This window comes from Nothobranchius furzeri, chromosome 4, assembly GCF_043380555.1.
Source record: "Nothobranchius furzeri strain GRZ-AD chromosome 4, NfurGRZ-RIMD1, whole genome shotgun sequence".
Classification (NCBI taxonomy): domain Eukaryota; kingdom Metazoa; phylum Chordata; class Actinopteri; order Cyprinodontiformes; family Nothobranchiidae; genus Nothobranchius; species Nothobranchius furzeri.
The window spans coordinates 8205289-8275433 of NC_091744.1; the positions used below are offsets into that span (position 1 = coordinate 8205289).

At 42.3% G+C, this 70145-nt stretch overlaps 5 protein-coding genes across 6 annotated transcripts in view; 2 read left to right on the forward strand and 3 right to left on the reverse strand.

Moving 5' to 3' along the window:
* Positions 1-407, forward strand: part of LOC107390058 (multidrug and toxin extrusion protein 1) — a 19228-nt gene extending 18821 nt beyond the window's left edge. Inside the window, exon 16 of the mRNA XM_015966553.3 lies at positions 16-407. Within this exon, the coding sequence (XP_015822039.1) occupies positions 16-239 (224 nt within the window). The 3' untranslated portion in view covers positions 240-407. The remainder of the gene's footprint in view (positions 1-15) is intronic.
* A 4069-nt stretch (positions 408-4476) lies between these two features.
* On the reverse strand, positions 4477-18422 carry thumpd1 (THUMP domain containing 1). The gene is made up of 5 exons (XM_015966540.3): positions 17974-18422; positions 7587-7761; positions 7425-7510; positions 5296-5458; positions 4477-5212 (listed from the first exon to the last, which is right to left on the reverse strand). Exons 1-5 carry the CDS (start codon positions 18175-18177, stop codon positions 4851-4853), a joined length of 990 nt encoding a protein of 329 aa, XP_015822026.1. The 5' UTR covers positions 18178-18422; the 3' UTR covers positions 4477-4850.
* A 108-nt stretch (positions 18423-18530) lies between these two features.
* eri2 (ERI1 exoribonuclease family member 2) lies at positions 18531-26477 on the reverse strand. The gene is made up of 9 exons (XM_015966527.3): positions 26284-26477; positions 26094-26155; positions 25947-26027; positions 25730-25857; positions 25491-25653; positions 24161-24261; positions 23811-23892; positions 23641-23729; positions 18531-20652 (listed from the first exon to the last, which is right to left on the reverse strand). The coding sequence occupies exons 1-9, from the start codon at positions 26319-26321 to the stop codon at positions 19333-19335; spliced, it is 2064 nt and encodes a 687-aa protein (XP_015822013.1). The 5' UTR covers positions 26322-26477; the 3' UTR covers positions 18531-19332.
* A 220-nt stretch (positions 26478-26697) lies between these two features.
* rexo5 (RNA exonuclease 5) lies at positions 26698-37214 on the forward strand. Its single transcript, XM_015966494.2, has 19 exons — positions 26698-26791; positions 27278-27552; positions 27646-27772; positions 27855-27966; positions 28155-28262; positions 33235-33323; positions 33546-33661; positions 34173-34311; positions 34418-34512; positions 34588-34690; positions 34901-34983; positions 35236-35344; positions 35580-35696; positions 35773-35910; positions 36040-36132; positions 36218-36566; positions 36634-36827; positions 36944-37053; positions 37133-37214. The coding sequence occupies exons 2-19, from the start codon at positions 27299-27301 to the stop codon at positions 37197-37199; spliced, it is 2403 nt and encodes an 800-aa protein (XP_015821980.1). The 5' UTR covers positions 26698-26791; positions 27278-27298; the 3' UTR covers positions 37200-37214.
* A 191-nt stretch (positions 37215-37405) lies between these two features.
* parn (poly(A)-specific ribonuclease (deadenylation nuclease)) lies at positions 37406-45740 on the reverse strand. 2 transcript variants are annotated; one of them, XM_015966515.3, is made up of 26 exons: positions 45636-45740; positions 45354-45431; positions 45186-45265; positions 44991-45058; positions 44746-44827; positions 44587-44647; positions 44069-44234; positions 43793-43855; positions 43678-43716; positions 43568-43610; positions 43413-43493; positions 43222-43278; positions 42986-43063; positions 42862-42905; positions 42706-42748; positions 41647-41722; positions 41032-41142; positions 40668-40737; positions 40536-40591; positions 39970-40056; positions 39820-39894; positions 39566-39740; positions 39356-39477; positions 38717-38783; positions 38486-38643; positions 37406-38303 (listed from the first exon to the last, which is right to left on the reverse strand). In XM_015966515.3, the coding sequence occupies exons 1-26, from the start codon at positions 45652-45654 to the stop codon at positions 38263-38265; spliced, it is 2040 nt and encodes a 679-aa protein (XP_015822001.1). In that variant the 5' UTR covers positions 45655-45740; the 3' UTR covers positions 37406-38262. The 2 variants fall into 2 exon arrangements, with proteins under 2 accessions (XP_015822001.1, XP_015821992.1); XM_015966506.3 differs by having other exon boundaries at positions 37406-38309.
* Positions 45741-70145: the final 24405 nt, after the last annotated feature.

The following is a 70145-nucleotide window of genomic DNA, read 5'->3' on the forward strand; positions in this document are numbered from 1 at the left end:
CTTTCTGGATCCCAGACTGCAATCAGCTCAGCGCTGCAGAATCAAGTCCTGACCCAGAGGACCACACAAACGAGGAAGTGCAGACTCCAGACCAGCATAAATCCACCTCCATCACCGTGGGAGATGTTCTGTCCAAGTCTCAGCTGGTCGTGCGGCGAGGCCTGACAGTGCTGCTGATGCTCACAATCCTCGCTGCTGGACTCGTCATCTCATTCATCCTGACTAAGCTGCTGAAGTGACTTGCCTTCATGATGTAAAGCAGTCAGATGCACACATAGGGGACCGTTTCCTCCTCTCTCAGAAGCAGCAGATGGCATCTTTATGTGGGATTTAGGCAGAAAGTGTCTGAGTTTTTATTAACCCTCCCACTGTCCGAATGGGTGTGACCCAGTGAGGAAAGTTGACCGTTGAGCAGGGATGATGGTTTATCCCTTGAGGTCCATGTGGCAGGGGTGAGGCGTGGGCACCACCTCACCCCTGCCACATGGACCTCAAGGGATAAACCATCATCCCTGCTCAATGGTCAACTTTCCTCACTGGGTCACACCCATTCGGACAGTGGGAGGGTTAAAGGAGATTAGCCATATTTTTACAAAAACAACAACAAAAAAAGTTAGTGAAAGCTGGTCTTTGTTGTGGCTGCGCAGTGGTGCAGTGGATAGAGCTGTTGCCTTGCAGCAAGAAGGTCCTGGGTTCGCTTCTTTCTGCATGGAGTTTGCATGTTCTCCCTGTGCAAGCGTGGGTTCTCTCCAGGTACTCCGGCTTCCTCCCACAGTCCAAAAACATGATTGTTAGGTTGATTGGTCTGTCTAAATTGTCCTTAGGTGTGTGTGTGTGTGTGTCTCTGTGTTGCCCTGCGGTGGACTGGCACCCCCCCCCCCCCCCCCCCATGGATGGATGGTCTTTGTTGTAGTTTGCTGGTTAGAGGCTGTCAACTGTTAAAAATGAGCTTTACGCAGAAGTTTTCTCTTTGATTATTTAGATATATTTAATGCTCTGGATAGAATCCAGGGAAAACTCCTATGGATGCTGCTTCATGTGACCCGGATGGTGGCTTTGAACCAGGAACCTCAGGGGTTCTCTGCAACTGGAATTGCATGTTTGTGTTTAATGTGTCATTAGATTGGTGTGAAGCTTCTAAAAGACGAACTATAACAGAAAATGTTCCAATGTTTAACCTGGCATATGTCACTTTCATGACCTTTAAACTAAAACAAAAGCTTTTTGAACTCCAGTAAAAATTCCCTTAAAGGAAATGAAAAAGTAAAGTGCACTTGTTTGTTTATTCAGTGTTTTTTGTTTTATTTGGAAAGAAAATAAACTTGAATCATTTGAAAAAGGTTGTAGTACTGTTTTGTATTTTATGATCATAATAAGCCTAAAATGAAATATAAATTGGAGAATGTCTTAAGTATAATGTGTTTAAGAAGTAAAGTTCTGACGAAGCTTTTTCTTCAAAAACACAGAAAAGACTGAAATGTTTATCAGATGTGGAGCTGACAAGGGGCAGCTCTTCCTGTTATTATTTAAATAGAGAGCACAATACCGCGCTGTCTCAGCAAATGTGAAAGGATCACGGCTTGAGGGCCGGAAAGTAGAGGTTCGCAGGCGGGGCCAGACTGCAGGCCGCCCATTGAGGGACACTGAGCTACCTGCACTACAGACTGTTGCTGCCCTCTAGTGGCCAAAGGTGAAAAATCATTATTTCACAGTGGAGGAATTAATTTTGGACGGTGTTTAAGAGCTGTAATCATGGGATGAGAACGCTGATATAAAAACCTTTCTATCCTAACTCATGTTTTATCATCTTCCTCTGACCGGCTTATCGTGGAAATTAAAGCTTCAGGTCAGTTTCCTTCATTACATTTCATTTAGTGAATCTTGTGGCAAAAAACCTAACTGTAAATTCCTTTATGGCTTTGTGGAACCAGACAGCCTCCATTTGTCTCCAGATTTCAGTGACCCAGTCTCAATACTCGCAGTGCACCCTGCTCTCTTCAGCAAAGCACACAAGGCTTCGACTGCGTAGTACACAAGTGTACAAATAATAGCCAACTTGGGATAGGGAGCTGCATTGTGTTATCAATGGCAATGCATGCCAGAATGCTGGTCTCCGTGATACTTAAAAAAAACTTTATTTATACTTTCAACCAACCAAACTATTTGAAATAAATTTACATTCATTGCTTTGTCTAAAACATTCAGAGCACCAATTAATCGTCTAGCAGTAGCTCAGGAGGTAGAGCGGGTTGTCCAGTAACTGGAAGGTTGCAGATTCAATCCTGGCTCCGACCAGAACAAAGGCACATGGCATTCCAGTATATTTTGCACACGTTGTCCATCCATCCATTCACTTTCAGCCGCTTACCAGGGTCGGGTCACGGGACAGTAGTCCCTCCAGCGCATCCTGGGTCTGCCTTTGGTCACAATTATTTACGTTAAAGTGGAAGTCAAAGAAACACTGCTAAACGTGTCTTTCCAGTTTTTAATCAAAGACAATTTATGCAAAAAATACAACTGTGCCTCCGGTAAAGGAGCACATATCCATGTGCTCTTCATCAAAGCAGCACCTTAAAGTATGAAAATGAGAGATAAGAGATACCAGGACAGGCAGTCAGAAAAGAAAGAGCAGAGATCAGTCAGTGCAGTTTAACATGTACAGGTGCTGGCCAGTAAATTAGAATATCATCAAAAGGTTGAAAATATTTCAGTAATTCCATTCAAAACGTGAAACTTGTACATTATATTCATGCAATGCACACAGACCAATGTATTTCCGATGTTTATTACATTTAATTTTGATATTTATAGGTGACAACCAATGAAAACATCAAATCTGGTATCTCAGAAAATTAGAATATTCTAAAGGCCAATGAAAAAATGTTTGTTTCTCTAATGTTGGCCAACTGAAAAGAATGAACATGAAAAGAATGTGCATGTATAGCACTCAATACTTAGTCGGGGCTCCTTTTGCCTCAATAACTGCAGTAATGCGGCGTGGCATGGACTCGATCAGTCTGTGGCACTGCTCAGGTGTTATGAGAGCCCAGGTTGCTCTGATAGTCGTCTTCAGCTCCTCTGCATTGTTGGGTCTAGCGTATTGCATCCTCCGCTTCACAATACCCCATAGATTTTCTATGGGGTTAAGGTCAGGCGAGTTTGCTGGCCAATCAAGGACAGGGATACCATGGTCCTTGAACCAGGTGCTGGTGGTTTTGGCACTGTGTGCAGGTGCCAAGTCCTGTTGAAAGGTGAAGTCTGCATCCCCATAAAGTTGGTCAGCAGCAGGAAGCATGAAGTGCTCTAAAACTTCCTGGTAGACGGCTGCATTGACCCTGGACCTCAGGAAACAGAGTGGGCCAACACCGGCAGATGACATGGCACCCCACACCATCACTGACGGTGGAAACTTTACACTGGACCTCATGCAACGTGGATTCTGTGCTTCTCCGCTCTTCCTCCAGACTCTGGGTCCTTGATTTCCAAAGGAAATGCAGAACTTGCTTTCATCAGAAAACATAACTTTGGACCACTCAGCATCAGTCCAGTCCTTTTTGTCCTTGGCCCAGGCGAGACGCTTCTTGCGCTGTTTCATGTTCAAGAGTGGCTTGACACACGGAATGCGACACCTGAATCCCATGTCTTTCATGAGTCTCCTCGTGGTGGTTCTTGAAGCGCTGACTCCAGCTGCAGTCCACTCTTTGTGGATCTCCCCCACATTTTTGAATGGGTTTGTCGTCACAATTCTCTGCAGGGTGCGGTTATCCCTAGAGCTTGTACACTTTTTTCTACCACATTTTTTCCGTCCCTTCGCCTGTCTGTTAATGTGCTTGGACACAGAGCTCTGCGAACAGCCAGCTTCTTTAGCAATCACCTTTTGTGTCTTGCCCTCCTTGTGCAAGGTGTCAATGATTGTCTTTTGGACAGCTGTTAAGTCAGAAGTCTTCCCCATGATTGTGGTGCCTTCAAAACAAGACTGAGGGACCTTTTAAAGGCCTTTGCAGGTGTTTTGAGTAAATCAGCTGATTAGAGTGGCAGCAGGTGTCTTCTATATTCAGCCTTTTCAGAATATTCTAATTTTTTGAGATACCAAATTTGGAGTTTTCATTAGTTGTCACTTATGAATATCAAATTTAAATGTAATGAACATTGGAAATACATTGGTCTGTGTGCATTGCATGAATATAATGTACAAGTTTCACGTTTTGAATGGAATTACTGAAATATTTTCAACCTTTTGATGATATTCTAATTTACTGGCCAGCACCTGTATTTCATGGATGAGGTGCTCATGTTCAGAGCTGGTGACCAGAACGATTCAGGATGAGCAGATTTCTTTTTAATATCCGATTCCCTTTCCTTCTTAAAATGTAAACATCAATTAGAAAAAGTACAGAACAGAGATTGCTTTGAATAATCAAAGAAAATAATGGCTTTAAATCTGCAGAGTTCAGGAAAAAACAAAAAACAGACAGGTCAGGTACCACATAGTTTTTATGGTGGATTCATGCTAGGTTCTTATGGGTTCCTGCCTATAAATAGTCAGATCTCATCTTTAGAATATCCATCATGTTGTCCTCATGTCAACTTTGTGTAAAATAAAAAAAGTAAAACTAGACTATTGAAATCAGAATTCACATTTAAAACCTAGCCAGAACTAAATTGTGTTTTAAGATGCAGATTTAATAAAATAACTCTAAACTAATGAACGCTCAGATGTATCAAGTAATAAAACATTAGATCTTTCTGACTTTTGTAAAAAAAAAAAAAAAATCTGTTTTGTTTAGCAAAGGTTTTGAGACCATAACGTTGAGATGAAGCCTCAACAGCAGACTGATTTCTGTCAACTTTTAATCCCCGCCATCTTCTCCCTTTTTAACCTCATTGTCCTCACAGCCATCTGCCCTCTTCTCCACCTGCACACCTTCAGCACCCTTATTCATCTTCTCCTTTTGGGATTCCTTTTCACCCGTCTTCTCTTCCACTTTCTCGGACTCTCCTTTACCGAGTTCTTCTGCGTCAGTGTTTGTGGCGACCACAGCAGGTTTGGGAACGTCTTCTTTTACTATTTCATAAACATTAAACTTTCTGTACAGCTGATAATCTTTGACCACGCAGACGCAGCAAACGGCCTTGATGACCTCCACGATGACCGTAAGCTCAGGGTTTGTCAGGTCCACTTTGTTTTCCTGGTTCAGGCTTCCCAAAACACCTGAACTGGTGAAAAGTTGACTGGTCAGTTTTCGACGTCAAAAAACATAAAAATTTAAAAAATAAACATGAACCTGAGTTAACCTGCAACATGTTTGATGATTTCCTCTCGCTTGTTCTGGTTGTTGTTGCGAGCTTTGTAGGCGATCTTGTAGGTTGTGCTGTTGGGAGCTTTAAACCAAGGCACCAGGAACGTGGTCAGATATTTTACTATATCTTCCTGGTAAGCCCTGCATGTTCCAATGACCTGAAGGAGAAGAAAACATCAGCGACTGCAGGTGTTGAAGGGAAAACTGCAGACTCATCAAAAAAAAAAAAAAAAAAAAAAAGACAATGGCATGTAAAACCGTGATAAAAAACACAACCACGTTATCTCATTACTGTTTAGTGCATCGACAGGTGGGTGTCTTCCAATTTTTATAAGATGTAGAGGTAGTGTGAAGTAGCATGGTCCTTCAAGAGTGAGGTGTTTGTTAGGAACAAAATAAACTGACTGCTTTTTATGTGTTTTCTCCCTTAACCTTTTAGTTGGTAAACAACCCAATCTAGTTTTACTACATTCTACTGTGTTATGCTGGTATTTTCATTCTGGACAAACAAGCATAAGAATTTTGCAAGCTTGTCTATCATATAAGGGCATGATTGAGGTTGCATCCGTTTCGTTAAATGAGAGAAACACTAAAGCCGGGCGTACACTGTGCAACTTTTTCACTCGCAGCGTTCAGCTTCAGCTCAAACTGTACGACTTCCTCGCAGGGCAGATCTCACGAGCCAGGCGCTCACACTGTACGACCCAGTTCTCGGATGCGACCTGACTGCTCACACTGTACGTCTGGTAGCAACACGTCGGACCTAAAAATATGCTAAAAATAGCAGTTTTTACTCAACACGTCAGACTTTTTTGTCTTGTCTTGCCTGTTGTCCTTCGGGAGAGCTGCAGGAGGACACACAGGGATTTATGGGGGTTGGATGAGGAAACGAAATAAAGAAAGTAAATCTGTGTTTTGTGATCAGTTTAATATGACATGAACACGACAAACACGCTTTCTTGACAATCTTTGTGAGTAAAAAAACGTGTAGAAATAAAAACAAACAGCGTGTGTTATTAGGGAAATAGCGGGGAGCAGTGTTGATAAAGGATTGCGCATGCGCCGTGAGCGGTTCTGATACTTTTTGGGCCGCAGCTGCTCGCAGCGCCGCTTCAACAGTGCGATACCCTCACGAGGGACGAGCAAAATATTAAACACGCCAGAAGTCCGTGCGACCTCATGACTGCTGATCGGTAGCTGGTCACGTGGTGTTAATCGCCTCTCTTAACCACCTGTACACTACACGACGCTCAGCACAAAACTCGCCCCGATTTTGTGGATTCTCACACGAGTGGAAAATCGTCTCAAAAAAGTGAAAAAGTCGCACAGTGTACGCCGGGCTTAATACATTTGCAGTGGTCTCTAGTAGAAATTAACGTCTTTTAAGTCGTATTCAGTGGGAGGAAAAATATACCAGTGTCCCATTTCCAGGAACTAGCGGTGACACACATCACAGCTGAGCTTCAGATGGCAGGTTTTAGAGTCTTATTTCCGAATATTTGGACGTCTCACCCTGAATTGGATAACAGCAACGCAATGCTATACCACTGACTTACAACGTTGATGTTTTTATCTCCAAAAACAAAAACAAACCTGGAGGAGCTCCTGCTGTGTGGTGAAGTATCCAATGCTAATGGTTAGCTTATACTAGTCAAGATGCTGTCTGTTGATTCCTGGACGTTAAACCAGCAGCCTTCCCCATTGTGAGTCAAGACAGGTGAGCTCATGAATGTTAAGAGACAGTGTGACGTAGATCTGAGAGGATTTTCAAATTCTAGAGTTTCACCGTCTATTTTCTATCAGAAGCTAAAGCAGGAGATAGGTGTAGGAGACCATTTTCATGTTCAGCCTGCAGGAAAAACTCAGAGCGATGGATTATAATCAGAAATAATCATTAAAAAAATTGGTTTCAGAGTCCCACATGTTTAAAATGAAATGGCGATGGGTAAATGCATACAGACATCTTGTTGCTTTTCTATTTTCCAAATAATTTCTGACAATAAAATCTCTCAGTTCTACACATGTAATCTCTGATTGTACAAATGTCAATCTGAAAATTGTAAAAAACTGAAGTTGTTAAGTAATATCATGCGAGTTTGATTCTATTAAATATGATCATCTCACAGGCAGCATTCGAAGAATTAAACGCGACTTTTTCTTCTTGGTGGTGTACAGATCCGTCAGAATGTAATGAACCAGTTTGTTGGGATCTAGAAGAGAAAAATAAAACATTTTTTCAACAAAGCCAGAAAAACATCGTACCTACAACCTTAACACAAGACTCACCTATATTTCGAGTTCTGATGAAGATGACGTTGAACGCTCCACTGTCGAGGACCTGGAAGCGTCTCTCCTCGTTTGTTCTTTGTGCTTTCAGCTGTGCCACTTCCTTCTTCAGAGCATCATCAACATCCTCTTCTTCATCCTCCTTTTCCTCAGTGGGTTCAGAGTTGTCTTGAAGCTAGGGTCAAGAGTGATTTATAGTCAATACCAGGGTAAAATGGCAGATCAAAACTTGTGTATGTTTTTCCATCAGGATGGTTTCATTGATCAGGGTTATGACCAACTAGTGTATGAAAAGATCTTGTGTGCACTGCGGTGGGAGGAGGAACATCCGCCGTCACATTCTGGCATTTGCTCTGACTGCGGCTATGCTGGTGGGGAGAAGTTGCGGGTGTAACGTCCAGCAATGGTCAGTTTAGGTACAGTCTGGCCTTTCAACATCTATTCAACATCTGGTCAGAAAGGAGACAACACTGCAAGTGTTCCCTTTAAATGAGCCTGCCTTCATACCAGCTGGGGCTCACAGACTCTGCAAGTCTAAAAGATAAACAATAGCTTTCTTTCCCAAGGTCCCATCTGTCTGCCTCCACAGAAGGAACAACTCCAGCTCGAATCAGTTGCTAAAATCAAGAAAGATTTCCTAAATCAATATGAACTTCTTCCATGACTCATAATCTATATAATCATTAAATAAACATTTGTTTATTACTACTTATAATAATTATAGTATAATGAAATGCCTCATTAATCTGTGCTCACTGAATGGATGTTATGTTATGTTTGTCTACTAGAACCTGCCATGTGTTCAACATGTTTTGACGACGAGGTCCTCACACCTGCACTCACACAATGACAAGTATGGTTAAGTTAAACTCCAACACATTACTTGCCCTTTTAACCAGTCAGAACATCCGGTATCAAAGAAGGTGTGTTTCTGAGTTGTCTTGGTAACATCTCCCAAGCTGTCAGCCTCTGATAACATCAAAACCTTAAAACTGGATCATCCTGAGTGATTCGACAGTTCTAGAGAATCGCTCAGACCGGCCACCTGTAGCAAAACCTCTTTAACCATCAAAGATTTTGACAAGTTGTCAATAGGGCTGTCGCGGTAACCGCAAAAATGAAATATCGCAATATGAAGAAGCCCACCGCGCTGCATCATGGGCCACCGCGATTACTGAACTTGGTTCAACTCAATGATGCATGTTGAGAAGGATGGCTGCACTGGTATCAAAACGAAACGTTACTTCGCTCCTTTGGGAGCACTTTGGTTTTCAGTACGTCAGCTGCTGCGCAGCCAGAGTCCTTGGCCGAGACGGAGCTGCCACCAGCGGCAAAAAAAAAAAACATAAATAAATAAACGCTCGGAGACCTGCTGAAGTCCCGGACAAGCACTGCTTCTGCAACCGTCCCGAAGAGAGTTTGAGCCGAGCTGGAGCTCACTCGCTACCTGCAGGAGGAATGCATCCACCCTAAAGAAACCCCCCTGACATGGTGGAGCAACAACCGGGAGAGATTCCCTTTGCTCGCCAGAGTCGCACGCAAGTACGTGTGCGTTAGTGCAACGAGCGCACCATCCGAGAGGGTTTTCAGTGTTGCTGGAAATGTTGCCACCCCTCTCAGATCCTCTCTCAAACCGTATATGGTTAACATGCTGGTTTTCCTTGTAGGTAACAAGGACGTGACCGAGCTATAAAGCACCGTCATTCGTGTGTGTGAAAGTGAAATGATAGTGCGCCCGCCCCCCCCCGGCGCGCGCGCGCCCGGTACATGTAATTTTTTATGCTTGATTTTAAACAACTAAACAAAATGGGGACTTGTTTCTTATTTGATAGATGCTGCAGCCAAATTTGCATTTATAAGTTTAACCTCCTCCTGAATTTTGTTGTTTTTAAGTTCAGTCGGACTCCGACTGTCGGAGAAATAAACGTTACTGCGATCTGTGTTGTTACTGCCCTTTGATCTGCATTCAGTAAAGTGTTATAAAAGAAGGCACGGCAATTTTTAACCTTTTTTAAATGTGTAAGCATTATGTTTAGATAGTACTGCAATAAAAAAAGGGCTGCAATAATATCGCACACCGCAATATTAAGCCACCCTGAATCACCGCAGGAGGAATTCCTCAACCGCGACAGCCCTAGTTGTCAAAACCTTTTTGCACCTGCAAAGCTGATGAGCAAACAGTTCCTGCAGAAACAAAGCTGATGTTGTTAGACTCCTTAAGAGTCTGCCAGACGCACGGTTCCATCCAGCTGTTGTGACCCGAGACATCTCTGGACTGAAGAGTCGGTACCACGGTATTCTACAGCCCTCTGGTGCCAGAGATCAGCCGACCCCTGCGACTTTCAGATCTACCAAGAGGGTCTCTCCAAAACGGGTGAAGTAGACATGTCAGATTGCGTCTGATGTTCTTCTGATGATAACAACTTTATAGCTTAGAGCAAACCAAATTATTTTCACCAGAAGTCAGCTTACTTTGATAAGGAAGCTCTGACTGACATCGCATTCACACATAGGTTCCTTCATCACGTTTTGTTACATCCACTCACAGTAAATGCTTTGTTAATTAGTCATGTTTTAATTGTTTGTAAAATTAAATTCTTACTTTTATAAACCTGACTCTTTCTTGAAGTAACACAAAGTGTGGTTGATCACTGAAAAAGCAAAGAACCTAGATCTTCTGAATTAAATCCTAGAATCTTCTGATAATTACAATGAAGACCTAGCAGGGTAATATTTTATATTTATATAGAATATTACATCCTCCTGGTCATAACAAATAATAATCATCGATTTGCTTATGCTACACGGGTCTCAGCTGACCTGCTGGCTTCTGTCAGGTAACTCAGGTTGTTGCTCAATAGAGCTCCGGACCCCACGTGACTCTCAGTTAGTAGACGCCATATTGGCAGGAAAAAAAGGTAAACAAATACGGATTGTAAACATGAACGGGATCGGCTTGGATTTTACTTCGGAGTTTACTTCACACTTTAAAACCAACGAAATTGTTTTATATAGTCAGACATTAAATAGACTAAACATCTCCGACCCTTACCGTGCCCCTGGGATACTTTTTAAAAATGCCAGAAGCTGTCATAGTGGACTTCTTACTGGACCTGGCCGGGGAACCCCTTGGGATTTCCCCGGAGGAGCTGGCCCAAGTTGTTGGGTAGAGGGAAGTCTGGGCCTCTCGACGCTACTGCCCACGTAACCCGACTCCGGATTAGCGGATGAAAATGGATGGACAAATAACAGATTTAGATGTAAGTAGTTTAAATAGAGTGCTGTGCTGTTTGAATGTATAAACTGAACGCCAAGAGAAATCACTAGTCTGATTTTTTTTCTGTGAGTAAAATAAATATGTCAGGCAGGAGCGTCTCAGGATCTGTCTGAGATCGGTCTCGGTGAGACAGAAAATAGCAATACAAAGTGCTTTTATGTGTGATCTGACAACAGCACAGCTTAGCCGGTTAATTGCTGTGATCATAAAACACGTAAACGGCAGCACGCAGAACTCACGAGGCAACGTTTTACGTGATGTTTACTTGTTACTATGAGTAATAAGACAGAAAAAGCCACGCCAAAATAAGTTTAGGAAGCCCACTAAGAATCGTAATAAAAGCATTTAAAATAAATACCATACACAGTTGAGGAAACGTTGGTTTAAGTACCTGATATGAAGTGGTCGCTGCATAAGCGAAAACCTTTACTCTCGGGATCCCACAGTTTCATTTTAGCCCAGTCACTAGCGCGTTTTATTACAACGATCCAACGCTTGCGGCGCTCCAGATCTTGGGGAATCCTGTAGATGGCTCATTCCTTATGTCGTCCACGTCTGTTCTGCATCCTGGGGCACAACAGGAATCTACCATACTTGTTTGATTGAGTTTTCTGACAATAACAAATAGTCCAGCTGCAGGCTTCTGCATGCCAATATGGCGCCGTTTAGATTTGAACTGTTGCATATAGGGTTGTCGCGATACTAAAATTTCAAACTCGATTCGATACTTGAAAAAACTCGATACACGATTTCGATACTATTCAAAAACACCAATCTATTGAACAAGTTTATTCAAAAAATAACATTCCTCGATTTATATTGCAAAAATTAAATGTTAAGAATTAAGTGTGTAAAGTGCTTAAACCTTTCAAGTATCAGCATTTTTTAAAACGTGCATACAAAAACCGGCGAAAGTTAACACTTTAAATCATGAATGGTCTCACTATATATACACTATTTGCAGAGTGATGTTTTGCTGCTTAAACTCTGTTTAAGTTGCATTTTTGTCATAAGATGTAATGCCATATGTTTTGTTCTGTACTTTTGAACAACTCTGTTGGTCAATAAAGGGAGAAAACGAATTTCTCCACAGTAGGACAAAGGTACATCTACCGGTAATCTAAATAAACACAGACTGGCGCACGGCAGTGACGTCATTAAAAGCGCCGGTTAATTAGCCGCAGCTAGTCTGTTTACGCCTAGAAATCCCAGACCCGCTCCAAACGAACAGGGGAATCACGTTAATGATTCCTAACAAAACCTTTCGACATGAAGATGTTTTGGTGCAGATAATGTCTTATTTCGAGGCTGCACCATGGGTGCCCGTCCACACCCGTTATATGGATATACACTGACGGCGATTCGCCGATGGATCTAAATACCCCGGGTAGGGCTGTAGCGAAGCCTCGACGAAGTCGACGGCTCGATTCTAAAAATTTGTCGACGTCAGATCCGGAAGTCGACGCACCGCGCCCACTTGTTGCATCCCCAGGAGTTTGTAAATAGAGGAGGAATCTGCTAGTTTTTCCTCTAGTTCGCCCTCTTCTCCGCCTTCACTAACATCTCCGCCAAATACCGAAGACCCGGAACAACGTCCGTCCACTACTAGATTATTTTCCTGTTTTGCCCCTTCGTCTCCCGGCAACGGACAACAACTTCCGGGGTCAGATGCGCTGCTTCGTGTCTATCGCAGATGTAGAAAATCACCGGGAGCGCTTCTCCCTTCATTAAGGAGCTTCTTTCAGACACGAGGAGAGCTGTTTTGGTGGTAGCAGTCTCTCCTCCGTGCTGGTCTGTTTGCTGCTGGGTGTTTTTGGTTTATTTAAACTTGGTAACTTGAACTTAATGTTGGTAAAGCTACTTTTAGCATCTTCGCTAACAGCTTCTTGCGTTGGGATAAGCTGTTACGTTTTGGTTTAGAGTTCATATTTTTTGTGGTGCAGATCTCCCTTTTATTACATTTAGAGTGTTGTGGGTTTTCGGTTTAGTGTAAAATATCACCTGAGTTTGGTTTAACCCGTAAGACCACTCGCCTCACGCACATAAGTGACCAAAACAAAGCAGCATGGAGACACTCCATCTTCTACCACCTCTCAGGCAGCAGCCTGCACTCCCAAGTTCTACACGTCACCAGAACATAACCAACCGCAACACAATAAAAGCAGTGTTATACAAAATGGAAGGCCTGTAGTGTTTATTCTCTTACAGTAAGAATTTATCAATTTTTTTGAGGAATTTATTTGAGATTTTCTGTTTTTTGTTAATTGTGCAATAGAAAAATAATCATTAGATTAATTTTCTAAATAGTCATTAGAATAGTCGACTATTCGATAAAATAATCGTCAGAATAATCGTTTTAAAAATAATCGTTTACCCCAAGCCCTAACCCCGGGGAATCCAAGTAGCACCAAAGTTGTCAGCATGAGTAAACAAACGTACTGCATGCTAGAAATTAAGTCCGGGTTGCAATTAGGGCTGCAACAACGAATCGATAAATTCGATGAAAATCGATTACTAAAAGCGTTGGCAACGAATTGCGTCATCGATTCGTTGTGTCGCACAACTCTTCCAAAAGCGCCCCCCCACCCCCACCCCACCCCCCTTCCCGCCCGCCGTTGCGCGCAGACCAGAGCAAGTCAGATCAGCGCGAGGGAGAGCCGCAGATCAGCGCGAGGGAGAGCCACAGATCAGCGCGAGGGAGAGCCGGCAGATCAGCGCGAGGGAGAGCCGGTACCGGCAGATCAGCGCGAGGGAGAGCCGGTACCGGCAGATCAGCGTGAGGGAGAGCCGGCAGATCAGCGCGAGGGAGAGCCGGTACCGGCAGATCAGCGTGAGGGAGAGCCGGCAGATCAGCGCGAGGGAGAGCCGGTACCGGCAGATCAGCGCGAGGGAGAGCCGGTACCGGCAGATCAGCGTGAGGGAGAGCCTGCAGACTTTGTGCTGCTGCGAACCGGTTCCGCATTGCTGCACAGCGATCCAGGCAGCTGCTTCCAGCGCACGGTCCATTCTCAAAGTGGCGCAATCAAAAAACTATAATTAGCACACGATCGTTCTTGTCTGCACATGTTCTCTATTTTCTGTCTTATTTGTGCCTGCAGCGCGCTACTGCGGAGCTCATCACCTGTGCTGTGGTGATGTCACCTCATGCAGCATCGAAACGCACTCTGCGCTTTGCGGTCAGGAGATGATCTGCTCAAAAGTAACTGATGAGGTGAAAAGGTAAGAATCCAGGCAACAGATTTTCTGGAGAATTATGAGGAGATGCAGGAAGATTAGAGACAGACAGGACAGGAAAATAGTTAAATAAAAACAAGAAAACAAAACAAAGTGTTGAAAAGTAAAATGTAGGTAGATTTATCTCCACTACACGTTTTTACCTGTAAAAAACAATAAGTTATACACATGTTATATTTATACATCTGATACAATTCAGATCACCTTCAAAACTCAGTCACACACCCAGGGCCGTTTCAAGACATTTTGGGGGCCAAGGCAAAATGCCCCCCCCCCCCCCCCCACTCCCATAACTGGGCTCCCCAGAAGCCTCTGTGTAATTCATACCCTCTCCAGGAGTGTTAGTTATACAGTGTTTATAAAAGCCCCTCAGACATTACTGACATGTTCTAATATTATCAGATGAAAAACTAAATAATCAGACATGCTGTCTCATCTGCTGCTTTTCTAAACTTGCAAAAAGTAACAAAACCATTTGAAAGCCACTATTTGTGGATTCTCTGAAAGTTTCCATGGAGTGTGTGACAACTTATTTTTTCATTGATCCTATCGTCTAATCTCACAGCTGAAACAAGCATCCTTGATAATCTGTGCACAGGAAGCTTACCGATGCTGTAGTAAAACAAAAGGTATAATAATTTATTATTAATAAAACCTTGTTGCAGCACTAAAGCATAAAAATGAGAATTTGCATTAAATATGCTAAATATTTACATATGAATAGTTTTAGAGCCCTTTTATTGGCAGAATCTGATATTAATTTAGTTCTTACAAAAAATGGGTCCCAACATGGTTTGTGTGGCGTTGCCATAGTGTGACATCATAGGCACAGATCCCCTGTCCTCTTGTTTGGAAATGGAAATATGATCACCCTACATTAAACAAACTGTCCACCCAGGCTTTTGCGCTGCACAGAGACGGTTCGCTGCCAATGACTTTGAACGTCAGTTGAGAGTCAGTCTCATGCAGACTGACCAATGAAGAGAGGGCCTCAAGTTAAGACCCTCTCCTCATTGGTTAGTCCACACGAGGTGGGTCAAAGGTTACTCTGGGCGGGTTACGTGTTGTCAGGCATTCAAGTATTGAGTATATTTACTGCATATTACAGTAAAATATTCTGTATGTGACCATATTATGGTGATCCTTGGGTCGTGATGATGGAGCCCTTGAATATTGTTGCCCAGGGTACAACAAAGTGTTAATCTGGCCCTGGTTCCGCCGTCACATTCCCACAGAAACTGGTTGATCACACCGGGGCCAGACTACTAGCATGTGGTTTTACAACCACAATGTCCTCGGAAGCAAAAACGCTTTTAAAAGGGAGGGAGGAGTCCTAACTGTTGCTGCAGGCGTGTTGTGTGAGAGTGCAGTTATATACTGGTTAATATATTTTTGGGTTCAGTTGCTTTCATGTGGCCTAATGTGAGTCTATTTGGGATCATTGGAATGATCAGCAGCATGTCTTGATGTGACTTTATGGCAGTTGCCCAGGGCATCATCACAAGGAAGATGGCATTCATTTACTTTTGTTTTATTTGGTATTTTTTCAGTCATTTTTGGAAATAGTGATCAATTTTGATTAATTCACAGCCTATGTTTAATTACATTTAAAATAAATGTTAACAGATGAGATCAAACAAAACAGATGAGAATTGCCCTTAAGCTGTTTAACTTGGACCAAGCATTTTAGGTCACAGATAGATGTAGCTTAGGGTCTCTGTCTATACACCTTATAAGACAATTTAGGTGATGGCATGTTGTTTTTCTGCTATTGAACTGTTTTCTAATAATGTTGTGTTAAATAAAGTGAAGGAAGGAGAGAAATAATGTTTCCCTAGCAGTTTTTAAAAATGTCCCCATGTAATCCGATTAATCGATTAATCGTGTCGAGACCCCATCCGATTAATCGATTATCCAAATAATCGTTTGTTGCAGCCCTAGTTGCAATAAATGGGAGTTTCCTTTAAGCACATAAGCGTGAATATACAACTACGTGTCAAGACTTGGTATGCTAATTAAGTTGGGCTGTGAAGCGCCTCCCAAATTCGCTGTTTATGTTTTTGTTTATTTATTTGGCAGACAAAACTTGGATCGGAGACAACTCGCGTGGGAAATTGCAATGTAGCCATGCGGCGTCTTCTTCTTCTGTTTGTCTGGGAGGCGGAGGCTGCTTTACGGCATCTGGCTGTAGTGCGTGTTGGTGTACTTGAAGAAGGCTGTGTATAATAGTCCATAATATCGATACCACAGGGATGGAATATCTAATTTAGATACCACTTTTAGTGCGACAGTAGGTTGGTTTATGCTTGACACGTCCGCGAGGTCCGCACGGCTCCGCGCGGAAAAGTTGCATCATTTTGCGTCATTTTAACAAACACGCCCCTCCACCGCGCCTCCGCACGGCCCAGAATTTCCGCAACGCACACCTCGGAACATTTCTAACCACGCGGACGGACGGACGCGGAAAAACATGGCGGACCAGCAAGAACTAGTATGGCAGAGGTTCGTGAATACAGACATTTGTATGATTCAGCTCTCAGATCACCGTGATCAACATGTTGTTAATAATTCTTGGAGAGAAATAGCTCGCACTGTCGGAAAAGACGAGAACGCTGTTAAAAATGCTGAAATGCCAAGTTGTAAACAGTAATTTCTACTTCTACTATGGTGTAGTGTTGGGTGCATGCCGTAGAGCTCCATGCTGCCCCGTTCAGTTTGGGAGAATATTGGCTCACCGCAGAGACGAGCCGCACGAACCATAAACGTTGCGAGTTGTGAAGCGCGTTCCATCCGCGAGCCGCACCACCAAGGGGAAAGTGAATGCGTCAAGCATAAACCAAGCTTTAGGATGTGCTGGGGAGACAGGATGTAGACTTGGATGTGGGGTTTAAACTACCGAAGTATCACTCTGCGATTGTTTGGGTGACTGTGGGTTGTGACAGGCCTCTTGGGATGTGGGGGCTCCTGGGTGTACCTTTTATGAGGTACCACGCCAGGTGGATCACCGTGAGGTGAATCTTGTTTTGGGGATGAGGGACGTAGTGGTTTTGACCCACAAAGTTTTCGGCCATAGCGGTCTTCGGGGTGGGTTATTGTTAGTGGGCAGGCACCCAACGGCACCTGCGAATGTGGGGAACTCAAGACAGTGGGTCATGTTCTTTTGCGTTGCCGCCGATACGCAGTTGAACAGAGTGGCTTGTTTGGCTTTTTTAGGAGCTGTGGGGCGTCTGTGTTTAGTCTGTGGACCTTGTCGAATGTGGAGGATGGACGTTGACCGAGGGCGCTGCTGCGTTTTCTGCAGGCAATTGGGGCATACGAAAGTCTGTGAGCGAGTTTGGTTGCTGTATTGTTGTTGTCATAGATATATATATATGTAGACGTCCCGTGGACTGGAGCTGCCATCTGGAGCTGGCCGGCCACCATCTTAGGTTAGTTTCCATTTGCACCCAGTGCATTCATTTAAACTGAGGTATGTGGTTACCCAACCCAAAAACACATTTTATCAAATAAAAATATACATGTAATTAAACAAAATCAATAAAAATATAAAATCTCATCAGGTAGGCCAGAAGTCAATTGTTATCCCACGTGATTTGTTTTCAACAGTATACAGTTGCTACAACCGTAGGCTGCACAAAAACGGACATAGTTGCTCACCCTGCACTGATTTTGGAGTGACCCACCCAATATGGTGGCGACGAGCGTATGGAGGCACACGTTTCACGCAAAGCATCATGGGTCACAATACTATGGCAAATACAGACCCCCCCTAGCTTTAGCTACAATATGGCTTTAGTTAGCAGAGCACACTTTCACCATACAAATACTTTTACCTTCCACCACAAAACCACGTGCTTTTCAGACACACTGACTGACCTCTGGCCCATAGAGCTGGTCTGCGTATTCACTGAGCAGGTCCAGAGCCTCCGCGGTGCACGGTCTCTGGTTCTTGTTGTTGCAGGTTATCAGGATTCCCTGCATGCCCACCTCCAGTTCCCCCGAACGCTTAAACCGCTTGTGGTGTCCGGACATGTAGCGCTTCTTGTTCCGCTTTCTTGACTCATTTTGCACGGCTGACATGTTACAAAAAATTGCTACCAAAATTTTAATAAAATGTGCTCCAACCCTTCTATGTTCTGTTTTTTTCTTGCCGTACCTTACCCAAGCTTTATAGCACTACAAATTCTGCAAACTCCGGCTGTCCAAGGAATAACTGCAAAACGAACACGTGTAAAGCCTTCCAGCCACTGTTTAACCCATCGACATAACCACGTTTAGCTTTAAACCGTAACTCCAAAAAGGAGGCCTTTACGGGAAGTCGGGAGGGACAAAAATCATTGGCTGAGCCCAAAAGCGAAACAAAGTACAGTGAAACGTCAAAGAATTTAATTTTAGTATAAAGTACATAAAAAAATACTCGAACATCCATAATATACAATATTTACACATAGGTTTAGTTTAATTAAAGTCCCCAATAACGATTGTAGTAGTTACTGGGGTCTAAGAGCAAACACTATTCAATCCATAAATATGAACTACATGGAAGACAAATAACAGGCTTATAAACAATACAAAAAATTAAAAAGAACAGCTCCACATTAAACATACTTTAGTTCAGGGCTGCCAACTTAAAAAAAAACGTCTTGGAGTGAGATTTTCTTTCATTTTCATTTCTGTGTGTGTATGAGGTCTCTGATGATTTTCCTAGCCCTTTTCAGACACCGCTTCCTGTAGATGTCCTTTATGGCAGGAAGTGGTGCTCCGGCGACGCGCTGGGCAGTTTTCCCGACCCTCTGCAACGCCTTCCGGTCCGAGGCGGAGCAGTTCCCATACCAGACTGTTACACAGTTGGTCAGGATGCTCTCGATGGTGCAGCTCATGAGGAGTGGGCCAAAATACCTGCTGAGAGGTGCAGAAGTCTTACAGTGGTCAGGAATCATTTGATAGCAGTGATTGCCTCAAAAGGTTATTCAACAAAATAGTAAGTTAGGGGTACCATCATTTTGTCCAGGCCTATTCCAGGAGTAAACTTTTTTCTTATTTCAGTTGAAGCACGGTGGATACATTTTTCCATTTTTGTCAGATTCAAGTTATTTCTATGACCATTGAGGGTTTTTACTTAATTGACCGAAGGGTACCAACAATCTTGTCCACATCTATATAAACATACCTTCACAAATACACATCAGATTGAAAAACAAAGTAGACCGACGCACAATTTTCAGTAGGCTTTTTTCAGCAGCGCCTGTTAAGGAGAGTAGGGTTGATCTGACCAACAGAGATGGAGGAACCCTCAACAAGAGCAACCATAGAGTCACTCTTCATCAGGGCTGACTCCCATTTAAAAAAGTCACATCCTTTCTCCATGAGGCCTCTGCCACCTGAGCGACGAACCGGACAGCAATAAAAACCCCTCCCATGGTTTGGACCACCGTTGGACACAACCTGCCGTTTTGACCGACGGCCGCATGCACACAGCGGAGAAGTGATCTTTTGCTGTCCTACTGATGTGAAAGAAACACAGGAACGATTGGCAGAGAATGAGGATGTGTTGGTTGAGAGAGAGGAAAGGACGTTGGGAATGTGACGAGAACCAAACGAAGAGCGATGGGAGGACCCTGAGGCCTTCTCTTTTGGCTCAGGGTATTTGGTAATTGATACCTTCCAAGGCTCAGTCCATTTTGGGACCTCAGGTTTTTGCCTAGCAGTAGAGGTATTAGGGGTGGAAGTCTTTTCTGGTAAAAAGGGTTTCAAATTCACAGGAGAAACCACATTTGTTTGCTTGGTTTTCTGGAAACCTAAGTTTGACTGAAGATCTGGAGAAGTCATACACCTTACTTTTCTTTGATTCAATGTACTCCAGTTAATGGTTTTAGGCACAGCAAAAAGCGTATTAGATTCTGACCAATTCTTAGATTTACATATAATATTTTGCTTTCTTTGATTATTTTCTTTTAGATCCCCTAATGTAACGTGACCCTCAGGTGACCATGAATGATCTGGCTCTTCCAACTCATAACACCCACTGTCAAAATCTGACACATACTCAACGTCATGCTCTCCTTCTGTGTCTCTTACGGCATCATCACACTCCAACACCACGTCATCATAAGAACCACACCTGCCCTCTGGTTCCACTATAGGTTCTGCGTCCTCTTCACCCAGCTGGCTTGTTTGTAAGGCCTGGTTTGAAAAGCAGCTGACAGTGGTCGAGCACAGAACATGGCTGCCATTTACTGTTCCTGTGGATGTACAACTAGCAGCTGCTTTCGGTGTATCAGGCCTGCTTTTTTGTTCATGCAATGGTGCGGTGCTGATACTCAGCAGCGTCTTTGGTGAAATCAGGCTTTGACAACTTGAATTTCCCTTTGTGTCCAAATCTCTCGGCACGGGCTCTAAACGGGAGTGCTTTGGAACATTTTTGAGAGGAACTTTGGATGATGAAAGTTTGCTGGTGGTGACGACAGTTTCCCTTTTACTGGTATTCAGGTTTCCTTTCTTGTCTTCCACAGGGCGAGAACTGCTTCCACACATGGGTTTGACCATCACCGAGGTCTATGAAAAGAAGACATATTTAGTCAGTATTCAAAAACGAAAAGAACAACGACTTTGTACTATTAAATTCCTTCTATCGGCAGCTGTAGGTGGTACAACGTACGCGACTAACCATTGTGCTTCACACATGAGATCATTGGTTTTCTTGCAACATTTATAAGTAGGTGAAAAGTCTCCACCTACATTTGCGGTAAAGAAGAGAAGCAACTATTTTTCATGCTGCCATCTTTTATTTTTCTGGGAAAAAAAAATCTATGTTTTTAAAGGTATTAAAAAAACAAATAACCAATTGTGATTGAATATTTGAGAATACAGCAGCAAGGCAGAAATAAAAATAAAAAGGAAGTATGTGATTCGACAGAATTAAACTCTGGAAAATAAAAAGACCTGAGGCAGTTTTTTATTTTTATCTGTTAGAGGGAATTCAATCAGTTTGGTTTTGACTGTAATTGTTAAGGTTGTGCTCTAGAACGGTTCTTCATATTTACACCTGGAAGTTTGATTGTTTAAGTTCATTATAATAAAATAAATAAAGGCTGTGGTACTTAAAACTTTGACTGCTTCCAGCAACCAGGAGGTGTTTTAAGCTTCCTTTAGCTTCAATTTCTACATGAATTCCTCAGCCTAGTTATCATGTACATTGAGTGAGGTATCAAAAAGAATAAATATACTTGCTATATAATGCTAGAGCAAATTTGGAAATTAAGTTAGATTAAAACATTTTTATGCCACTCAACAACGTTCTAACATAGTATCAAATCAAATCAAATCAACTTTATTTATATAGCACTTTTCATACAAAAAAAATGCAACTCAAAGTGATTTACAGATTAAAATGGCCCCATAGATCCCACATTCCCATCCCAGCCCCCCTCCCCAAGTATAAAACAATTAAAAATTACAGTTCCCCTCCCGCACCCAACTTCCAAAAGTGGACATACAATCACCCGCACACTCGTCCATGCACACACACACACTCGTGAACACCAGAGTAAACAATAGGCTGAGTTCAGATGGGTCAGGTAATGAACGACACATCATCAGCGGAGCCATCTGCCCTGGCAATAACAGATCCACGGCAGCAGCCAAGACACCGGCCCATGACGCCCAGTGGCGTAGGGCAGAAACCCCCACCACTGCCCGGGCACTACCCGGGGAGCGCCCCGGCCGCCGCCGCCCCTGACCACCGGCCCCAAGGCAGAGGGCTCCGCAGAGGAAACACTGGAGGATTTAAGATATATAACATATAAAATAATAAAAGCTAATAATGATAAAAAGTAACTGATAAAAAGTGATTATAAAGATAGTAAAAGAAAACATAATCATGTAAAAACACTAAGATGTAGATAAAATGATAAAAATAATAAGAGATAAATATGTATTTGTAGATAAATAGTGATCAGTTAAAAGCTAAGCTAAAAAGGTGGGTCTTGAGCCTATTCTTAAAAGCCTGGATGTTCCCTTCGGACCTGAGGTATAGTGACACATATGGGCATAAAATACAACAACAAATAAATAACTTAAAATAAATGAATAAAGCGGTTCTTTCTGTTGTGTTTGTACCTCAACTGATCTGCTCTAATCAGTACCTAACCTGGCTTGTATACAGTAGCCGCTTCTCCAATTATTGCCGCATTATATTATTTATTTATCATGAGTATTCTTACTTCCTATATTTGCTCATCTCTTATTTTTATCTTTCTTTTTGCACCAAGTACCGCAGCAATTTCCTAATGTTGTGAGTTCTCGCACATATGGCAATAAAAACTTCTGATTCTCTCACACTTGTCTAAAAACCTCCATCATTAACACAGCTCGGACTGATAGCAACTATTGGACCATCCGGTTGTCGGCCTTGCCGATCCGCCACAATTCCCTAGGTCCTCCACTCAAATCACACTCGTGTATTTAGCAACAGAACGCCACTGGTGTGAGAGGTTCTCAGCTCAATAACATCAGAGGAGAAGAAACAGCCAGCTGCTACCACTTTAACTTTAGAACAAATAACCAGATTCCCAAAACAAACAAAAAAAAAAACACAATTTCGAGTCACGGACAACTAAAGACATTTGGACATAGGAAAAGGTGACTGGTGTTTAGCACAACCTCGTTTGCTCTGGCAATGTGGGTTTCTGGTTCTGGCAGAAGGTCCTGGGAAGATAGGGAGGGGTGAGTGTTTGTGTTTGCTTTCAAAACCTGGCAAGTTTGCAGATTCGCTATAGCAGCTTTAAAGAGCAAATCACCCCCAAATAAACATTTATTTGCTGATAAACTATATAATTGAGTGTCTAATTGTGCTGTAGACATGTGTAGTCAAAAATTTAGCACTTTAATGCATCTTAGTTAAAGTTGTAACTTTCTGCCTAAAACTGTCAGTGTAGCGCCCTCTTCAGATAAAAACTCTGCACTGCATTTGAATTTAAGTCTGCCATTGCTATTGGCTAAGAGGTGCTCTATAACGTCAGCTGGTACCATATGTTAAAATGCTGTTGTGAGCATGTGTGTGTGTGTGTGTTAGCGGCTCCGCCCTCTCGATCTGCCAGGCAAAAGCATTTGTTGCATTTTTCCAAGCAGGAAGTGGGGAGCTTCATGCTAGCGTAGTGTGCGTATTGCTGTAAAGTCACTGGAAACACGTCAGTGACTCGATGCAATCTGCTGGGTTTTCTTACACAGGATTTTTTTTTTACCTAATTGGATAGTACGTTGAAATGGAAGGTTTACTTAGTAAAGTGAATTGGCGCTATATAAATAACCCAAAATGCAGTAATAGAATTCCCAAGTGTGAAATGATTACTTGGACTTGCGTTAACTTTATTCAGTAAAAAAAATAAATAAATTACAGAATAAAAGCTAAAAAAACAAACAAAAAAAAAAACAATAAGACAGTGGAATAAAGTTTTTTGCTGAGCGTACAGTTCATACTTCAGAATCTCAGGCAGGATTTAAGGAGTGAGGGCTCCTGAAGGACGTCGTCAGGTGGCCACTCACCCTCTCCAGGCTCCGAGTGATCTTCATCACACATCCATCCCTCATCATCCTCTGTGCCAGCCGAGCTGTGTTTCGGGAATCATCCAAACCTGACGTGGCGAAAAGGAATAGTTGGGATCAGAGTGGATATTGTGGCGATTCATCTTGAGAATTTTCACTTTGTTTTGTACCAGAATGTTCTCTCCCAGAAAACTGTATTCCTAGATCCTGTAGTGCTCCGTTCAAGCCTTTGGGTTTACGGTTGTAAAAGAGCTGAATGGAAAAGAAAAATGTTGGACACAACAACATGCACAGCAGTATCTATAGTATCTGGTCATGTGAATCATTTACAGTGTATAAACAACAGATGCTCCAAGTTGTAAAACATATTTGCTTTAGCTGTGCATCAGTCATAAAGTAGCAATGGTCAGACAAATAAAGCACTGCTAATGTGGACTTAAGATGATTTAAATTTTAGTTTATGAATGAAAAAGTGTACAAAAGATATTCTGAAAGATAAAATGAATAGGCCATCACCCACCCTGTATGTGCTTCTCAGGTCGATCCAGTTATTGAGAACTTCTGGCTTAAGAAGCTGTTTGCGTTTACACTCATACTGTAAACAAACTCCAAGGTCCCAGTCTAGAACACAATAAAAATGAATGAACATTAAACGTACGCTAGTTTTGAAAATTGTTGGAACTTAAATATTTTGTAATAAAGTATTTTCTTCAATGCTCTGATTAACTCGTCATTCTCTTTGAGTTTTATTTTGATAAGACCAAGAAGGCAGTAAGTTGGGCTCGTTCCCAGTGAGAGTTGGACTCCGCCAAGGCTGACCGTTGTCACGGATTCTGTTCATAACTTTTACGGACAGGATTTGTAGGCGCAGCCAAGGTGTTGGCAGGATCCATTTTGGAGGCCTGAGGATCGGGTCCCTGATTTTCGCAGATGATGTGGTCCTGTTGGGTTCATCAGAACGTGATCTCCAGCTTTTGCTGGAGCGGTTTGCAGCAAAGTGTGAAGCAGCTGGGATGAGAATCAGCTCCTCTAAATCAGAGACCATGGTCTCGAGTTGGAAAAGGGAAGAATGCCTTCTCCGGGTCAGGAATGAGGTCCTGTCCCAAGTGGAGGAGTTTATGTATCTCGGAATTTTGTTCATGAGTGAGGGAAAGATGGAGTTTGGATGGGATAGGCGGATTGGTGTTGCGTCAGCAGTGATGCGGCCGTTGTACCGGTCTGTCGTGGTGAAAAGAGAGCCGAGCTGGAAGGCAAAGCTCTCGATTTACTTGTCAATCTACATTCCAACCCTCACCCATGGTCACGAGCTTCATGTAGTTACAGAAAGAATGAGATCTCTGATACAAACGGCCAAAGGTTCCTCTGCAAGGTGGCTGGGGTAACCCTTAGGGATAGGGTGAGAAGCTCCGTCATCTGGGAGGGGCTCGGAGTAGACCCGCTGCTCCTCTACATCAAGAGGGGCCAGTTAAGGTTACTCAGACATTTAGTTAGGATTCCTCCTGAAAGCCTTCCTGGTGAAGTATTCTGTCAAGTCCAACCGAGAAAAGTCCTAAAGGTAGACCCAGGACATGCTGGAGACACCATGTCTTTTGGCTGGCCAGGAAATGCCTTGGGATTCCCCCAGAGGAGCTCGCCCAAGAGACAGGGGAGAGGAAAGTCTGGGCCTTTCTGCTTAGGCTACTGCCCCCGTGATCCGACCCCGGACAAGCGGCCAAAAACAGATGGATGGATGGGCACTGGGTTGCATGAGGATGTGCCTGACTTTAAATTGGCTCTGCGGAGGACCAATATCAGCTGATGCCGATGTATAAAAAAAATGCTAAATATCGGCCCGATATATCGGCTTTTACCTGACCATGTTAGGAAAGTACACAACTTCTGGGTTGAGACAGAGGCTGAACATGTCTGTTGTTTGTTGGGAAAAGTCACTCCCTTCTCAAGCTGCAGGTTTTGCAGCCAGCGGTTGAACCGTGAAAGACAGATCTGAAGAGGGATCCCTGCTTCAACTTGCATCTGTTGGATATCAAAAAAACTGTCAATAGTAATGTATTACAATTTAAATCTAATAGTTTTGCAAATAGACCGAAACCTGTGTAATTCCAGTCAGCTCTGTGCAAAACCCAGACAGAATGGGGTGTTCCTGAGGTTGAACGTATGTGTGAAACTCCGACTCAACCTCCCCTGTGGACGTGTTCAGTAAAATAGCAGGAAACTCGACTGTAAAAGAAGAGATGGCACTAATTTAAAGCAACAACCATGGAAAACTCTGAAGTATAAATCACAATAGCAAACATGCAGTTACTTACTAATTTCCTGACCATAATTGTTTCTCTCTCTCCAGCAGGTGGACTCAAAGTCAATAACAATCAAGTATGAAAATATCTGACCTATAAGAAAACAACATTAAGTCAACATTTCACTGAAAATGGATGAGCATTAATACGATCACTCACCTGATACCACAGATTTCTTTGACACAGAGGATTGACTATGCTGTCTCAGTAATCCTAATTTCCTGTGGAGTTTATGAAATCAGAATGAGATCTAAACAGAAAACCTACAAACCTTACACACTTTAAACAAGATAAACATACCTTCTCTAAACCATTGTTGTATTTGTGTGGCTAGCACAGATTCACTTACTTTGCTAGTTTTCTTGTGGCCATATCTTTAAGTTTCATTTAAATACGGATCCTTTTTGTTTCTGTTTTCGTAGAAAACTGCAAGACTCTCGCGTGCTCAACAGTATCAAATTAAAAGCGGAAAAACCGCTCTTTTTAAACACAAATGTATAACTCTGCGCTCGATTGGGTAGTTCTGCCGGGTCAAGGCCAGTTCGCAAGGTAGAACACAGAACCATGAAAAATTGGATGTGTTTTTTTCAAAATAAAAGCAAATTGTGCTTGGCTATAATTTGAAGATTTTTTGCAACTCGCTTAAAAATCACACAAAATAATTTAAATTTTTAAAATCCAGTAATTTTTTGTTTTGAAGCTACAAATTTTCTTCTGAATTAGCATTCCGCAACACACAACGCTTTAATTTGAAGTCACTAAAAGGAAGTGTAGCTAATTTTGTTCTGACTTTTTGAAAATGTGTTTCCTCTACTGTTAACCACGTTGTTGTAGACTCTCCTGGATCCATACATCTGGTATTTACACCTTTTTAATGAAATTTGACCTATCTAACAGTTCCGTACTACGGTACCATAAACGTGTGTAAAGGTGAAACTTTCTGTAAAGGTTTTAAATGTCACGTATTTACTGTGTTGCTGCCATGTTAGAAAAAAATTACCTCATGAACCATTAACTCGTTGACCAGTGAAATACCTTATTTGATTTAGTAAAAGTCACACCTCAGACAGCCTGGTTGTGCTTGATATTGTTTAGTGTAAGTATACAGTCGATCTTGAATCAGGGGGTTAAATGTCTGAATCAGACAACCCATAAACATGAAAAAAACAACAACAACAAATAAACTAACTACCGGTGAAAAATCTACCTGACAGTGTTTTATTCTTGATCATCCCTTTCTGACATAAATGTAAATGTCAGTAGATACATTTACAGGATACACAGAGTTGTTTACACTTCAGATCAATCACATTGATGATGCTTTTTCAAATATTTGACTTCAGAGTAGAAAAGTCAGCTGGAACATGGAGCCTTCCTCTTCTGCAGCAGAAACATGCAACCCAAAGAAAAGAAAGACCGAAGCCTCCACAGAACACAACAGCATGAAAAGATCAAAGACAGAGGAGGGATGTGATGAAGAGCTGCTGAACAGACCCTCTGGTTCACCCAGACTCTCTGTGCAGCTCGATCGCTTGCAGCAGCCCGTGTCTTTGCTAGAGCTGACTGAGCTGCTGCATTTTGCTGCTCTGGGGACAGCAGGAGGCCTCAAACAGCCCAGGTAATAACAGGTGGAAATAACTAAATGATCGGGACTGAGGTCCAGTCTGTGGATTTTGTCCTAAACTTTAGGTTTCTTGCCTGTGTCCATCAGCTGGTGCCATCTTCACCATCAGAAGAAGGTCAAAGGTGTGAATGTTGTGATTTTAGAAGGTCTCAGTCAGAGTCACTTCTACAAGAACTACCTCACCATGGAGCACCTCAGGACCAACTACACTACTGTAAGTAGACAGAATGAATATTGATGCATTCTTAAGGAATGAATACAGATAATGTCTTTTTAAAATTTTTTGATTGTAACAGAGGGTCACCTTCACTCCATCACCCATCAGCGTAGCTTCTGGAATCTTTAGCAGTGACGTTCCTAAACTGGACCGTCCACCTGTTCCCAAGTCAGATGACAAACTGCATAAAGGTGAGAATTGTTTTTGGTTACTATCTTTGTGTTCCGAATTTTCAAATGTTCCCGTGTGTATTTATCTTTGAAATATTTACCCAAATAGTCACAGTTTAGGTTCTCGACCAGGAATGCTCGTTAGTGACTTAGTTCAGCAAAGGTTCTTCTTTTTAAAACCTCCGGTGTGTTTTTGTGCATTGCTGCAGCTGTGAAACATCACCCCATTATCAAAAAATACGGGACACAGAAGAGGGGAGTAACTGCGTATGTTCTCACCCAGGAAGAGATGATTAAGAACCACTTTCCTGTCAGAGGTACCTTTTTTAAATAATAATTCAATACAGAAGTGAGTTATTTATTTTATTTAATTTTTCTCTGTACTTTTTGCAAATGACATGACTAATCAAGAGAAAAAGTTCCACTTTCATCATTTGTAGGGCTGGGTGATATGGCCTAAAGTATATTGAGGATTTCACCTCGATAACGATAAATGGACAATAACTAAATGTATGCACAGAAACAAAAGTGTACCACTAGGTGGGGCTGTCACATGCATTATGTTGAATCAATCCAGGTGGTACAGCTTCTTAAAGTGACAGTGTGTATTTTTCCTGGCGATAGGGTTAGGGCTGGGCGATATGACGATTTTAGACCGTTTTACGATCCACACATCTGACGGTCTGTCTTTTTTGAGAGACCTTTTTATCACGATTCACAGCTCTGCTGTTGAATTTCTGCCTCTGAATGAAAAGGGAACTTACCCCAGGCGAATGGCACGCCTTTGTTTGACCCTTAACCAATCAGAGTGAGTCATAGAAATATATTAGTGCCCCGCTTGTTTTCACTTGTGTGTGAACAAACATGGCATCGGCCGCAGCTGAGAGCGACAATGAGGTTTTCGTTCCGAAGCGGAACGCAGGGTTTCCTTAGCGCGGCGCTAACAACTTAGCGACGTGACATGTCTCGGAGAAAGCGTGAAAACACGTTGGACGTTTCTTCTAAAGCAGAAAAATAACACTTCTTCTTAAGCAGAGCACGACGTTGCCTCGGCTCGTTCACCCTCTGCCGAGCCGGTGTCGGTACCGGACTGAGCTCGGTCACTGGGTCGTTGGAGCTGCCCCGTGACTGCCTGATGGAAAACCAGCGGGTTTCATCACACTCGTAGTTTCTTGTTTTTGCTGGGGACCCCCTGTATTTTACCGCTCCCTCCTGCAGTCTTCCCCTATTACAATTTAAAATGATTCTGTAAACTCCGTGTATCAATAGAAACAATCTCTTCCTCTGCCAGCTGCAGTAAATGTAGTTTCCAAATAATAAGAGGTGCATTCATCCGTGTATCTCCTTTGATCCGCATTAGTGATATTTTCAGCACCAGAACAGTGAAGCAAAGAAAGATTCCTGAGTTTGTTAGTAATTTTATTTATTAGGTGCATCTAACCTGTTCTATTTTTCTCTGAAATGAGATCAAATCAGTGCTTCTATGGGTTGTCTCCAATCTGCACTGGAAATGTTTACTTCATTTAGAGACTTGTTGCAGAAAATATTCAGAATGTGCAGTTTTTTGCTACCACAAGCGATCTCTGGTCCAGCCGCACATCAGAGCCGTATTTGAGCTTAACTATCCACTACATGAGCAACTGGGAGCTACATAGTATTTTGAACAAGTTAATGTTTGCACAATACGTTTGCAATTGACATGTTTGCACTTTAAATATGTTTACGATTTTAATTTATGTTAAGTTACTTGAAAAACGAGAAAAACTGATTTTTGTAATTGTTTCTCTCAGGGCTTTTATCATCTCTGGTGTGAGTTTAAAATATAAGTGTGTTAGCACTTTGCTGATTATCCCTAATATGAATAAATGTTTATTTATTCAATGTTTCTCTTCTTTAATACGCAATTGAAGTTATGCACGATACGTTTGCAATTGACATGGATAAAAAATCGTGATAAAATCGAAATCGTGATAAATATAGGAAAAATCGTGATATTCTATTTTTGCCATATCGCCCAGCCCTAGATAGGGTGCAGTAGATACCTAAATTGTTGCAAGCAAGCAGGAGTAAGACCTTACCAACGGATACCCATTAGGGTCAAAAAACCCTGGGGGGGTACAAACTTTAGCAAAATAACAAGCACATCAGACTCCCTTTCATCACTCGCAATGAGTGAAGACGTAAATGTGTAAAGCAACTTTTAAGAATGATGAAAGTTTTGTAACCGTTTGTTACAAATCAGTAAATGCATTTTGTCCTCTCGGGCTTCCGTAGAAGGAAACATGGCATCTGATATACCCAGAGACTTAGGGTGTGTCCGAATACACGGTAAGGATTCTTGTAAGAGCGCATTTTGAGGTCGATGACGTCACAGTGCAGCGACGAGTACTGTCCGAAATCCAAGAATACTCATTCTCGCGTCCTCAAACGTGTCCTCGCTCCACCCACATTTCGAGGACGGGTCTGTTGTATCCTCACAGAACAAGGCTAACCCAGCATGTTTTGCGTGCCGGCTGTGGATTTTCAACAGGAAGAGATAATGAGGAGAGCTACGAAGTTTGAAACGTAAGTTTGTTAAAAACTAGCCGTAGAAATCTAAAAAGCTTAAAGCTGTTCTGTTTATAGACATTTTTCGTTTGTATATTTGTTTTTTAAATTACATTTTAGGCAGAAATCAGCCAGAACAAGTTTGTATCACGGGTCCCGTGTGTGTGTGTGTGTGTGTGTGTGTGTGTGTGTGTGTGTGTGTGTGTGTGTGTGTGTGTGTCTGTGTCTGTGTGTGTGTGTGTGTGTGTGTGTGTGTGTGTGTGTGTGTGTGTGTGTGTGTGTGTGTGTGCGCGCGCGCGCGTAGCGAATTAAACTTGTCATTTGTTTTAAGGACAGCGGAGCAAAGAAGCGTTTTTATTAAGCTTAGAGGTGACGAGTGAAGCTGTTTACACACAACCACAGAAGTTCTTCTGTGAAAAGTAGTTTTACATTCAGGGATTTACAGCTGACATGTTATAATGAAGTAAAAAGTGTTTGTGTGAAGAAAAATAATTTTTATCTTCTTATGTGGATAAATGTAAAAATGTGTTTATTACCTTTTTGTCACCTGTGGCCTGATTTTCTCTGTTTAGGACTGCAGGTGTCCAGGGTCAGGAGAGGCTTTACCTGGTGGTCCTCCTGGGAGAGAGGCCTTCTACTGTTATCATGTTAATGTTATTTAGCTGTTTGATATTTGAACACATTTATTAAAGCAAATACTAACTGATAATTCTTTCTGGTCATTGATTTTTATCACCAGTTTTATTATTACAGATATTTTTGAACATGTTACATGAACAGAAAATGAAAAGATGGTAAGGAGAAAAGCTTATTTATAATAGGTTAAACTTATTTACAGATCAAAACCAGTGCGGACCAGTTATGTACGGTTAAAGCAGGATTAACCTGAGTGACTCTTCCTGGATCATTTATTTAAACTGAGTGAGCAGGAAGTCTTTAACAGTGCAGCTGGATCTGCTGCAGGCTTCCTCTCACTGTCCACTCCATCGTCCATCTACAGGGACTGCTGGGCTGGCTCAGACGACGGCTGTTACATCTCTAAGATGTATTCAGAAATATGAAATGAGGAGATAGTTTATGGATCCACTGGTATAACAATTGTGACTCTTCAGCAAATAAAACCACAGTGTTGTTTTTAATAGAGGTTCCTACATAAATGACTTGCCTGTTAACAGTAGTGGTGGTCTGCTGGTACCTCCTGCAGGACAGAGCACCACTGACCTCCTCCACACACATCTTCCTCAGGCTCATCCTCCAGACCCACAACGTCACCAGCACAGAGGCAGATGTGCAGCACAGTGCATGTTGACTTGTAATCGATTAAAAAAGTTTTTTTATTGAAAAATGTAAAACAAAACATATAACCTGCAGTACATTGGTTCAGTTCAGTTGAAAGAAAAGCAGCAGGAAATAGTTAAATAAAAACTACAGAGAATTTACATTTTTAAGACAGATCTAATCATTATTAGGCTTTAGTTGAATAAACAAATGCACATTGAAAACACTTCAATGCTATTTTATTTAAATGCCTGTTTTTTAAAACGTTTTACCCCCATTTGATGCAAAATAAGAAGTTCTAAGGTCTAATTTACATTAGAAAACATCCTACTGCATTCAACATTTATAATGCATTTGGTTTATATTAATTACCTACATATTAATACGCTGTAGTAATGTGTTGTGTACGTTTAACAAGTTCATTCTGTAGCTTAAAACATACATGAAACCATCTAAAGTTAACATGTAAGTCCTGAAAGCTTCTAGAATAAACAAAGTTACTTTACCTGAAAACGTTTGTGAACAAACGCTGCTGATGGACGTGAAGCTGCTGTAGCTCCTAAATATTACTGCTTGATTTTCGCTAGCTTTAGCAGTTTTCCTTTTTGTGCAGCTGCCGCCGCGGCTGTGACGGGACCTACGGGCCACCGTAGAGGTGAAGGCTAGAGTGTCCGAATTCAGAGCCGCTGGGTTCCGGTCTTAGCGGTCTGGCAAGGACCCGGCCTTGCCAGACCGGCGAGGACCCGTACTCGTAAGCATCCTGCCCACGGATTTGGAAACACCCTTAGACCCTCTCCACTTATTTCAGACCTGATTTTTATGGTTATATGTTACAAAGCCGCCAATATTTTTCAACAACTCAGCATCATTTCATTAATTTCCAACAACATTTTAATGGATGTTTCCAGAAATTAATAGTAAAAACTACACATTGGCACTTTAAAGGGACATGACCATCGCCAACCTACACACATCTTTTCATTTCTTTTATTATCAAATTCATTGAAATGGGAAAAATTATATTGGTTACAGTCAGAAATTTCGATAACGATAAATATTCAATTTATTGCCCAGCCCTACTTCTTCATCACCCTCTCTTTATTCAGCTCTTTCTACCAATTCTGCCTTATCCGGGATCCATGGATTACCTCTTTCTTATTCCTGTTCTCTTTCCCTTTCCTGAAAATTTTATTCAATATTTTTTATTTTTCAAATTTTTATGTTTTAATTCATTTTAAAAAATCTTGTTTTTTATTTGTTCTTGTGAAGTGCCTTGTGATTTATATCTTGAGAGGTGCTATATCAGATCGTTTCTTCTTCTACTTTGTGACTAAAGCACAATAGGAACTCTAAGTCAGATCTGATGAAACTGCTTAGCTGTTATTAATTTGTCCATCTCAGACCACATATTTTCAGGTTTCGCTGACTGAATTTTGGCTTTAATTGTAACTCTTTCTGACACAGGAATTCGAGGATTTGAGGACTTTAGTTGTACAAAGAACAATGTCCGTGTAACTGATGACAGCCCGCTCTACGGGCTTGACTGTGAAATGGTGAGATCCGCTCAGTTAGAGGATTCATTTACCTTCCTAATGGGAGGTGTGACTAACAACCAATATGTGTCACTATACTGCGGCCATGTGGTGTTGGATAATTTAACACAAAACTGTTGATTAAATACCTTTTTAAGCATATTTAGCGCCAGCTTTGTTTCTTATATCGCTAAATTCCCCCGTACTTCTGAGCTGAGCATTTTTCTCTCGGCTGTTTTCCAGTGCCTAACAGAGAAGGGACACGAGTTGACTCGTGTTTCTCTGGTGGATAGTGATGGTAACTGTGTGCTAGATGAACTGGTGAAACCCCAAAGTCGTGTCCTGAACTACCTCACCAAGTATACACACACACACACACACACACAGTCACGCACACACATTTGTATGGAAAAAAATGCCCCTCACTTAGGGCTGCAACTAACGATTATTTTCATAATCGATTAATCTGTCGATTATTTTTTCGAGTAATCGATTAATCGGTTTGTTATTGTTTAGCTATTTAACCTATACAAGAGATGAATACATTTCAGTTAAGAAAAAGAAAAACATAAGAGAATTGTGCAGTTGACTGCAATCTATTTTATTGCACATGACCACAGTCAGCAGTGTAAAATGAGCTAAACAGTGCAAAATATCAGTCCAGAATAATTTTTTGGCATCAAAATATAAGAGGTAAATTCCATAAAAAAATAATGTAGAATCTGGAATAGAGTTTGTAAGTGGTATGCATTGCTGGGGGTGAGTGTCTTGTTCCCCATGTAGTTGTCCATCGTTGCTTGTTTTTTTCTGCATAAGAAACACAAATAACCTCCGAGGGCCTCACTAACTTTAGCGGATCTCTCCTGACAGGTTCTCAGGTATCACTGCAGCTATGCTGCAGCCAATCACAACCACCCTGCGGGTTGTTCAAGCAAAGCTCAGGATGTTGTTGCCTGGCGATGCAGTTCTGGTGGGCCATTCGCTTAACAACGACCTCATAGCTTTGAAAGTGAGTAACTAAATTGGCCTTTTATAAAGATTACTAGTGGTTTTGCTGTGTACAGTCTTAGAGTGGGAAACACCAGCATCACGGTTTCTTTTCTTCCCTGTTTCAGCTCATCCATCAGCACGTAATCGATACGTCGCTGCTCTACAAGAAAGAATTGGGGCAAAAGTTTAAGCTCAAGGTTTTGGCCGAGATGGTGCTGAAGTAAGTTCTTGTTGGTTCACTGTTTCGTTCTCAGTTCCTCTCATCAGGTAATTGCAAGTTCCTCTCCCTTGTCAGGAGGCAGATCCAGACTGATGAGAATAACGGACACAATCCCACTGAGGATGCTGCGGCTGCTCTGGAGCTGGCCCAATACTTTATCAAAACAGGACCTCATCAGGTAGGATACTGCTTTAAAGACACATCAGGGTTCCCCCAGGAAACTTGATAGTCCCGGCGTACTGTGAGAGCGCAGGTGGGCACACGGATCGTCCGTACCAGTGAGAAAGGGGGGTGGGGGGTTGGATGCTTAGCCTGGCGGGGGGACCAGGTGGCTTGGTGGGGAGTCACAAAGAGAAAGGAAGCAAACTGTCTGTTTCCTCTCTGTCAGGTTGTGGAGCTTCATCTAGAGGAGCTGTGGGGATACAAACCTAAGGAGGAGTCTTCTGAGTGCTCCCCAGCACCAAGTCACAGGCATGAGACTTATTAGTGTGTTTTGTGTATAAAATATCATCAGCATAATAATGGACATTTATCCTGTAATGTCTAATAATTTTACCTAATGGAAGCACATTTAAAGTAAAGGGCACTGGACCGAGCACTGAACCCTGAGGAGCTCCATAAAAAAACTGGTGCAACTAGAGGAAGATTCAATACATTAACAAATGTAAAAGATGAAGTCATTGATTCACATTTTCAGCTGCAGATATCCATTTTCTCACACAGGTTTACAGACATACTGCGATCCATCGGCCGTTCTGTGACCTATTTAGGAAAGCGTGCCGATGTTGCTTTGGATCTGTCCAATCAGCAGTGGTACAGCACTGACAAGGAGGTGAGGAGTTACAAATGTTTTGAAATCAACCATCAGCCTTGTATGTTAATTCCTTTTTTAGCTGGTTTACTGGCTAATTCTGCTTTTTACTGTATCTGCTTTTGATTTAAGATGTTAGATTTTTTTATATCTTATAAATGGAATCTATGAGCTACTTTTGATGCTGTCTACTTTCTTTTATGCTTAACACTTCCACGCTAACCTTTCCTTCTCTGAAACCCTATCCTCCCTGCAGGTGCTGTCATCTTTCCGGAGACAGACTAAGAACCTGTTCCTGTCCATCGTCCAGTTTTCCTCCTTCTCAGACCATCTGAGAAGACACTCCGCTCATCAGGAGCAGCTGCACCAGAGCGTGAGGCGTTTATCTTTATGTAATGTTTTGAAGAAGGTTGGTATGATTTTCATACTAGCTAGGTTTGTTCCTGCAGGTGTGTTCAGACCTTCGGGACATGTGTGTTGTGTTCGCCGGGCCGTTCCCTCCGGACTTCTCTGATAGAGAAGTGAGGCGGCTGTTTCGTTGCTGTGGTCGAGTGCGAAATATTCGAATGTTGAACACAAGCGTCCGGGTACGCCTCACTGGACTTCTGTCATTTAACACAAATTCTAACCTTTTAAATGCGAATAATTAGGCAAGCAGTGGGCTTTGTGTGTGTGTTTGCTTTAGTTTCTCCTTTTTTCTGACATTTGGTGTTTAGATTCATGCAGAGGTTGCGTTTGAGATGCTGGAAGGAGCTTTGCTAGCTTTAAAGGTTCTGGACGGACTCAGAGTTCTGGGCCAGCCCATTAAGGTAGGCTTGTGTTTCATTTGTACACCACAGTCATCATCTAACAGGTTTAGACTGCTTTATTAATGCTTTTTTAAATATATTTCAGGTGCAGAGGCCTGTGAAAGAATCAATGCTAGATCTGGATTTGTACCTTGATACTTTATTGGTCGATTCACTTAACTCCAAACACCTTTACGCTGTGAAACCGAGTCAGCAGATGGCTCAGAATGTAAACATTTCCCAAAAAGTCAATCAGTACGTAGTAGAATCAAAAGGTCTAAGTGCCACATCTAGAAAGCTGACGAACGGGCTACCGCCTGCTAAAAAGAAATGTAAACAGTCACACCTCACCACACTAAAGCTGTCCGAGGAGACCGTCAGAGAGGCATTTGACCACTTTGGTACCGTGGAGAGCATAGTCCTGCCTTCCAAATGTTCAAAACATGTGTGTATAGGTGAGTAAAAGCCATTTGTCATTTGCATAATCCGTGCAGATCTATAATCCGACTGTCTGTTTACCAGAGTTCGAAAGTTCAGAGGGTAAACTTGCAGCCCTCAGCTCTTCTGAGGATCTGCTAAGTGACAGATTTCTAATTCACCCATCTGTTACGCCGCCCCACTTACCCTCATGGGTTGCCATGACGACAGCAGAAACTAAATCAAATGAAGAAACAAATGAGGGGAAAGAATCGGCCCACATGGACAGCAGTTCTCAGGTAGTGAATCAGATTTAGCCTAATGACTTTTTTATTAAAAAGTTTTGTCTAAGATATTTGATCTGTACTTTGCATTTGTGATATAAACACCTTATGAGAATACCTGTTTGTTTTAGGATCAGGCAGGGAATCGTGTGATGAAGAAACTGGACGTCAGGCTGAGAAAAGTCTTCAAATCCCTCCCAGAAGGCAGCTTGTCTGTGGTGGTGCTGCCCGGACAAACCAGGTGAGGACCTCTGCTGCACTTCTGACATCACATGTACTCCAATTTAATTTGTCTGAACTATTTCTGTTTTCTGTTGCAGCGAAAATGGGCATTATCCTGGTTTGTGTCTATTTCAAGTCAAAGTGTCTAGAGAAAATGTAAAATAAAATACAACATCTGGAGTTGTTGAGTCACTTAATATTTAACCATACCCAGTAGGATCATCTGAAAATGTCACCAAGTTTGTCTCAAGTGCTTTTCATCGTTGTAATTTGTAAGATTTATTTTTTAGAATAGCCCAAAACTGGCTTTTAATGATGGCTGAAGAGTTTTACCAGAACCTTAATAAAGCAGATTAGGAAAAAAACAGAAATTACTAAGAAACAATCTTTAATTTTTCCCCTTTTAAAAGGAAATAAGGATTTTTAAACTCATACAAAATAACGTGTCTTCAAGTTTACACATTTTGCATTACAGAATGAACATCGCAGGTTGACACGAATACAAAAACATCAAACACAGAAAAGGACAATAAATGTTCTGTACAAAAACAAGCACCTCTCAGGAAGGGTGAAAATGCCACCAACAATGAATGTCACATTATCATTGATCAGCGTACACGTCTAATAAAACTGGAGAAGTCCACAACTCGGTTTAAAAAGCAAGACCAAAAACTAAATGACAGCAATAAAATTCTAAATAACCCAAACATCGTACAGGACCTGTGGCTTTTGATCTCGTTTTAGTAAACGTATTCACAGGGACACAAACACTTGGAAAAACCGGTTACATTTCTCCTCACATGCACAAAACCTTACACACAACTCACGTTAGATAAGACTGATTAAAGATGATGGTCGTTAAAACTTCTGGATGAATTTAAAGTGACAGCATGGCCGTGGTGATCGTGTGGTGAATGAGTGAGGAATCCTGTAGCTTAGATTTGAGCTCTACAGTGAGTTTTACATAGACGCTAATCCAGAGGAGGTGCCTGCTCCTCTGATACGTCATCAGCATATGGCAGCTGTTGTTATGGCTTATGTTCTCTTTCAGTAGACAAATAGCTTGGCTGGTAGTTTTGACACTTTATCCTCAGCAGTGAGCGAGTGAATGAATTTAGCACTCTCAGTGCCGTACGTACGACCAGAAAGGAGAGCATTCCAAGTGCTTACAGAGAGACCTGGAGCAGGAGCCCAGGACTAGACGGTGGCCTCGCTGCTCCTCGCCTCGCTACCAGACTTCTGGGACATCAAACAGGGAGGTTGTAGACTCTGTTGCTGGGGAATAAAGTACAAACATGTTCAGATGAGTATTTGAAAGGTTGGATTTCATCCTGCTTTACTTGGTTTCCAACATTTATAAACAAGTTATGTTCACATTCTTCACAGCCACCATGTAGATCAGTGATATCAGATCCACTATAACAGAATAATTCATGCAGAGATTAACCCACCCTCAGTCTTCTTTTTCTTGTTCTTTTGACCTTTCCTCGTTGGTGCCGTTGGGGTTTGATGCCAGGTGCCCGTCCCATCAACACATTTGTCTGGATCTGTGCCCTCAGGACTCTTTTCATCAGTGACATGACTCAAGTCGGGTGAATTTGAAGATTCTCTGCAGAAAACCGTAACAGCATAAATGAATTGTAAAGCAGCAACAGCATAAATGATTATTTCCTTTCACTTACGTTATCTTTAGCCATCCTTCTGATGTTTTACTCTCAACAGCGTCGACGTTTGCTTGTCCACTGAGCTCTAGAAAAAACAGCAGAGAACTTCAGGTTGAATGCATCTTTAAAGTTGTGTGGTATTCAGAGAAAAGGGAGCAAACATTCAAGACCAGGTTCACTACTTTTTACATCATATGTGCAATTGTCTATAGCATAAAAGATTCCCTTGTGAGTCGATCAGTGGAGAAAAAGCTCTGGTGCTCCCGTTTCACAGACTAGAAGTAAGCTGGAGTGGTGAACAGGTGACAGGTTTTGGACGTCTCACCTCTGACTGGATAACAGCAACATGACTTACCATCAACTCTGTTTGCTCTGAAACGGCAATGTTTTTCCTCCACAAACAACACATGCCTAGAGATCTGCCATGTGGTGGAGTTGCTAATGCTAACCATTAGCTTCTTCTAGCTAAGACATGCTCTGCTCTTTCCTGGATGTTAAAAACCGCTTTTCTTGTCACGAATCAAGATGGGCGAGTTCATGAGAGCGTGACGTAGATCTGACTGGCTGGCCTTTTCAGACCCAAGCATTTCCCTGTCAGTGTAACCGATCGAATTTCAAAACGTTTTTGCAATGAAATAAATTTATATCAGGATCCACCATCAAATTTTATCTTCTTGCTGACTGTGTCATCTGGGAATGAGTAGTTATTCCAAGGATCTGGAACTGGAGCTGCTTCTGTTCCCAGATCTCCCTGAACAGGACTGATGCTGCGTTTTCTTCTGAAAACAAAAAAAATCAAAAAAACGTGCATGAGAAGAATCCTCAGAATCGGACTAAACCATGTTCTGTACAGCAGCACAGGCCCACCTGGGATAAACAAACCCAGCAGAAGTGGTAGAGGAGGAGAAGTGAGGTTTCATCCATCCGTCCTCCCCCCAGGATTTGGTTGTCTGGCCGAGCTTCTCCTTCTGTTGTTTACCCTGGATGTACTCTGCATACGTCTGGATCCTGTAGCTCTCTGCATAGCGGCTGGTGTTCATAGCTGTTTAAACAGGGCTAACATTAATACAGCATCTCTCCAGACCGACATGAGCCTTCAGCTGCTATCTCCTCCGACTCACCTATCTGCACCTGGTCCGTCTGACTGAGGGACACGAAGGCTGAGGTGTCATCTATCCAAGACACCTGGATGTTACCTGGGCAGACAACAGTTTCTGACACTGGGCAACAACAGGCTGGAAGCTGCGTCAGCACGCATCCTAAAATCTTACCAAAGGCACTGAAGAGCTGGTAGAGGTCACTCGTCTTCCACTCTTTAGGGAAGGTGACATAAAGGACGTGGTCTCTTTTGGGTTGCACTTAAAGAGTTAAACATCAGCATAAGAGGCTAAAGCATTCAGTTTCAACTCACTGACATTATACTGAATCATTTTACTCCATGATCTTTACATCGTCAGATGGTGACAAGTCAACTTTTCTCCACCGAAGCAGATCAGTTAAGTCACCATAAAGGTTTCCGTCACTGGAACTAGTGCGAGCGTGCCTCGCTGGGTTTATAAGCCCAGTATCTGACTTGAGTTACCAAAACAGGAGCGTTCCGACTCCTGTGAGCATCAAGTGTGGCACCAACTACTCCTACATTCTTTACACAACGCTACCAATACAAATCTAAATGACTTCCTGACGACCATATGATTATTTTCCTCCACAACTGATCGAATGCATCGACTGGGGTTCCCGATTCTCAGAACTGGATCAATTTGAAACCTCTGCATGCAGCAAGCTAAATTTACATATTTCTGTCAGAAGAGGTTGTGTCAGCTACTTCTTTACTCACAATCTGGTCCTGTGATGTTGAGGTAGGGTATGTCAATGATTCTCATCAGGAATAGCCTACAGAACATTAAATAATATTAAAAGTATGAACAAAAGAAAACACAAACAGGGTAGTAAATACAATCACGCTCACTTGTTAACAAATGGTTCAATGAGTTTGGACTTGGCAGAGATGTAAGCCTTGGGTGGAGTCAAGAATGAACCTGGCAAAAGAAAATAGGACAGTTCAAAGGGGGAACTAGGCAGTTTTTGTTTGCTTTTAGCACCAAACGCAAAATGCAAAGTTTAAGGATGGTGAAATAAATAAAAAATAACATTTAACCAAAACGACCTCAGCATGTTCAGGGATCAATTATAATAACAAAAGATTATTAAACTCAGGGACCTGAGTAAACCGTGCCAGTAAAAGAGTTCACAGCTGAGCTGAGCCAACAAAATGACCCAACTTTGTCTTCTAATCGGTCACAATCTGCTGACGCAGCATGAATCCACCTTACCCAGATGGTTGGCCATGGAGATGAAACACAGACCGGTAATGTAGGCGTCGTATCCCGCCTCGTGGAGCTGCTCCTGGGCTGTGTCATAACTGGGGAAACCCTCTGCAGCTTCTGTAAAAATGTCAAACAATATTACCATTTAGATACCTTCCTGAAAGGCCTCTGGAGAAAAAGCTACAACTGCCTACAGGACTGATGAGCTAACGACTAGTCCAAGCACAGCCACAACTAAAGTGGCCGCTGACATCTAAAACCATCTCCCAACTCCAGAGTTTCACAGCGGTTCATGCATGTAGTCTGAACTTTAAACCACCGTCAGACTCAGTCATTCCTGCCAGAATATTAATCCTTTTAAGTAATCTTGTAGTTCAATACATGAAACTGTGATAAGTGGAAAACTTCATGATTTTTGAGGTACTACTGAATTTTTGAAGATTGCAGTCACTTTAAGATGGAAGCAATAAACTTGGGTCACGGCTGCACTAGGACTAGCCGTTAGCTTGTCGGTCCTGTAGGGAGTGAGCACCATTTCTGGTGGTAACAGGTAAGATGGTGAATGTTTAAAACTTTTACACTGAAACACACGACAAAAGCGTTGGGACAAACTTGACTTACCAACTTGTGGTGGCTTGAAGGGGCTCTCTTTGACTTGTTTCTCCAGCTCAGCCAGAGATGTGTTATTGATCAACTCCTACAGAGCAAATAAAAATATCTATTACCCAGATGTTATCAACAACTTGGAAGTAAAATAACAGACCAAATCCACTTAGAGAGGTTAAAGTATTTGTTCAACTTCCACATGAATTGTGCCATTGGCTTAGGATAGCAGAGCCTGAACATCTAGGGACCAGTTACTTGGTGTATTTACATGCACATCAGAAAACCCAACTGTTGCCCTAAATGGACTGATGTGAGGTATTTTTAATGCGTGTGAACGTGGTAGTCTTGCTGAAGCACCCAGATGATGCAAGATGTAAATGACTCAGTCAGGCTGATATTGGTAACTTCTGGAAGGGGTGTTCCTCTGATATCATCACCACATGTTAACACGTGTAGCACCAAACAGTACGGTGTTTGGTATGTATTTGTATAGCGCCTTCTTAGGGTTCTACAACCCCCCAAGGCGCTTCACAACACAATCAGTCATTCACATGAGCTACGATGTAGCCACAGCTGCCCTGGGGCGCACTGACAGAGGAGAGGCTGCCGAGCACTGGCGCCACCGGTCCCTTTGACCACCACCAGCAGGCAATGTGGGTTAAGTGTCTTGCTCAAGGACACAACAGCAGCCTTCTCTGGTCGGAGCCGGGATTGAACCTGCAACCTTCTGATTACTGGACAACCCGCTCTACCTCCTTAGCTACCGCTGTCCCATATACCAAATAAACTGTGCTGCAGCGTTGTTGTCCACTCCATCAGCAGGTGTGTGTATATCCTGTTTTAACTTTGTCTGCTTCACTCCGACAGCGTTTTCTTTCTGCGTTCCTATAAACTAACCGGAAGAATGCAACACGACAGGGGGCATGTCACCACCTACTGTACCGAAGTAGAACAAACTTAATTTGAGAGTTTGGTTTTATAAAGTACTGTACATGTAGACTAGAATAAAGGCTTCAAGTTTATTACTTTAGATCGACCTAGATGCTCATGCAAATGCACTGACTGCATCCTTACCTTAAAAGGCTGAGTGGACGCCATCAGCTTTGTGTCTAAAAGTCTGCAAGTAGATAAAGGCATTGGAAAAATGTAAAGATTACAAGTGGAATCTGTTGCGATAATAAAAATATAAATGAAATTTAAAAAAAAGGCAAAATTAACTCAATTTCTTACCTTGGGAAAACACACATTGTAACTTCTTTAAAATCTTGAAGATCCTGTAAAGCACAGACCACAACTGCCAGCTTTAAACATCAAATTTGGGTGAATAAAAACTCGCGGTAAGGTAATCGTGTACCTCTGGCAGAGAGCAGTAGAACTGGTGGATTGTGTGCATCACATCCAAAAGCATGTTGTGTCCAACCACAAGTTTACCCTGAGCAGTAAACACAAATCCTTATCATTTATAATTCCACTGAAGAAAAACCAAACAATGAAAGCATTTGTATCCTGCAACTCATCAAAGGCAGATTCCCACTTGTGTTCATTTTGTAATTTAGAAATATTAGATGTGAGACGTAAAGATTGGCTTACAGATTTAGAAATGGCATGGATCACTCTGGAAAAGCCCACAGCATCATTTAGCTCCTCCTGTCAGGAGACAGAGACAAATGGGAGGTCCGACACGTCACACACAATAATTCATTATTACACGAGACAGCAGAAGATTCCCACATTTGTTCATTTGACCAAACTAAATGTCGATACCTAGAGATCAAACTCACCTGCTCCCTCTCCAGTTTCTGCTGTTCCCTCTTCTTCCTCTCCTTGTCGTCAACTTTACTAATCTGAATGTATCGCTCCTTCTGCATAAACACATCAGTTGCATCACTTGCAGGACACAAAGTAGGAAAATTAAATACACCGAATCATTGCATACCTTGTCTGTTTCTAATGTTTCCACATGGAGACCTTTGGGAAACCTAAATGAGCAAAATTGATTTTATCATTTCCACAAACTAACAAAAATAAAAGTTAGGCATCGCTTACTTCCAGCTCAGCATTTGGTAAATCAGTTTCCTCTGGAATCTGGCGAGAAATAAAATATGCATTCAGAAGGCAAATAAAAACCATGTGCATGTATGGGCATGAGAGACCAGATTACCCAGTGCACGGCTCCAAGTTTAAAGTCTTCTCGTCGGCACTGAAGAGCAACTCAACCTTCTCCCTTTTGTAGAGACATAACAAATAAATTAAAAGCAAAGAGGCAGGAACTAACAGAATGCTTAGAAAGGATTTCTAGTTTTTTTAACTAAAAAGTCACCCCCCTGCGTTTCTAGTTTTAAAGACAACAATTCCCACAATTCAATTCAACATTCCAATATTAAGTGGGGACGGTGTGTTTTAGAAAAGAAAACCAGTCTCAGCACTCAACACTTACACCACTTTGTTAATGAAGTCCTTCTGTTCATCAGGTACATTTGCAGGAGTTTTCGAGGATGGCGAGATAAAGGACGGCGTCCCTAAACCGTTAGCATGCTGATTCCTCCTTTCCTCCGTCTGCTCTCGCAGGCAAGCTTCCTCATCTTGATTTAGATACGGGATTCCTAAAAAAATAAATAAACCTTCTGATAAAGGGTTGCTCCATTTACACATCTACATACTGATATCTTGAGTATACTTAGTCACTCTGGAAAAATGTGACATCATAAAAACGATGTGCACTCACTTAGGCCAGATCTCATGTAAAAGTATCACATTAACCAGATGTTCATTATAAATTAGAAAAATGAGAACATTAATTACATTTATGTCATCATATCCTAATCTCGTAAAAGCTTTTAACATTTCTATAAGTGTTTTTGCTTCAGAAAATTACGAAACATTTTGGAGCAGAATGTGACTTAGAAAAATGTTTTTTAAACATTGTAGATTAAAAGACAATTTTTTTCAACTCACCGTGACAGAAAACCTTGTTGAAATCAAATCCCTGACTGGCGAGGAAGTCGATGCTGGAACTCTACAATGATAAAGAACTTGTCCTTCAAATCCTTCCTTATTCTGAGGGCAATTCATGAGAAGCATTCAAACAAAATCCTCCAAGTAAACTGCACTTACTTGACAGATGAATTTGATGTCTGGAGAGGTCCTATTAAATGGTTTGGGGAATATATAAAAGTTAAAAGTCTTTGTGATATACCTGCAGAAAATGGAAAACACAAGAGAAACTAGGATTGGTGATGTTTCTGATTAACTCTGTATCTTGAGGCAAATAGCAGGAAATATCAGCTAAAAATAATAAATTTAAACATGTGGCTCAAATTTTCTGTTTCATTTATGTCTATCAAATAAAAGTCACCTACTTTGACTTTGTCTGGTCATACTTAAATGTACACAATCCAAACTGGAACATAAGAAAGTCCATAGAATGCTGATAGGGAAGGAACGGTGAAAACACGTTTACATTAGACTAGACGTACAATCACAAACATTACTTGTGCTTAGCTGGTGTAAAGGGGGATTTACAGCCTTGTAAAGAAATCTGTGCAAATCAAAACCTTTTTTAGCTTTGTGTATCTTTCCTCTGGTGTGTCAAGCCCGTTGGTTAGTGCACTAACATTAGGACCGTCGCTTATCCCTAAAAAAAATAAAAAATACATCCATTTTAGCCCACAATGTGGCGTTTCTTTCAAACCCCCAATGGCAGCTAAAACTGTCACTTTTACCTGAAAATTCTCCATCGATGGCAAGAAAGTCCGCTTCGTCTATCGCGCTGTATACTGTGCTTAAACAGTCTTTAAAATCTGCAGAAAAAGTAGTGAATTAGTAATGACATGGACGAGTGTTAGCCTGCAGCTGAGCAGCATATGCTACCTAGCATGCTAGCTAAAACAGCAAAAGCGGTTTCGACTCTTGGCAGTTTTGAATATATAACACGTTATTGTTTTGTTGTATTTGTATATAAAAAAGTAAACAAAATTTTCAAATAACGCTGTCTAGCTTCTTACTTCTGCGAGTAATCTCCATCCCTGCACAATGACGGAACCGGCTAACCTTACGCTAGCCTTTATCAAGGGGCTTTTAACCGTTTGGTGAACACTTCCGGTTTAGCTGTGGTTTTTAGCTACTTCAGATGATTTATCTTCTTTTTCCACTCAAATATAAGAATGACTGAGATCTTACGTTTTCTTTCCCATTTTGCCTAATGAGATAAAAAAAATCTATATTATTTTGTGAGAAAAATTGACAATAAAGACGCTTGAATTGTATTACTAAAACAGAATAGAATAGAACAAAATAGAATAAAAGCAGTTCAATGTGCTTTTAAGGACTAACAGAACAGTAAAAACATAAAACACTAATCAAAATTTTTTAATAAATTTGATTACATAAAACATCCAGTTTTAAATTACAATTAAAAGTACAAAAATAACATTATATACAAAAGTCCTTCAGTGTTGTGCCATTGTCTAAATTACAGGCCGACCCATATATCGGCTGGCTGATATATTCAATCTTCTCTATGTTGGCCGAAATTATTTTTAAAAGCCAATTAAAAGAAAATAAATCAGGCACCTGTTTGAACAACGGTCACCACTACTACACTAAAGAAAGGACCCCAAAAAAAAAAACAACACACCAGTTTTTTTTATGTTTTATGTTTTATATTTGAAGTTCAATCAATATTAAGAGATTTATTAACTTATCTAATATAAATAGCACACAGTGAATGTTCAGTTGTCTCTCAGAATCATTGTGCTGCTAAAACACACACACACACACACACACACACACACACACACACACACACACACACACACACACACACACACATATATATATATATATATATATATATATATATATATATATAGTGGGGCAAAAACGTATTTAGTCAGCCACCGATTGTGCAAGTTCTCCCACTTAAAATGATGACAGAGGTCAGTAATTTTCATCATAGGTACACTTCAACTGTGAGAGACTGAATGTGAAAAAGAATCCATAAATTCACATGGCAGGATTTTTAAAGAATTTACTTGTAAATCAGGGTGGAAAAGAAGTGTTTGCTCAATAACAAAAATTCAACTCAATACTTTGTAACATAACCTTTGTTGGCAATAACAGAGGTCAAACGATTACTATAGGTCTTTACCAGGTTTGCACACACAGTAGCTGGTATTTTGGCCCATTCCTCCATGCAGATCTTCTCGAGAGCAGTGATGTTTTGGGGCTGTCACTGAGCAACACGGACTTTCATCTCCCTCCACAGATTTCCTATGGGGTTGAGGTCTGGAGACTGGCTAGGCCACTCCAGGACATTCAAATGCTTCTTACGGAGCCACTCCTTTGTTGCCCGGGCGGTGTGTTTGGGATCATTGTCGTGTTGGAAGACCCAGCCACGTTTCATCTTCAAAGCTCTCACTGATGGAAGGAGGTTTTGGTTCAGAATCTCACGATACATGGCCCCATTCATTCTGTCCTTAACACAGATCAGTCGTCCTGTCCCCTTAGCAGAAAAACAGCCCCAAAGCATGATGTTCCCACCCCCATGCTTCACAGTAGGTATGGTGTTCTTGGGATGCAACTCAGTATTCTTCTTCCTCCAAACACGACGAGTTGAGTTTATACCAAAAAGTTCTACTTTGGTTTCATCTGACCACATGACATTCTCCCAATCCTCTGCTCTATCATCCATGTGCTCTCTGGCAAACTTCAGACGGGCCTGGACATGCACTGGCTTCAGCAGTGGAACATGTCTGGCACTGCAGGATTTGATTCCCTGCTGTTGTAGTGTGTTACTGATGGTGACCTTTGCTACTGTGGTCCCAGCTCTCTGCAGGTCATTCACCAGGTCCCCCCGTGTGGTTCTGGGATTCTTGCTCACCGTTCTCATGATCATTTTGACCCCACGGGATGAGATCTTGCGTGGAGCCCCAGATCGAGGGAGATTATCAATGGTCTTGTATGTCTTCCATTTTCTGATAATTGCTCCCACAGTTGATTTTTTCACACCAAGCTGCTTGCCTATTGTAGATTCACTCTTCCCAGTCTGGTGCAGGTCTAGAATTCTTTTCCTGGTGTCCTTCGAAAGCTCTTTGGTCTTGGCCATAGTGGAGTTTGGAGTCTGACTGTTTGAGGCTGTGGACAGGTGTCTTTTATACAGATAATGAGTTCAAACAGGTGCCATTAATACAGGTAATGAGTGGAGGACAGAAAAGCTTCTTAAAGAAGACGTTACTGGTCTGTGAGAGCCAGAGATTTTCTTTGTTTGAAGTGACCAAATACTTATTTTCCACCCTGATTTACAAATAAATTCTTTAAAAATCCTGCCATGTGAATTCATGGATTTTTTTTCACATTCTGTCTCTCACAGTTGAAGTGTACCTATGATGTAAATTACTGACATCTGTCATCATTTTAAGTGGGAGAACTTGCACAATCGGTGGCTGACTAAATATTTTTTTGCCCCACTGTATATATTTGCCTAATAGTCGGCTTTAGAAATAGGCAACAACTATCTTTAAAAATCAGTATCGGCGTTGGCCTTTATAAAAAAACATATCAGTCGACCTCTAGTCTAAAGCTTGACTGAAAACTATCCAGACAGCGGTTTGTCTCCAAAAAAATCTTGAGCTGGATCAAAACTACATAAATTTTCCAATGAAAGGGAGATTGGAGATTGGTCTATTATTATTATTCATCAATATTTCATCCTTCCCAAATAACCAATGACAGGCTTTGTCTGACCAGCAATCATAGTCTTGGATTCCTGTCCAAGACAATTCCTGTTGGAAGCAAGCTAGAAATGGGACAAAATGTTTTGTACTTACTTGAGTTTTGTAACTGTAGACTGAGATTTGTGTTTTGAAAGTTCTGATTTGGAACTCTTACACAGATTTTTTTTCTGCAAGTTACTAAATAAAAGTTTCATGTTACTTACCAAAGTTACATGTTGCAAAATGGGAATTACATGCTACAAAACTAATTTACCAAAACGAAAGTTATATGTTAAAAGACAAAAGTTACGTGTTACAAAACAAAAGTTGCGTGTTACAAAATGTTAATTACATGCTACAAAACAAAAGTCACAGTTACAAAACATGTTACAAGTTACAAATCTTGGTACAAGTTAAATGTAATATTTTCCAAATCCTAGTTCCATAAGAAATGTGATTGGTAGCTAAGACTCGTGCTCTCATTGGTTCCACCCAAGTTCCTCCCATCGAAGCTAGAACTTAGACAAAATGATTTGTAAAACTGTAGATTTGAGGTTTGTACCTGTAGAATGAAATGTGTGTTTTCAGAGTTTTGATTTCAAATTTGTACATTGATTTTTTTTATTTTGGAAGTCTGCTAGGTAAAAACCGAAAGTTTCATGTTTCTGAATGAAAGTTTGATGTTACAAAATGAGTAGTAAATGTACAAAATAAAAGTTTGATTTTACAAAATAAAAAATACATGTACAAAATGAAAATTTCCTGTTGCAAAACAAGAAATACAAGTACAAATTGAGAATTACAAGTTAGAAAACTAAAGTTACAAGTTACGAATCCAAAGTTACATGTCACGAAACATGTAGTTTTGTTGCATGAAACATGCAACAAAACTTGGTACAAGTTACATTGAATATTTTCCCAATCATAGCTCCATATTAGTCTGTCTCCACTGAGATCCAGAGATGACAGATGCATTCATCTGATCTGTGATTGTATCCATCACCTGTAGAGCTTTCATCCATTTGTGATGTGAGGAGGTGACTCAGTGGATTCTGGTAGCTCCATCTACATTTTGAATTGTGAAATGAATAAAAAGGATCCTTTTCAAAATGTCTCAAAAGGAAAAGCAAGAAAATGGTGTACTCTCCATGTAGTGTAGAATATTCGCTTACATTAATTTATTAATGCTGGTTGAAGTTTCAACATGGATGAGTATTTCCGGTCTGAGAAATGGATACTGGAAGTCTTTCATCCAACTTTAATCTTCTTAGGTTAACAACATTCCATCCATTACAAGCATACAGGGTTTATGAAGGCGATGATGGAGGTAGTGTTCGCCTTGTTATTGTTGACTTGATGATGACTTGAGCATGTTTGATATTTCAGCCTAAAAGTGGTATGACATGGACAAAAATCATAATCATTCTCCGTTCTGGGTTTGATTTTGTACAGATAAATGCAGCAGCACTTTGTTTATAAACCATCTCAGTTGCACTTTCTGCTTGTTTGAGCAAATAAATGAAGCTTTATTTCTGGAATTTATTTATTATCATTGTCATTAAATAGAAGTTGGACAGATAACTTGATTTTGACTTGAAAATTAGACTTTTACATCATTGACTTTGGACTCGACTTGGACTTGGTTGTCTTTGACTTGACTCGAGACTTGCCTGGAAAGACTTGCGACTTACTTGTGACTTGCAAAGCAGTGACTTGGTCAAACCTCTGCCTAACAATTAATAAGATAACCCTAACAGAGCCAATAGATATAAAGTCAGTCTACAGTGTGATAAAATGCAACAATATTTATTATAAGTTCACATTTGGCGTTTTTCAGGTTATTTTATGAAAGAAACAGAAACTTTTTTTTTTGTAAAACAGGGATGGATGTTTATTATAGCAACGAGTTCACATGAAAAACTCCTCAAGATCTGGCTGAAAACATAAAACCCTGCAGCGAGGGAAAACAGCTTCTCTTTACATGAAATAGTGAATCGTAGGAGAGCCCTTCCAGCCAATCAGAGGAGAGTAAGGAGGGACCTTCCTTGGACATCCTAGGATTTCAAATGACGCTCCCCGCGTTGTTCATCCCTTTCTGCACTTTCTTGCACAGATTACCGTTCCGGGTTTTTCTCCCGTCCATGCATTTCAATATATTGAACTTCTTCATGTGAACAAACATGATCTCCGTCTCTTCTTCGGTCCAAAAATGAGCAGATCGTTAAACGTTCGTCTTAGCCGCCATCTTCATCTTCTTCTATTTATCTTGTAATCCTGCTTTCGCAGTCTTGTCACATCCGGAAGGGGGCGTGCCCAGGCCGCTCATAGCTCGGCTCAGCTAGGATGTTGTTTACATGCAGAAAAGTTTGTTTTTCTGACTGCATTTTTTGGGTAACTTGATTGTCTCCCATTTATTCTGGTCTCTCAAGAGTTGTGGAAAAACTTTACCTTGTGAACTGAGCATCGGGACACCCATTAAAGTGTGGCAGCTAAATAATCCACCCTCTACTAAGTAAAACATTAGAAATGTACCACATGATGGTGCTGTAGGCTGGAAAATAAAACAACAATGCTTTCTCTCTTGTTATCCAATCTAACACACACACACACACACACACACACACACACACACACACACACACAAATCTCTCAGATCCATTGAATTTTTTTCTAATAAACCGCACAATAGTTTGGGGATTTTATGATCAATTAGCACACTCTTATTTTTTCCTGGAGTTATAGGCAGGATTTATCAGAGAAAGCTTAATGAACCAAAAGTGACACCAGAAAAATAAGTAGATTTTTTCACTTTTTTTCAGATCCCTATAATTGTGCATTAATGCTAATTTATCATCTGATGCAAACATTTTTCTTACAGCACAACATGTGGTCTGTGTAATCATCCAAAGTGATGTAGAAAAAAAAACCAATAACTTTTTTTTGCTAAACTCACTATGCCATTTCTAAGATTAGAATTCTTTATAGTGAAAAATTAGCTTCCATAAAGTGCTTGGCTGGTCTGGCAGGGGCTTTCTGTAGCTTCAGACTGACTGACACTGATCAAGTACTTCACACAAACCCATACTTCAAAATCTCCCAACTACGCATTTAAGAAGAAAAAAGCATGCTGAGAGAAGACCATTAGCATCTGTCCAGTGAGCATGTCCATTGTTTACTGATCCAACCACTAGACAGCTCTGCAATCAACCCTTCTCTGAGCAGAGAAATTGAAGTGAAGCCACAGGGGAGAGAAGACGTAAAAAGCTGAACTGAGAAGGTTGATTTAAGGTCAGGTCTGGAAATTTGTATGAAACAGAATCGGAAGGCACGCATAAGTGAAAGGAAGTGTCTGATTGTTATGTGACAGCTTGCGGTTCAATAAAACTCTTCACAGCTGTCGTGTGCATAAAAGCAGAGACCCATATTTTTGTAACCTGCTCAGACAGTCGTGTTATTGCTGTCCTAATCGTGCATGAGATTAGGAGACAACACACGATCTAAAACCCACCGGTGATGCGTCCTATGCCGTGTGCACACCCAGTCTCTGTTTCAGCCGGCGCTCTGGTGAATAGAAACTGATTTGCTTTCAGGCCAAAGAGGAGTGAATAAGTGTGGTGCTCTGCAGCATAATTGTAGGGTGGGGACAGAGAAAGAACAGAGAGGGCTGTGGAAAGGATAGGATGAAAGTTATTTTCCATGCATGTGTGTGTGTGTGTGTGTGTGTGTGTGAGAGAGTGAGAGAGATAGTTGTGGAAGTATGTTAGATAAGAAAGAACAAAGCAGAAGTTGATGACAATTAAGAGAAACAAGCAGCTAACTGGCTCTTTCTTCTCCCAGAAGAGCTCGTGAAAAGATGACGGGTTTGACTTGAATGAAAGCTTTGCAGAGATCTCATGGAGGACTCTCTGAGGAGCCCTTCTGGACTGGATTCATGCACTCATTTCCTACCAGGGTGTACAGAAACACAGCTGCTATTTCCTTTATTTTCCCTCCTGGCTGTGGTTGGTAAGGTCACACACAGATAAGCCTTTTCTGTCCTTTGCATCCTCCTCTATCACACCTACAACCTATATGTCCTTTCGCCGCATCCATTAATCTCCTCTTTGGCATTTCTACTTCAACACGTAACGTCAATGCAGTAAACGCTGAGGTTGAGAAAGCGTCCAAAATCAGATTTTGACAAACTAGAGTTCATAAAAATCATGCATTCATGTCATAATCTTTAGATTTTTCTTCTGCTAAAACAAGTCACTCATTTCCATCTGGGTCTTTTTTCTCACAACTCTGGTTGTCTCATAAAACTATTACGTCTTTGAGGAGCATCTAGGTGTTTTAACCGTCACTGATCTGCAATCAGGCCTCCCTATGGAGGGGTTACACTTTACAATAAGGTACGCAAAATTCTGCTTCGTTACTAGGGAACGACTTTGGGGGTAATGAGTAATGAAGAAGGGAAGAATAGGTAGTTACTGGTGAAAATGCTCATCAGTCTTTTTTCAGGGTCTAATAGGAAGATTGTGGATGCAATGTGGAGTCCACTGATTTATCTTTAGGTTTAGAACAATACAGTTGATAGCATTTTATTTGGCTTGACTGTAAAACAACACCATTACAAACCTCACTGGGACTGTTTGTGTTCATTTGACTATAGTCAGGATATTATTTTAAAATAACATTTCTAAGCGTTCCCTGTTCCATTTCCTTACTTTTCTAGTGATTATTTTTTTTGCTCCGTCCATCTGTTTATCTCAGAGATTGTTGGATTTTTAAAACATAACAGCATCTGCTTTTTTCTTGCAGACTCAGAGCGTTTTGATCCTGGTCGTGAGCCGTAAAATGACAATGGCAGCAAATATCATCTCAAGCAGAAGATTATCATGATCCATTTTGTTTCTGTGTCTTTGTTTTGCACGTATAAACAGGGGATGGCTGAATGCCAGCTGACTCCTAACCAGAGTATCATCACCTGACTAACTGTTCTTCATGTGTTTATTTTTCTGTTATTACATTTAAGGCTGAAGATCAAAGGTGTCAAAGATTCCTCTCAGACTTTGTGGATTACAATATGCTAAAGGGGTTTGTTGCCCATTTAAAATTACACTAACTGCTACTGCGGAGCTCTTACTCCCACCACGACCAATCAGAGTAGCCGCTGGCTTACATCAGGCTAGCAGCATGGAATGGAAACATGTTTAAGATCCTTCCATCCATCCACACATGGAGAGAAAATAGAAACGCCACAAAAAATCTAAATGAAGGAAATGATAAAAAAATGTGTAAACACCAGAGATTTCTAACAGTGCTCTTCTTTCTGTGACAGTGCTTACCACATCACCTCTCAGACCGTGACTCATCATATCATTAATATTTCATAACATCAGAGTTAAAAGAGCATCTTCATCCATATGAGTCTAAGCCTCAAACACATCAGACTCTAGGGACAGAGGTTTCTAAAAGTTTGTCTGGTTGCTTAGTTCATTTAAAAATTAAACACCCTGACATCTAAGACCGACACATTTCAAACAGAGTGTTTTTCCATCATATTTCCACTGGAGTGAATAACGTTTCTGTTCTAACTGAAATATTCAATTTAACTCCTGCTGAATGAGGATACTGGGTCAAACTCCAGCCCTCAAGAGCCTCCATCCTGTATGTTTCACAGGTTTCTCTGCTCTAACTCACCTGATTTGAATCAGCAGGGATTATATAGATTGTGGAGATGCTGGAGAGGTAATTCAGCCATTGATTCAGGTGGGTTGGAGCAGAAAAACAACTACAACAGAAAGAACTGCGGCCATCCAGAAAAGGAGATGGATGCCTCTACGCGTCAATTGACTGCGTGGATTTGATTTATTAATAAGTTGACTAATAAGTCTATCTTCTACACATGCATGGGTCATAGAATCAGAATCAGAATCAGAGTAGGTTTAAACAAACAATTCACAAACTAGGAACTTGCTTCGGTACTAATGTGCTACATATAACATGAACAATAAGATTAAGGGAGGCAGGGAGCTGCTGCCTATCTCCAGCAGTCTCGAGGCAAGCCGGCAGGGCACACCATGGACATTTTGCCAGTCCAAGGGCCGGACACACACACACACACACACACACACACACACACACACACACACACACACACACACACACACACACACACACACACACACACACACACACACACACACACACACTCCTCAGGAATATTTAGAGAGACCAATCAACTTGACAGTAATGAATTTTGATCATGGGAGGAAGCTGGAGTACATGGAGGGAACCCACACATGCACAGGGTGACCCCAGGCTGGGATTTGAACTCAAGACCTCCTTAAGGCAGCAGGGCTAACCACTGCATCACTGTGCAGCACTTAATTTGTTGCTTTTATCCAAATAACACATTTGAGTTAACCTGTAAAATTCACATATACTAATTAAAAAGGCTCGACAACTCACAATGATATTACACTGAACCAATGGTAATGACTGCAGGAGAGGAGTTAAATGTCTGTCTCGTAACTAGATGTCATGACTTGCGGGAGGCGTCTAAACCCAAAACATGCAGAATCAGCACGACTGCAGAGGTGAGTAAAAATAAAGTTTTTTTACTACAAAAACGGGAACAGGAGATGCACTGGGAAGTCCAGTGAGTAGATGACAGCAGATACTAGTCCAGAGTCGAGTTCCTCAGAACGAAGGGGATGGTGGCGAGCCGAGGTGAGCAAGGGAGGGGGTACTGAGAGCGAGGGGGGTGAGGCAGCGGAGAGGAGACAGGCAAGGTGCCGTCAAGGAGGATGGGACATGGTCCTGAGGGTTCCGGGGTCACTGGCGGCGAAGGTGTGTAGATGGTCTGAGAATTTCCTAGACAGGGCAAAAACAGACGAGGTTTCAGGGATGGGGACGAGTCCAAAGTCAAAATCCAAGTAATCCAAACACAAGAAACACACGAGCTAAACAAACGAGTACAAATAGCTGGAGCTAACCAAACCAAACTGTAACAATCATCCGGCGTCGAGTGTCGTCTCCATCCTCCTTTTAAGCCAGGACACTTGATTACCAATCCAGCGCAGCTGGTGTCCCCTCCGCTCCTCACCTGTGGGAAAAACCTCGGAGATGGTTTATTTGAGCAGGAGCACGCACCTCAGCTCTAGATGGTTGTGGGATTGAGTACCGCTCAGAGTTGTGTCCTTGGGCAAGACACTTAACCCTTCTTGCTGGTAGTAGAAGGGATCAGTGGTGTTCGGCAGCCTAAATTCTGTCAGTGCACCCCAGGGCAACTGTGGCTTCAATGCAGCTCATCACCGCCAGCATGCAATTGTGTGTGTGAATGGATGAATGACTAATTGTGTTATGAAGCACCTTGGAGAGCCCTGGAAGGTGCTGTACAATACAGGACATGTACCATTTAAAAAGGAAGACCTATGTAAAGGAATGCTCCAACATTTCTTGTCCTGATGAAGGCCAGTGTGGCTGAAACTAGTAGACATGTTTTTATTTGATTAGCAATGGACTATTAAAGGCTTTTGAACTATTTTCATCCTCCTGAGTGCCTTTTCTCTTTTGTAATCCTTTAGTTGCATTTGATTCGAATCAGTGTCTCACATTTTAACCACTTTTATGGTCACAAACATCTCAATCAGAGATGAAGAGGAAAAACAATTAGTCAGTCAGTTACAAATTACAAGCAAGCTACCTTCTAATATCTGAAAGAAATACAATTTTATCCATAAAGTAAGAGATTTGTGTGTCCTTTATTATGGTTCATAGGCGTCATTTTAACCGGGGACGCCGGGGACAAGTCCCCGACAAAATTTGTGATTGGCAGCTGTGTCCCCCCCACTTTCAAAAAAGCCTGCTGATGAGGATTTTTGTTTTACCAGCTCAGATCTTAAACCAGGGGTCAGCAACCTGTTCCCATCAAAGAGCCATTATTACCCGTTTCCCACAGTAAAGAAAACACCGCAGCAGCCGCGGCGTTGTGGGCGGGGCCTTGCCTCAGACAGCAGAGAGCTGCTCACAACAGGTGACAGCAGCCGGTACCGGTCGCTCGCATGGGCGTTGCACCCGTGGGGGATTCAACACCCACACTTTTCCAGCTGTTTTGCTCACCTCCACACCAGTCTGGTTTCTTTACGTCGCACTCACTCTGTTTGCCTCATCTCCTTCTTCACCTCCCGCTTCTGACAGCCGATGTCGGGTTTCCAGGAGAGCAGGAGAGGGAGGGACGGAAGAGCTCGACTGAATTCATCATTTTACATCTTGACATTAGCTGTACAAAGTCTGAGTTTGATAAAGTGAAGAACAACCATTTGCAGAGGTTTATAACAGGCGCAGCGCCAGGTTTTCATTTTTGGGTGGGCCACAGTAATTTTGGACGGACCTTAATAAGCAGTGACTTAGTGAAGCAGGCAGGTCGCGCTAGAAAATTTAGTTTAAAAAGACGTCATAAATGTTTTCCCCCGTCATTTTTATTTCTAAAATATAAAGTAAAAACTCCCAGTTTAATTTTCATTCATTTGTCATTAATATGTAGTCTACACCCGTGCGTTAAGTGGACCATCTTCCAGTAAACGCAAAGCATCCAGCCCACCTCTCCAAATGCGTAAAATGTGCATCAGCCGCTAGCTAGGCGCGCCGCGCGCACCGTCAGCTATCGGCCCAGACAAGAGCAGAGCAACTAGAGAAAGAATAGAGGATAATTGTGTCTGGATGTGGATGGAGATTACATTTTACAGCAGCCTGATCATCATTTAAATACGTAAACCATCACCTGACTTCTAGTCCACGCTATCAGCATTATTTTAATTGGTGTGTGTGTGTGTGTGTGTGTGTGTGTGTGTGTGTGTGTGTGTGTGTTCCACTTCAAACACTGGTCTAACCAACCAGACCAGCGTGTCCAGTAACATATTAATGTTACAATTAAACAGTTTCACTTCATGTAGGCTAGGAACGTTTCACCTGCTGTTGCCCGACCGCTTCTGCTCCACATGAACTTTGTGCGTGATCAAATGTCTCTACAGGAGCTTTCTGAGCTGAAGAGGCGACTGGATGCGTCATGCGTGTCCATATTAGAGACGGGAACAAGCGCTGTTCAGCCAAAGTTTCATAATTTCATAAAAATAACATTTTTCCAAGTGACACATCCCTCAGAGAGACCGGGTTTCCAGACCGCTTCAGTGGGAGGAAATCAACCAGCATCCTTGAGTTTATCCATCAAAATACAGTCAAATGGAAATATCTGTAACCTGCCATTTAACTGTTTTGCCTTCTTGTGAAGATTGTTGCAAAGAGAAACAACTAAACTTGATTAACCCCAGAGCCATGCACACTGCACTGTACTGACTGTAAATGAGGGGGAATGATTTAATCAGATCCTTTTCTCTTCAACATGGTTTAATATAAAGTTTCATTCAGTACAAACTTTAGTGATACCAATCTAACGAGACAGAGCCTGGATTTGTATTCTGAACAGTTTAAACATGTTTAAAACGGAGACGTGCGTGACGCGTCTAAAATTCGCACCTGCTCCGCTATTATGGAAATTAAACTAACAAGATGAATAACATGAACTTATTTTAGGCACAGACAACATCCCCCACACTTTTGAAAAGTTTGCAACGCACCTGGTCGCTCGTGTACGTCAAAGTTATCTTTCATAAGACGATAATCAATAAAACGATTTATATAAAGATGATCCAGAAGTTGTAGCCCGTCTCTGCCGACAATATTTTGATATTTTTCACCCTGTTGATGGTTTTACTGAGCAGGTGCCACTTTTGTCACACGCTTCTTTTTAAAACATGTTTAGACTGTTCAGAATACAAATCCGGGCTCTGTCACGTTTGATTGTTGTAATTAAACTATGTAGGTGGGGAAGGTCAGAAAGCAGCTCAGAAGCGCCTATTATTACGCACAAGCGTGACGCGTCAACCCGGTCTCACAGCAAGACCGGGTTGGACCTGTTCAGGTTTACGCAGACAATCTTTACATTTAGAATTGGCATACAGATGTAAAATTAATGCAGTAAAATATAAAGCATTTTATTTAAATATCCATTCATTATTTTACAAGCACAGGGAGCCGCATCAGATGGATGGACGAGCCGCATGCGGCTCCAGAGCCGCGGGTTGCCAACCCCTGTGCTAGCCTACTTTATTGTCCCCAGCAATTTTTAAACCCCACTCAAGTGTATGGTTATTGTCCCCAGCAATTCTGAAAACGAACTGACGCCCTTGTTATGGTTCATCTGCTTACTAAGATTAAATCCATCTGAATGTTACCTTGAAAGAGTTTTAAAACTCTCCGATCTACAGGTTGTAAAACTATTGATTTAAAGTATTTACACTGACCTGGTGTAATTATGGCATACTGAGAACTTGATCCAGGTATGACGTTTGAAAAAAAAAATTATAAAGCAGATGCTTTACTACAATCTGTGAGTATAATCTCAGATTTTAAAGCTTCCTTGTTAGTATTTTTATCTGAGCTTCCTGAGAAACGTGTCTTCCTCAGAACACGGTGAAACTGATTTACAATTACCTATTTGTAAGCACAAGACCAAAATGACCTTTATCATCATTAAAAATCAGTCGACACAATGCATCCGTCTGCATAAATTTACCCAACTGCCACCTAATTATCAGCCTAATGTGTCAAGGTAATAGAGAAGACTTGTGAAAGTCTTTTAGTCCTAAATGAGTGTGTAACATATGTCTTGCAATGTAAAAGTCTGCTAAATATTGAAATCTACACTTACTTTTAAGGTGAATCTCTTAGAACAGTATAATGGAAAATCCACGTTTTGGAGCTTTTTAGCATGTAATATTGGTGTTTACTCATGGAAAATACCCCCAACATTGTTTTTGGCTGCATTCATGCGTTTTCTGTCTCAGCTGCAAATTTAGAATTTTATTTTGAAATTCCTGAAACAACGCTCCATCTTGCTGCTCACAACATCACGCCCTGCTTCTCCCCTAAGCTAGTCTCTGGTCTGAAACCTGTCTCTCCTGGCTAGTTTAGCATGTGTGGCTTAAATGAGGCAGACAAGGTAACATGCTAGTGGTGGGTATGGTGGTATGAAATTTTTTGTAGGATCACTTCCTGGTCTCAGCAGTAACTTTTTTCTTCTTTAGCTGCACTTGCCAGTATGATGTTTTCAGTCCTTTATTGGTAAACTTGTTTAAAATATAAGAACTAATATGTTTGTTTTATGTTTTCTTTGTTTATTTAGCCAGTGTGAGTCCATGTGAGGTGAGCGTAAATCAACTAAATGCTGCTTGGAAATGACCAAATTCAAATATGTTCAGAGACGCAAAATATTTTGCAGAAAATAATCATTAACACTAAACAAAAAAACATGAAATCTCATTTAGCTAGCTAAACAAATTACTGGTGACACCACCGGGATTCAAACCCACGTCAGCACATGGCAAAATTGAAATGTAAACAGACAACTGCACCTGTAGACTATCATAGCAAATATAGCAGACAAGGTGCCTAAAACTGATTTTACAAAACAATGCCTTCAATTTGCCGCAATGTTGAAGTGGCATCAGGAAGGCTTCGATCATTCATAAGTGGTCAGATTGTTGCAGTGATGTTGTGCAATCGTATCCTTTTTAGAATCAGACAGCATAAAGGGGGTACTGGGCAGTCTCTGCACTGCTGTGGACTTCTGTTTATCTTGGACATAACTTGCTTTTCATTGAGATTGAAGCCGTGCTCAAAAAAATAGCCTGTTTAAAAAAAAATAACGTTGCTAAAGGTGTCTGTCTCTCTTAGTCCCCGTGCAGTCATGGTGATCTGAGCTCCAGCTCCAACGTTGAAAATCTCCTGGAGCACTGCCTCGCTTCATATTCAGCTGATTCTGTTTACAAAAGCAAAACTTACGGCCTGTTTTTACTTTCACTTTCAATATAATTGCTGTCCGGTGTCACGGGATGGTGTAGGAGGAAGTTTAGGACCCAAAATGCAGAGAACCAGATGAACCAGGCAGGAGGTAGATGATGAAAATAAAATCCTTTATTTAGGGAATAATCCAAAAGGCAGGGAGCCAAAAACCAAAAATCCAAATGAAAACACTAGAGATCCAAAAACACTAGAGGCTAGAGACACTAGAAGCACTGGAAACACTGGAGAGCAACCGAGAACGAGTATGACAGAAACAATGGACCGACAAAGACAGTGAGACACAGACAGGGTTAAATACACAGGGGAGGATGAGAGGGAGATGGGCTGCAGGTGTGTGGGGAGAGAGAGACCAGGTGAACTCAATTACTAATCAGGGAGGAAACAACCATGACCTAAGGCCTAGTCCACACGTAGCCGGGGTATTTTGAAAACGAAAATCCGCCCCTCCAAAAACTTGCATCCACACCACCGCGTTTTAAAAACAAACTCTGTCCACACGTACCCGGATAAATACGCTGTTAAGGACATGCCAGACCTGTAGGCGGCAGTACTTCCCCCGTTCTTAACCTCGTCCTTCATCTGTGGTCTTCCGCAAGGAGCAGTAATTCCGCTTGCAAAAACAAACAAGCAGAAAGCGCTTGGACAATTGATGGATCGGGTAGTGACAGAGCGCAGCTCTGAGGGCTTCCATGATGTAAACACAGGTCGCACACGCGATGTCAGCATTTTTTGTCGCGGAAAGTGACGTTGCGGACCTTAAAACTCCGGTTTTGTCCGTCCACATGCAGACACCCAAAACAGAGAAAACGCAGATCTTCACTTTGGCCGGAGTTTTTAAAAAGATCCGTTTTCGTGTGAAAAAACTCAGTTTTCGTGTGGATGACAGGCCAAAACGTAGAAAAATATCTACGTTTTGGCAGATCCCCGGCTACGTGTGGACAGGGCCTAAGAATAAAACCTAAAGACAAGAGGAGCAGGAACATAACTAATAATCTAAGGAGGGGGGGGGGGGAAACCTCAAACACCGATGGAAAGAACACACTAGAGAGACTAAATAATATGAACAGCTGTAGCTAAAGGAAAATGACCTGAGAGAAAAACCTTAAGACCAGAAGGGCAGCAAACATAACTAATATTCTGGGGGGGGAGCTGAAACTAGAGGAAAACACTACAGAAAGAAACTACAGGGGCGTGGCTAAAAGGGGACCACGGGAGCACAGGACCTGGGAGGGGGAAACCTAGAGGGCTGAAGATCTAGGGGCAAATGGGGAACACCAGAAGACACAAGAGGAAGACGCAGACAAGGACACATGAGGGCACTAGGAGACACAAAAGGAGAACCTAGAGAGGGATAGAGAACACAAGGAGAAACATGAGGGGAGACGCAGACTCAGACCATGACAGCCGGAAGTCGGCAGTAATTCCACACATGGTCATAACACCACACTGTTGCACCAGTCAACTACCACAATATTACTACCAAGCGAGGCAGAACGAAGGCTGCAAAATTTGTGCATCACCATGCTGATATGGCACGTTTATAAGTGTGACAGTGTGAGCATCTTGTCATCGTATCCTGATTGATCATACGCCCTGGCTACTTGGCCATGGAGATGTCCCTTTGGCTGACTGGTTAGCGCACTCAACTCTCACCTGGTAGTCTGGGGATCGAATCCCGTCCGGGCCCTCATTTCTCCACCTCTGCCACCTGGGCAGAGTTTCGCTCAAACAAAGCATTTTATTTCCGGGTATAAATTTAGGCTGATGAAAATAACTCTTATTTAATAAGCAAGTCACCCTCCAACTCCACTCCCACTTCCTGCTTGAAAAATGCAACAAATGCTGTAGCCAAGCAGACTGAGAGGGCGGAGTCGCTAACAAATACACACACACAGGCTAACAAAAACATTGTGACATCATAATGTACCAGCTAACGTCATAGTGTACCTCTTAACCAATAGCAATGGCAGATTTACATTCAAATGCAGTGTAGAGCTTTACCTGAAGAGGGCCCAACACTGACAGTTTTAGGCAGAATATTTAAATTTAAATGAAAATGCACTAAAGTGCCAAATTATTGGCTACACATGTCTACAGCATGATTAGACACTAATTTACACTGCTTATCTGTCATGTTGCGAGGGTATGGAGATGATGGACCATGTGTGGTGGAGAGTTCCAGGAGGCAGGAATGCAGGCACGGATAAAGTAAAAATGGGTTTAATGACAGGATACGACAGGAACGAGAACACCACGACAAACAACAATGATCTGACAAAGACTGGCACAAGGAGGGAGGTATAAATACACAGGGAAATCAGGAACACATGGGCAGGTTAACGAGGGACAGGTGAGAACAATATGGATCAATCAGGGCAGGAGAGAGACACAGTCAGGAAGGCAGGGGCAGATCGTGACAGTACCCTCCCCTTAAGGGGCGGATACCAGACACCCACAAGGCCACACAACACAGGAGACTGGGAACACTTGACTTGGCGGGGACAGGACTCGAAGACTTGACTTGACTGGAAACACTTGACTTGGCGGGGACAGGACTCGAAGACTTGACTTGACTGGAAACAAACTGCAGCAGCAGGCGTGGGACCCAGCAGGAACTGCAGCAGCAGGCATAGGACCCGGCAGGAACTGCAGCGTGAAGGGCCTGCAGGCATAGACCCTGCAGGCGTGGACCAGGAAGTGGGACGAGACAGCAGGAGCGACGCGAGGGAACCAGGAGCGGTAGCTGGTACTCGACCACAGTTCTGAGCAGGTGCACACCGTGACTCGACAGGATCCACAGGCAGGCTTGGGTGAAGGGAAGCAGACCACGGAGCAGGAAGACCAGCCCTACCACCCCGGAGAATGATGGCGTGCGTAGGGGGTTTTACCTCCATCAAAACTCCAGGAAACGGCAGCTTCCGTAAAAAACAGGACGGGGCAGAACAGCAGGAGAGGAGAAAAGACCATGACCACCCGGAAACTGATAGGATGCGCCAGGATCACCCAGAGGGCTCGACCACCCCGAGAACAGGTAGGATGCGCCGAGAAACACAATTCCGGGCCGAAATCTCCCTCCGCTGAAAAGGGGAAAAAAAGAAAAAAATAATCCTCCAAAAAACAGGTGTAAGCTCACCACAGGTCCAGGTTTGGTCAGATCATTCTGTCATGATGTGCTGTAGGAGATGGCGGACCAAGTGTGGTGGAGAGTTCCAGGAGGCAGGAATGCAGGCACGGATAAAGTAAAAATGGGTTTAATGACAGGATACGGCAGGAACGAGAACACCACGACAAACAACAATGATCTGACAAAGACTGGCACAAGGAGGGAGGTATAAATACACAGGGAAATCAGGAACACATGGGCAGGTTAACGAGGGACAGGTGAGAACAATATGGATCAATCAGGGCAGGTGAGAGACACAGTCAGGAAGGGAGGGGCAGATCGTGACATTATCAGCTAAAAACATTTATTTGGGGATGACTTGCTCTTTAAGATAAATGACATCTGTATAGTGTCAGCGGTAATATAATATCATATACCGTGCCTACATTTGCTCTCAAAGGTTTATATAAGCATGATATGGAACCTTTAAAACTACATCAAAAGGTTAAAGTGAGACAAACCATAAACCTCCTAAAGGTGGAATTAATTTGCTACATCCTTAAAACTGTTTTGAAATGCTGGAAATGAAAATATTTTAGAAGCTGTGGCCTTAACAACCACCCTCATCCACTTACCATGGAGTCTGGCTCTGAAAATATAACATGTCAGCTCGGACAAATCCCACCATCTGGGAACTCAGAGGAGCCAGAAGAAACTTTTCAGCCACCAACCATATTTACGTCGATGGTGACACATCTATCCATCCTCTGCTTATGTCCATTTGTTCTTTTCAGAATCAGAATCAGAATCAGAAAAGGTTTATTGCCATTGTTAGTGAACAAACGATTCACAAACTAGGAACTTGCTTCGGTACTAACGTGCTACATATAACATGAATAATATAATTAAAAAATAGAATAAAGTAGAATAAAATATAATAAGCTAGCATAAAACTTTGCTATAAAAATGGCAGGTAAAGGTAATATGGCCGATAACGTGACGTTATGTCAAGTACAGAAGACGAGCATGGTTGTGTGTTTATAAGCTGTTCACAAGTCTAACGGCAGATGGAAATAAGCTGTTCTTATGGCGGGAGGTTCTGGTCCGGATGGACCGTAACCTCCTGCCCGAGGGAAGCGGCTCAAAAAGTCTGTGACCCGGGTGAGAAGGGTCAGCTGCTATCCGACCTGCACGCCCCCGAGTTCTGGAGACGTACAGGTCCTGGAGAGATGGAAGGCTGCAGCCAATCACCTTCTCAGCAGAGCGCACAATGCGCTGCAGTCTATGTTTGTCCCTCACTGTGGCTCCAGCATACCACACAGCGATGGAGGAAGTGAGGATGGACTCAATGATGGCCGTGTAAAACTGCACCATCATCTGGGCCGGCAGCTTGGCCTTTTTCAACTGCCGCAGAAAGTACATCCTCTGCTGGGCCTTTTTGATCAGGGAGCTGATGGATGGCTCCCACCTAAGGTCATGTGTGATGGTGGTTCGGAGGAAGCGGAAGGAGTCCACAGTGGTGACGGGGGTGTCCGTCAGGACGAGGGGGAGAGATGGGGCTGTTACTTTCCTGAAGTCCACAATCATCTCCACTGTCTTCTGAGCATTGAGCTCCAGGTTGTTGCTGCTGCACCAGGACACCAGCCGTTCCACCTCTCTCCTGTAGGCGGACTCATCACCGTCAGAGATGAGCCCGATGAGGGTGGTGTCGTCCACAAACTTGATTAGTTTAATGGAGTCATAGCTCGAGGTGCAGCAGTTTGTGTACAGGGAGAAGAGCAGAGGAGAAAGTACACAGCCCTGTGGAGATCCTGTGCTGATTGTCTGAATGGTGGAAACATTCTTCCCCAGCCGCACGCACTGCCTTCGGTCCGTCAGGAAGTCAGTGATCCACCTGCAGGTGGAGTTGGGTACGTTGAGCATGGAGAGCTTGTCCTGGAGCAGAGCAGGGAGGATGGTGTTGAACGCAGAGCTGAAGTCCACAAACAGGATCCTAGCGTAGGTGCCCGGGGAGTCCAGGTGCTGCAGGATGAAGTGGAGGGCCAGGTTGATGGCGTCGTCTACAGACCTATTGGCTCTTTATGCGAACTGCAGAGGGTCCAGGTGGGGGGAGGTGAAGGACTTGAGATGGGGGAGGACCAGGCGCTCAAAAGACTTCATGACTACAGACGTTAGTGCCACAGGCCTATAATCAGTCAGTTCAGTGACATGGGGTTTCTTAGGAACAGGAACAATGGTGGACAGCTTAAAGCAGGCTGGAACATGGCAGGTCTCCAAGGAGATGGTAAAGATGTCCGTGAAGATTGGAGACAGTACCTCTGCGCAGTGTCTCAGGGTTGCGGGGGAGACACCGTCCGGGCCCGGGGATTTCCGAGGATTTTGTTTACGGAAAACCCTAAGCACTTCCTCTTCTGTCACTGAGATGGTAATGGAGGGGGAGGGGTGGTCAGTGGGGACTGAACTATTCACAGTGGTGAAGATGGTGGGGGAGGCATATGACACCAGAGTGGCTGAAGAAGCCTGTGCAGTAGGGGGTGTGGGGGATGGGTGTTGCATTTCAAACCTTGCATAAAAGGAGTTAAGTTGTTCAGCCAGTTGTAGGTTGTCAGCAGCATGTTGGGCTCTGGGCTTGTAGTTTGTGATTTGCCTGAGCCCTCTCCAGACAGAGGTGGAGTCATTGTTGGAGAACTGCTCCTTTAGTCGCTTGTTGTACAGAGATCTCGCCTTCTTCAACTCTTTTGAGAACCTGTACTTGGCGCCCTTATAGCTTTCTCTGTCCTCGCCTCTGTGGGCTGCTTGTTTCTCTCTCCTCAGCTGTCTCAGTCTGGGTGTGAACCAGGGCTTATCGTTGTTAAAAATGACCCTGGTTTTTGTTGGAATAATGCTGTCCTCACAGAATTTTATGTATGATGTCACAGTGTCTGTATATTCATCCAAATTGTCTGTGGCAGATCCAAACACATTCCAGTCTGTTGTGTCCAGACACACGCGAAGCTCCTCCACAGCCTCGCAGGTCCACTTCCTAGTAGTCCTCACTGCAGGCTTGGAGAGCTTCAGCCTCTGCCTATATGAGGGGATGAGGTGAATCATGGCATGGTCTGAGAAGCCGAGAGCAGCTCGCTGCACGGCCCGATAAGCTCCACTAACTGTGGTGTAGCAGTGGTCCAGCGTGTTCTGCTCTCTTGTCGGGCATTTAACAAACTGTCTGTACTTAGGCAATTCCTGGCTCAGATTTCCCTTGTTAAAGTCGCCGAGGATAATAACTAGAGAGTCCGGAAAGGTCTGTTCCGCGAGCGCACGTTGCGCTTCGTGCACGTCCGCGCACGGCGGGATGTAAACAGCGGCCAGAATGAAGCGAACTCACGTGGGGAGTAGAATGGCTTACAGTTTATGAAGAGGAATTCCAGAGCAGGAGAACAGTACTGGGAAATCACAGTCACATCCGAACACCAGGCATTGTTGATGTAGAAGCAGATACCTCCACCTTTTGCCTTTCCTCTGGATAAGACCCGCTGTCTGTCTGCGCGGAAGAGCTGGAATCCCTCCAAATGGAGCGCGCCGTCCGGAATCTGCTCACTGAGCCATGTTTCCGTGAAACATATGACAGAGGAGGAAGAAAAGTCTCTGTTCCGTCTCATCAGCAGCGCCAGTTCATCCGTCTTGTTACTAAGTGAGCGGACATTGGAGAGGAAAATCCCAGGTAAGGGCGTGCATGAGCCGCGTCTTCGTAGACGCACGAGCACTCCTGCACGTTTTCCTCTTCTACGGCGTCTCACTTTCTTAATAAAAAAGTGGACCAAATCCGCCACACCCACTAAAAAAACTGGAAATAGGTCAGTCGGCATTGATGATCTGACGTTTAGAAGCTCTTCACGGGTGTAAGAGCACGCTGACACACAATTTACAGACATAAACAAAAAAAAACATGCTGCACGTTAGCACGTTTTCATGTAAGCCATTAATAAGAGACATTAGTTAATGCATCAAAACCTTTTTGAATGTCAATGAGATAAAGGGGCATTTCGTTTGTTTTGATAAAATAATCTTCAACACTTAACATCTTAACATGGAAGCTACACCCACATTACTGTGTTGATGAATGCTAAGTTTTATTTATATGATCACATCTAAATAAATAAATGTTCGGGTTTTGTTTCCTTTTTGACATCAGCAGCATGTTTATGACAAATTTGCTTTGTGGTGACAGAGAAACAAAGATGGCTGCTTTGCTTCTGTTTGTTGTTATAGAATAAAAAAAAAAGAAAAACAGCCTAAAGCACATGTCGATCTGTTAAACAGTAGTTTTACTTAAAGCTAAAAGGAACCACAATGCCTCTCTCTCAATGTCTTTTATGAGAAGCTCACCCAAAAGCACCACAGCTAGACAGGAAGAAGCCAGTGACTTTTCAAAATAAGTCTAATTTAAATGTTTCATGATATTTAAACTAATTTCAAACTATGATTATGGTTAGTATAGGTGTGCAAATGTAGGCTATATAGCTCACACTTTACATTGTTTTACCATGGTGTAATGGGTTATGCTTTGTTAGGGATGGACTTTTATGTTGAAGGGGGTGTAGCGTTATGAATAAACTAATTGTCTGCCCTTAACAGCTGCCCCTTTACACAGTAACAACGTGTAGGAATCGCCAAGGTCGGGTGATTGTTTCAGTATGTTTACATTCCAGGAGAAGAGACAGAAGAAGAGAAGAAGAACGCTTAAATTAATCAAAGTACTTTATTTGTGATAAGCTAATCAAGACATATGTTGATCGATAATAATCAGGTGAATGATCTGTGAAATAAAGATGTCATGATTTATGTGTTTAATGAATAAACATGACTCTGCACCAGACAGACTGATCAACATAACATAGAAACGCATGACACATTTGCTCTCATCCAATCAGAACTTTCGTCTGTCGTAGGGCAGAATCTGGGCTGTTTACTTAAGTTGTCCAATCCGGTTTACTAAGATTTATAAACAACTAAGGGATATAAAACAGGGCAACGCCATTTTAAAGTCAGTTCCATCTTAGCCTCAGTTCGGTTTGATCTGAGTTCCAAAGGAGTTACATCTGAGAATCAACAGTTCAACCAGCTCTCATCGTCATCGCTAAGAGAAGTGCAGCCTGGCCAGTGCACTTTCTACTTTAAGCTGAGAACTGTCAAGCTGGAAATTTCTGTCGTTTGAACAACAAGACAACGGTTCCTTCACAATAAAAGCTGAACCCGCCGAGATCTGCTGCTACTGCCGGAGCTATCCGTAGACTGGTTTGTCGTGCTGCACCACTGTTTCATCAGCCCAGCACCAAGGGGGTTCTAGGACCTGACACTCCTGGTCTGACCGCGGGAGACTCCATAGGTACGTAGTCACGGCACAAGATGGCGGCTCATGCCATAAGCTTCTGAAGCCTCGTGGTCCGTAGTCATAACATCAGACAACCAGATCCACCTACGGCAGCCTAGAGATTCTGAACACACACACACACGCACCAACACTATAACATTCAAATCCATATGCATCCATCATTGAGTTAGTCCTGGTAGATTGTTTGAATTCTTAATTATAGAAATTAAAGATTCTTAAACGATCCCAACTCTTTCTTTTCTTGTCTCTCAATCAATACAAGGTGTTTAAGTAAACTCTCTGATGATAAAAACAACCACTTCTGATTATAATATCTGGATCTAATTACAGTGTAAAAATATATACACTATATTCCACTACAGGGGGGGGGGGGTTCTTGGCCTGTTGTCTGGAGCGCTCCGGTTCGGTTGTTAAGAAAGAGAAAACGGGCTAGTTTGAAGGGAAATTGTTAATGTTGTTTTCCCTGTAGTTAAGGCATGGGCTGCAGCCAACAGATCCAAAACAGAAAGAACAAGTTGGAGTCATTACAATAACTTAAAAAAATCTACACAAATGTATGGCGTGGCAGTGCGACACAATCAATTAGTGTGGACATCTCACCAAATACAGTTACTCGTAGTTATTAAGCCTGATTTATGCTTCTCCGTCTGCGTCAGTGCGGAGACACGCAACGCCATTATCCGTCCTTGCGTAGGGCACGCGAGTACGTACGGAGTCGAGCCCACTTTTTTAAACATCCGTCGAACGAGACGGATTACGCAAGCTTGTGATTGGTCAGGACGCCGCTGTTGTTTACAGCGCCGCCTTTGCAAAGAGAGCCGAGGATAACTAGCGGCAGACACGGAGAAGTTTGAAGAATACCTCGCGAAAAAACTAAAAATATGAACGTTTCATCCTCCCGTGACTGGAGGAGTGAAAAGATGCGCAACAAGCGTTTTATTTGTGGACGGAAATGACAGGAAACAAGTTTAGAGGTGGGGAGCGCATGAAGCGGTGGGAGAATGAGAGACAAATATGTCCGTGTTAAAACTCTCTTATATACACAAAAAACACAATATAAACAACCGATCTTGGACCGATACATGACAGGATACCACAGAGCAGCGCTACACCCTCTGTGGTCCTGCCGGGCAATTGCTTTGCAACACTCTCCAGGAGACGGAGAAGTATGAGAGCAAAATGCTTCCGTCAATCCGTATGTGTCTGTCCCTTGCGGAGCTGACGGAGAAGCATAAACCAGGCTTTATTCTAAATACGTAAAGGTGGTACATGTATTCCGTTACTCCCCAACACCGAAACTAGGCATAAATACTTCAGCAGTAGATAGAGGGATGAGAAATGTTTCATGTGGAACATGTCCTTCAGGTTGGTATTTTGTTTTTCTTTAATAAACCCTTATACGTTTTCTAACCCTCTTACC

What these genes read in the sequence shown, in the direction of transcription:
- rexo5 (XM_015966494.2), top strand. Translation starts at nt 27,299, where the DNA reads ATGGAGCCTTCCTCTTCTGCAGCAGAAACATGCAACCCAAAGAAAAGA. An exon ending in GGTACAGCACTGACAAGGAG is followed by an intron (nt 35,345 to 35,579) that starts GTGAGGAGTTAC and finishes TCCTCCCTGCAG; the next exon opens with GTGCTGTCATCTTTCCGGAG. An exon ending in TTCTGGGCCAGCCCATTAAG is followed by an intron (nt 36,133 to 36,217) that starts GTAGGCTTGTGT and finishes AATATATTTCAG; the next exon opens with GTGCAGAGGCCTGTGAAAGA.
- parn (XM_015966506.3), bottom strand. An exon ending in CTCCATGGCCAACCATCTGG is followed by an intron (nt 40,738 to 41,031) that starts GTAAGGTGGATT and finishes TTCTTTTGCCAG; the next exon opens with GTTCATTCTTGACTCCACCC. An exon ending in CAAGAAAAAGAAGACTGAGG is followed by an intron (nt 38,310 to 38,485) that starts GTGGGTTAATCT and finishes TTTATTCCCCAG; the next exon opens with CAACAGAGTCTACAACCTCC.
- eri2 (XM_015966527.3), bottom strand. Translation starts at nt 26,321, where the DNA reads ATGAAACTTAAAGATATGGCCACAAGAAAACTAGCAAA. An exon ending in GCCACAAGAAAACTAGCAAA is followed by an intron (nt 26,156 to 26,283) that starts GTAAGTGAATCT and finishes TAAACTCCACAG; the next exon opens with GAAATTAGGATTACTGAGAC. An exon ending in ACCTGAGAAGCACATACAGG is followed by an intron (nt 23,893 to 24,160) that starts GTGGGTGATGGC and finishes TTTTCCATTCAG; the next exon opens with CTCTTTTACAACCGTAAACC.
- thumpd1 (XM_015966540.3), bottom strand. Translation starts at nt 18,177, where the DNA reads ATGTCAGCCGTGCAAAATGAGTCAAGAAAGCGGAACAAGAAGCGCTAC. An exon ending in ACCAGCTCTATGGGCCAGAG is followed by an intron (nt 7,762 to 17,973) that starts GTCAGTCAGTGT and finishes TCTTGACCCTAG; the next exon opens with CTTCAAGACAACTCTGAACC. An exon ending in AATCATCAAACATGTTGCAG is followed by an intron (nt 5,213 to 5,295) that starts GTTAACTCAGGT and finishes TCACCAGTTCAG; the next exon opens with GTGTTTTGGGAAGCCTGAAC.